Genomic DNA, 60,948 nt, shown 5'->3' with positions numbered 1-60,948 from the left:
TGTGCTAAGTTGAGTTTTGCAATAAAACGTCCACGACATAGTGGCATATCTGAGGTCCTATGGCATATCATAGGTCACTATGTCCTGAAATATGTGGTATTGACCAATATTTTGTAGGTTATTATTTTCACAGTATTTAAATTGTGGAATAACATTAATTAAACAATTGTTTGTTGATCTCATCATGTGTGCAATAAAAGCGAATGATTCATAGATTATGAATTTCAACGCAACTCATTTTGTGAAAAAATGCTCATAGGTCACTATGCCGTAAATGCGACGAACGCATGCGCGTTGCGAATGCATGTGTTGGAGACTAGTAGCTGCTAGTCACTGGCCGCTGGTGGTTTCACCAAAACTTTTACTATAATTTAGAAAGGCGACCCAGTGATATTTGACCTATCATGATGTATTTGACATTGTTAGTTTCAGAAATAGTTCAGGAATACTCCTGTGCTTGGTCAGCTAAAATAGATGGCGCTAGTCCACATACGGATAGAAGAAAGAGTCAACTTTTGGCCAAAACAGTGCACTCAAACAGTAAACTCACAGAAAAGAAGTAAAAAACTTGGCACTTAAAAATTTAACGCGACTTAACAAAATAACCTTTGGACTTAAAAAATAGTCTAGTAGCATGGAGAATATTCTTAGCTCCATTTTGGTACCTGGTGAGGCCTATACATTCCAAAATGTTCATGATGTGATGAATTAGTTTGAATTAAACAAAAAATTATCACATTTTGACAACTTTTGTGGATGAATTGCAATGGGACATTTCGTGCTGGAGAGTTATTGTCTAAAGGTTGACAAAGGATTTGGTATTCATTAAATGTGCAAAATTTCTGGTTCGCTGCGCTCGCATTATAAGATAAGACAATTTAAGGTTTTATGTTCGGGTTCCCCCAAAATCTTAGTGTGTTAGTGGGGGGGCAAAGATGTTTTGGCACGTCAAATGGGGAGGCAAACATTTAGTTGGGACGTCAAAAAAAAAAGGGGGGCAAAGTTTTTTGGCACGTCAAAAGGGCAGGGGTGGCAAAGATTTTTGGCACGGCTAAAGGAAGGATTTTTGAGAATTCACCACCCCGGGGGTACCCATAATTATTGCACAGCCCCTAAAATCATAACAGAAAACCGTGTTGTGGACCCAAATAGGGCAAAATTGAAAGACCTGTCCATCAAAACACACCTCATTTGGGGCTAATAGGGTCTGAAATTGAAAGTTTTCACAGTAAATCCGGAACAAAATATGCTAGTCTCCCGACCATACCCCCTAAATTTTTTCAACCTTGTGGGCAGGAATTCTCATGCAAATGAATGATAGATACTAATCAACATGTAAGCAACCTATAACTGGCACATTCTTCGATAAAGTGTTCAAGTTTGGTCTCGGGAATTGCAAAATTCCAACCACGAAGAATTCATGAAAATCATTCAGAATCGTAAACTTTAATAGTTTCAGAGCACAAAACAGTGCATGGGTGATTTTTCAACAATACTTTATTTTTGAGCAATATTACTTGTACTCATTGGGGGTAACGTATCTGTGGTAACGTATCTGTGAAGCCCTTTCACACTTTTGTCTTAATCGTGCAAGTGTAAAAACTTACCGACTTAATACCCATACTTAATACCCATCAGTCATCACCCAATGTACTAAAGTCTGGTATGGTATTTGGCTTCATTTATCACAGCGTTTTTTCCTAGGGGAGTAGAATTTAGGTAACGTATCTGTGACGACATGAACGTAACGTCAGGATTTTTTGCTATTAATATATAGACCTGATTGTTTTACTTTGAAACCATTGTGTTATGTATCACATATATAATATAACTATGGAGCCTGCTTGATCCATCACATAATTATGAGAACATTCATATAGCCTGTTATGTTGACAGATTACTATCCATTAGAAATATGGCAACGTATCTATGAACAATAATGGCGACATAGTCACAAAGACCTGTTGGAAAAATTTAATAACCTGCGGTGTGATGTTTTATTCTTTATAATTAGGGTATGATACCAGCTAATGAAAAGTACCTATAATCCATTATTATGCACGCATGTATAGCGAACAGGGACACATAATACGGAGCTCACCTTGGCTGGCGACATAGAGGAAAACAATGGATATGCATATTAATCAGCTTTATTGTTTTATACTTTCTAGGCATGTTACAACCTCTAGCCCCAAACATTTTAGAAAGCAACTCCTAAGTATTAGTTATATTAATAAAAGTCATTTCTTTCTGATGAAACAAGTCTGAATATATGCAAATGACATCATTGTACTATATAATATGTGGCAGAAGAAGCATTTTGAAGGTATTTGGTTAAATACCGGAAATGCCCCTTTAATGACATTTCACCCCAATTCTGTTTAGACACTATGGGCACTGGATATAGCCGATATATATGTGCAAGTTACATAATTGTAGGGTGTAACATGTAGGAGGAGAAGGATTTTAAAGTTTGTTGACAGAAGAAAGAAAGAAGAAAGAAGAATCGGATCGAAAAACAGGACCTAGCTCGGGGGGTTGAAAACCCCCCAGCTAGGTAAATACGACTTGAAACTATGGGCGACACAGATTTGGCTCTTTTAACACTTTATCGGAGAATGTGCCAGCTGTTACATTGTATTAAACGAGAAAGGTAGGCTATATCATTATGCCCCGATAAATCTCACAGGTGAAATACAGAAATGAAGAAAAAAAATCAATTCTCATAGTCAAATTTTTTCGCTTTGGAAAGAATTGTCATTTTAAATTTCTACGGGTGTACGCCATCGCGCGTTACCATGGTCACCGTGGCACCAACACACATCACAATAACACAACAATACAGCCACCGTACCGGCTCGCTATTTTTCCGTGATGCGTAATATAATAGGATAGGATAATACATTGTAGGACTCTCATACACGGTTATATCAGTGGCGTCCCGTGGCCGCCCCAACCCCGGGGGGGGTGGGCTGAAGAAAATTCAATTTTGCCGTCCCTTCCTCAACAGCCCGAAAAGGTTGACCCAATTTTTTCTCGGTCGTTTGAAAAAGTGAAGAGCCAAAAAAAAAAAAAAAAAGGTTTCAGGCGCTAGCGCCCTAAAACCAGCACATTTTGATGTATAGTACCATTTTTTTACATTTTTTATGCTTTATCAAATTTTTCCGCCCTTTTGTATTTACTAATTCTTTTTGCCACCCCCTTCGTTTTTGCCGCCCCTGTTTTTGCCGCCACTTCTTCTTCCGTCGCCCCTTCATTTTGGCCGCCCCCTGCTTTTACCCCGGGTAAATACGAGCATGTATATTATGTGCTCTACAATAGTATAACTCGTAAGGTCAAAATTTTCAATTGATCGTCGGCTTTTCATCCCACCTACATACACTTTAAGTATAAATCATCAGATTTATAAAGTTTACTTCAAGTACTGTTAAATATCAAAAATATCAATTTTAATGATTTGCCATAAAATGTGTATTAAATTGCGAATTTAAAAAAATCAAAATTATTTGATATCAGAATGACATTCTTCGTATTCAGAATGCAATTCGATATGTCTGATGTGCTCTAATGTCCCAAAATAAATACTGTCCAAACGTTCATACCCCAGCCCTTAAGGTTATCGTTCAGGGAATTCCATAACAGTGGGCCGGTAGTCCTAATTGAACATTATGTTGAATGATCAGTGAATACTTTCTTGTTTCTTGTTTGATTATACTTATTACTGTTTCTTGTGTGATATAGCTATGAATATCGGATCGTTTTAGAAAGAAATAATTGACAAATGAATTAAACATGGTAGTTGTTTAATAGAATATTTATACATGAATTGTATACAACTAGTTCTAGTTTGAATATATCAAAAAGATTGAGAAAATTGAATTTATGTAATAGTGGTCCAGAATGGCTTCGATAATGGCTATTTGAAATAGTTCACACAGCCCATTTTTGGAGCATATGTATGGCTTACGACCCGTACCCGTACTCATGGTCCGGGACCCGTACCCGGTACCCGTACTCATGGCAGGTCCCAATGCTACAAGTCTAGCTATTTGACCACTGATAACCCTCTTGACTTTCTGACATGTTCCCGTCATATTGTGGAATCTTTATACCATTTTTATTAAAGCCCGATTGAGAATATAATACACTAACGTTTGACCCCATATGACCTTGATTTTGTTCATACTCCCGTACGTGAGATGGAGAATTACTTTCACCAAATCACTGAATAGATTCATCAGGTTTGTAGATAAACAGATTAAATAAATTTCGTATGCACAAAACCAGAAATTTACTCACGATTGACGGTTTCGTCTATCATGGTCGATGGACATCTTCAGAATGATGATGGTGTAGATGTATCGTATACGATCCTCTCCTGGCTGAAACACCATCTACAGTCGGGATCCGGCAAAACCGGAAGTGGTGAGGAAGATGTCTATCGACCATGATAGACGAAGCCGTCAATCGTGCGTAAATTTCTGGTTTTGTGCATACGAAATTTATTTAATCTGTTTATCTTCAAACCTGATGAATCTATTCAGTGATTTAAGGACTACTTATGGACAAGAAACTGTCAAGAAATTACGTGATTTAGAAGGAGTCGGCAAGAAGATCGCACGACATAGAAATCATCTTGTTTTCACACTCCCATGCAAGGATTTACGCATTAATCCACGGAGCCTACAATTAAAATGCCCCATCAACACGGTAAAAGCTAGAGACATCGTTGAAAAGGCAAGACAACAATTAGTTCGCGAAAGGATACGAGTAACTAACAAGAAATTACAATCGTTGAAAAAGGAACAATTGCCAGTAGAATCGGATTTGTTATCGCAGTTACCTGGCGACCTAGCCGATCATGTGACCGAACATGTGACCAGGAAGTCGGAAAGCGAGTTTTGTCAAACAAAATGGACGCACATGAAAAAGTTAGATCGTTTGCAACAGCAATATCGCACGAAGGAAAGGAGGCGAGCAGTTAAAGAAATGGGTGGTCAATCTGTCTAAGCATAAACTCACCAAGCCACAAGAGAGTGTACTAGCCAAAGGTCTCAATTTTGCGCCGTCTCCGACCAAGCTACCTTACGAAGAATACATCGTCGCCACTGAGTTGGCTTGCCGTAAGTTACCAAAAAATGAAGCCACTTTACTTGGTCCGAAATGGCCGGTGCCATGCGCAGTTCTAAACCCCCAAATCTAACATTACCAGGGATGAAAGACGCGCGATTAATGAGCTTAAAAATGAAAAATCTGTGCTTATACTCCCAGCGGATAAGAAGCGTAAGAACGTACGAGCAGCTTGCATTTGACCCCACGCAAAAGTACAAGCGAGAGTTAGTGACAATCTTGAGTAGACTAAAGAAAGAGGAAAAAATAACTAGATCACAATACGATCTCCTCTACCCCACAGCGGAAAATGTCCCAATAATTTATGGTACACCCAAGATCCACACACCAGGTAATAAGGTTCGTCCGATTGTGGATTACACTCAGGGGCGGATCCAGGGGGGGCGCAGCCGGCGCGCGCCCCTCTATTTTTTGACTAGCAACGGGCGCCGGCCTAACTTAAAATACAAAAACTGAAAGAAATTTTAAAAAATGAACAAATTCGGCCATGAACAGCAAACAATGGGCCAAAACCGTTGAGTTTTCGAGGGGGTAACCCCTTAACACCATTTTTCGTCGTCGACCAAAAGGCGCCCCCTCTATCAAAAATTCCTGGATCCGACCCTGACACTGGTACTATCGGATACCAGACTTCGCGAGCCTTAGCTGATATTCTAGGTCCGCTTGTCGGTGGTACGGAACACCACGTTAATAATTCTAAGCATTTAGCGGAAGCGATGGCGGAGGTTATGATCGAAGATGATGAGACCATCCCGTTTCTGGACACTGTCATAGTTAGAAAAGCTGATGGCTCGGTAAAGCTTCTCGTCTACAGAAAGGTCACTCATACAGACCAATATCTCAACTTTAATTCTCACCACCCTCTACACCACAAACTTGGTGTAGTGCGCACTCTCCTTGATAGGATGAACAGTATTGACGGAAGAGGGAGACAAGAAACAGGAAGAGGATAAGATCAAACAAGCGCTTAGCCGGTGTGGCTATCCTAGTTGGTCTTTCAAGCAGGTGAAAGAGAAAATGGCTAACAAGCAGGTTAAGCCTAAGACCAAGAAAGACAGTGATAACAAGACAAAGGGCTTAGTAGTAGTCCCGTACGTAGAGGGATTGTCACATAAAGCCAACAGAATTTTCCACAAACATGGCATAGCCACAGCAATGAAACCTAATAATACTCTTCGTAAGATTCTTGTGCATCCTAAGGATAAAATCGACCCCGTAACACTACTGATTGCGTCTACGAAATTCCGTGCACCAACTGTAACCATTCCTATGTGGGCGAAACTGGTCGCAAATTCGAAACTTGTCTCAATGAACACCAAAAAGAAACAACCAGGGTGTCAAAGAACAAGCAAAACTATACCCGCCAAGCTCGCAAACAATCGTCAAGTGAACAGTCAAAATCAGCCATAGCAGATCATGCTGTGCAACACAATCACATCATTAACTGGGATAATGCAAAGATCCTTTGTAAGGAGTGTGACTCTATTAACTCTAGACACATCAGAGAATCCATCTGGATCAGGAGAAGGGGAACCAACGTCATGAATAGAGACGAGGGGGCCCACTACTTAAGTCACGTATACGATCCTCTCCTGGCTGAAACACCATCTACAGTCGGGATCCGGCAAACCGGAAGTGGTGAGGATCTACCATCATCATTCTGAAGATGTCTATCGACAATGATAGACGAAACCGTCAATCGTGAGTAAATTTCTGGTTTTGTGCATACGAAATTTATTTAATCTACTTTCACCAAGTTTAAGGGCTGGGGTATGAACGTTTGGACAGTATTTATTGTGGGACATTAGAGCACATCAGACATATCGAATTGCATTCTGAATACGAAGAATGTCATTCTGATATCAAATAATTTTGATTTTTGAAATTCGCAATTTAATACACATTTTATGGCAAATCATTAAAATTGATATTTTGATATTTAACAGTACTTGAAGTAAACTTCATAAATCTGATGATTTATACTTAAAGTGTATGTAGGTGGGATGAAAAGCCGACGATCAATTGAAAATTTTGACCTTTCGTTTCGAAGATATGGATTTTTTTCCCAAAACACCACAAAAAATTAGGTCTTTTTCGGAAAAAAATCCATATCTTCAATATGAAAGGTCAAAATTTTCAATTGACCGTCGGCTTTTCCTCCCTGCTACATACACTTTAAGAATATGTTATTAGATTTATATAATTTACTTCGAGGACTGTTATATATCAAAAATTTTGTCATAAAATTTGTATTATATTGTGATTTTCAAAAAATGAAAATTATTTGATATCAGAAAGACATGCTTCGTATTCAGAATGCAATTCGATAGGTCTGAGTTGCTCTCATGTCCCACAAAAATACTGTCGAAACGCAATAAACGCTCATTTTAGATCCCTTAAGGTTAAATACAATTGATTTTCAAGGTTTGATTCCAGAGGGGCGTAAGTTAATAATAGAAACAGCCATGCAGAAAAGAATGAACTCACGCATACAATAGTGTATCAATCTGAACTAGGGCCACGGACAATCCGCGGCTCGTGAGTCATCCTATATGTTGCTGGGATAGGGAAAGGGGCGACCATGATAGGACCATATGGGCTGATGGGGGTGGGGGGGGGTGATTGTGGGCTGCCGTTTTCGGCAATTTTCCTTTGGATTTTCTAAATTTTCAATTTTTAAAATGATCCTTGATGATATCTGTCGTGAAATAAATCAATGCTTCTATAGGCTATAATAGGCCTAGTATGCCTATTTATACCCTGATTATGCAATACATAGGCCTACAACAATAACTACAACAACAGTAACAAAACCAACAACCAATATTTTGTTAATCTAATTTGTAAAAATAAATTCATAGGCCGCGCCTATTAGACTAGTATATAGCCTAAAAATTCCTGAATTATATAATGAAAAAAAAACCGGGCAAAAACAATCAATCGCTGCAGTCAGAAAGAAAGAAACGAACAAGAAAAAAGAAAAAGTGAGAGAAAAATAAAATAAAATAGATGGAATGGACCACATAGGGACTCGAACACGCACCAAAGTTTTCCAGCTCAAAACTATAGTATTATATAGTCGAACGTGACGGTCCAGCGCGCTAACCGATTGAGCTACTGAGTGATCTGTGAAATTGATTGATCTCAAACTGACTATTATGGAAGAGTGCATACCAGGCTCTTATGGTAAACAATCTCATCACCGCTGTAAATGTCGGAGGCATCGATGGCGAAAAACCTCGATTTTTGCAAAAGTAGCTTAAATTTGGAGTGAAATTCAAATGGTAAAGGAGTCGACATACTTTTGAGAAATAATGTAGGCAGTTAGAAATCAAAATTAATGTTCCACAATCCAGATATCGATAATGTAACATAACAGTGTTTTGTGGTACAAGATTCTCGAAAATTGTTCCCAAAAACGGGCTAATAAAATTTAATCGGTACTGTTTTTGGTTCTTCCCCATGGCAACATTATTTCTTTGGTCGATTTGTAGTACAATACAAAAAAGGAGAAAACAATCACTCGGCGTAGTTTTATACGGAGCGAATATTTGAAAAAAACTGCATGGAACGTGTTTTTGATCTTGTGAACATGGTGCGTAAAAATGATTTAAACGAAGGATTTTCAAACGGATTCTAAAAATTTGTATAAACACACAAAAATAATGTTAAGATACATCCATGCACCAACATTTGACTCACTGCGATATTTGATTGCTGAGAAAACGCGGTTTTAGAGAACAACTTTATACGTCTTTTATACGTTTTTTATACGTTTTTATACGTTTCTTCGTGTAACCTTAAGCCACATCGGGCGAAGTTTAAAATCTAGCCCTTGGATGACCTCTGACCTTGGAAGTCCTCACATTATAAAGCTTTCGTTATGTTGTCTGACGGGCATTATACTTTTGATTACATCACAATTCGGCTGAATTTACATTTCTTTGGCACTATGAGGTATTTAGAAGTTTTGCTACTTTGGGGTCCATCTGTCGTACGTTGTTCAGCGACTCAGCGAGTAATTTCCATTTCCTAGTTCATTTTAGAGAATCAATAAATCAATAGTGGAATACCCCCGGGGCACTCACTAAAATAGGTGACGGGGATGTGCGGCCACATTGACCCCCCTTTTCAGCTCCCTCTCACCAAATGACCCCCTTTTTTGTTTTACTGAACTTTCTCTCACCCAATGACCCCTTTTTTGTTTTCCTGTCACCAACAGACTCTTTTTTCAAAAATTTTGGTAAAATTTCAATAATAAGCTCTCACTGAGTGACCCTGTTTTTCATTATTTTTATTCAAATTTTTCAAAATTGTTCAATTTTTAAATTTTTTTTGAACATTTTGTATCAACTTTTATATTTCAACTCAATATATTTCCCAGTCTCAAAGAAAGACCACCTTTTTTGGCCTTCTTACTGAAAGACCCCCCGTTTTCGATATAAGCATGTTAGTGTTTATATTGGCAACATCAACATGTTGTTGATAACACTTAATAAACACTTCAATGCGTTGTAGTATTGATCAATATCTTAATCCCATTATTGTTTGATAATGTAGCTCTCTCATGCTTTGTCCGATTTGTACTGAATCTTGTCACAATAATCACCAATCAAGCCCAACACATGCCACATAATAATGAGGTCAAATGTCATTTGGGGTCACAAGGGTAGAAATGTAATTTTTAACATATCCATATAAACGCGTTTAAGTGTTTAAAAAGTGTTAACGTTTGTTTTTAAAGTGTCAAGCCTGTTTCTTCCAAATTTAACAGTCTATAAATGGTCAGAATAGTTATAGTTTTAAGACATACGAGGGGGTATCAAAAAGTTTTAGAAATTGCCCAGAAGTGAAAGAGCTATATCAATGAAATTTTGTCAGTGCAATCACTGGTCCTTATGTACATTATGGTCCAAAAATGGTCTCAAAGGTATGTTTACTTTTTTTACAGGTGGCACTAGATGCCAATAACCTGCTGCCCCAGTTACTGCGTATAAACTGCAAGATTGAGAAAATTGAGGCAAGCAGCATTATTAAGATCCTGCTTTTGAAGGGTTGAAGTGCCGAGAAAATTGATGATGAAATGAAAATTATCTTCGGTGGTGATTGTGATATGTCACTGTTGCTTTTTGGAAAAGGAATTTTTATTTCATCACAGATTTTCTGGGCACTGTAACCCTTAAAATGGAACTTAATCATGCTGCATGCCTCAATTTTCTCCATTTTGCTGGTTATGCGGTTACATAGGCAGGCAGTGACATCTAGCTCCTGTAAAAAAAAGTAAAAATACTTATGAGACCATTTTTGCACCATAGTGTACATAAGGACCAGTGATTGTACTGACAAAATTTCATTGATATAGCTCTTTCACTTCTGGGCGATTTCTAAAACTTTTTGATACCCCCTCGTACGGTATTTTACATACTAATAATTTGGACCTTATGTTACATTTTGATGTGACAGTGTTGTTGACAAGTATATGTTTTAAGCCGATACAGACTAAAGTGGTGGCTAGTTTAGGGCACCGTCATGCGGGACACGCGATTTATTCGCGTTTAATGAATCTAAGTTTATATGGTTCTGGGTGTGTGACAACACCATCGATGGGCTTCAAAGTAGGCATGGGTGCGTCCACAGATGTCTTCTCAAAATTGAACTGATGCAGGAGATGGGTAAAGAAGATGAAGAGTTCTTGTCTCGCGAGAGCTTCACCAAGGCAAACACGACGCCCTGCAACAGAAAGAAATGAAAATGAAAAATAATTACGAAAAGCTTTGTTATAGAATGAGGAAATGAGAAAAATTACCAAAAACCTTAACCTTATTACTATGGTAAGCTTGTTTTTCTTATCATTTGTTCACCGTTATCATGGTGACCGATGGTGTTATAACAACCCAAGATAGTAAAACTTATTACAATGGTAAGCTTGTTTTTTTAATAAAAAATACAGGTTTCTTGCATATACAACATGCAACTTAAAATTAGCATTACCACGATTACCGAGAGGACATCTGGAATAATCGGTTGACTTACGAATGTACATAAATTGTGATTTTAATTGTTATTAGTAAATCAACATCAAATTTCTTTACTGATCATCATTTATCATTCCATTACAGTTTGCATAGTGCTAGACAATCTGCAGTATTTTGGATTGTGTGAGAAACAATTTAATGATTATCTCTCTTGTCACCCTTAGGCCTAAAAATGTTTGATTGGCCCGACCCTAGACTTTGTTTGTTTTTGCAAAATAAATCAATAAATCAAAAAAGGGACAAAAGTAATAAAAAAAAAGAAGAAAGTAAAATTCAAGGCTTTTATCAAATGCAAGTTGTATTGGTAACTTTTTATCAGAAAGAATGTACTTGAATATACTAAAAAAATGAACGAAAAATCCCTACCTACCTACCCTAATTTTTTCATGTTACGCCAATCAAAAAATTGCTTTACGCCTTAGTGAATATGGTGTAGATTATTCTGATGAATATGATGTGCGTTATTGACTACCCTAGCGCGCGTATAGAGAACATTGCAATAACATCTTTACACTGCAGTTAATTCTAAGACGTCGCCTCTTACGGTCATGATGCTGCAAAGGGAAATTTTGAATTTATCCAGGGTTTATCAATATGTAAAAATATTTGGCCTATTTTGCATAAATACTTACCTACTCCAAATGGAATCACTTCATCCGGTTCACGAAAGTTACCCTCATCGTCCAAAAAGCGTTCTGGTCGAAATTCTTCTGGATCTCCCCACAATTCAGGGCTGTGCATCACTGCATACAGGTTAGAAATCACCACGCTATTCCTCGGAATAGTGTAGCCACGGAAAGTTGTTGTATCCCCTGCTACGTGAAAAAGAGACAGCGGTACGAGTGAAATGATTCGATGAAGCTCCGCAATAACGGCTTGTGTATAAGGAAGATTCTGTTTATCGGCCAACTTCGGTAACCTACTACGACCGACTACCATATCGACTTCGCGATGTATGCGATCCTGCACCTGCGGGTATCGGACAAGGTATTGACTGCCCCATCGAAGTGTAGCTGAAGACGTGTCAGTTCCCGCTACGAAAAGAAAGAAGATTTGTCCTGCCATATTATCTGGATGGCGGAAAGAATTAGGATCATCGGATTTGCGAAGTTGTATCTCATTCAACCACAAATCGATTAGGTCATTCAAGTTATTGGGGTCGAAGTTTTTACGATGACTTTCAATCATGTTGTTTATGAATTCGTGCAGCTCGTCACAAACTTTATCCATCTCCTGTTTCGCTTTACTTGGGATGTTAATTGGTATAAAAAATTCCAAGCCACCCGCTCCTGCAAGTTCATGGTAACGATCCAAAAGATTCGTCAGCCGATGAATGCGTTCGTCGGAAACTTCAAATCGGGTTCCAAAAACGACTTTACAGATAATGTTTGATACGGCATTATTGAAATACCAAGTAAGGTCGACAGCTTTGCCTTTAAGGCTGGCTAACTCTTCAATCAGATATGAGCTTTCTTTACTAATGGGCCCCTCAAAACGAGATGAACCGACTCCAAATTTTCGGAAGCACGTCAAAGCAAAAGTTCGAAATGGTGTCATGTCATCCCATCTGGTCCCTACAGGAAAGATTAGAAGAACGTGTCATTTTTATATTTTGAAACTCTGATTTTGAACCACTCATTTTGGTTTAACATGAAGGGAAAATAAATTTGAACACTATTAACATGATAAGTGTGGTGAATAACGATGATGATAGCGCCTCACGGACAAATAGTAACTACATGTAGAGCTTAAAGCACCTTAGCCGGACCATGGGGCTTGGGCAGTGTATTGTGGTATACCACTGTCACCCGGGCGGTCATACCTTGTTGGGATTTCGAAATATGAAAAGGACTCAAATAGTGATATTAACCTGAGTTGTATGAGGAATTTAACCCTATTTTTTCTTATTATATTCTTTACTTTTTTATTTTTCATTTGACACCACTCGGGAGTCACCCGTTCTTGGGATTTCTAGACATGAAATGGACCCTAAATAGAAATATTGCCCCGGGTCAAAGGGGTGGTGCAATAATTATGTGTCCCCGGGGATGTTAAATTAAAGGAGTGGGGGAAAAGTTTTTTGGTTGGTTGTAGGTAGGGGGGGGGGGATGTCAAACAATTTTGGGGGATCGAAGGGGGGGGGGCAAGCAATTTTTGGCACATATGTTTCTATATTACGCCCTAAAGAGGTGTAGGAAAACGTTAGGAATAAGTTCAAATATGCAAAAGTTCCTGCCCGTTGCGCTCATATTATATAATAACATAGGCTTAGGAAGATTTTCAACATGGGGGGGGTGTGCTGAAACTTGAACAAATTGTTATTGGTCACACGAGGGGGGTGCGCAAGGGGTTCCCCTGGGAGTCAGAAAAATTTGCAAAATATAGGTCACAAAGATCCATTTTCCCTCTATTTTATCACAATTTTTTAAGTTCACCTAGGATTATTGGGGGGCAAAACCCTAAATTGGCGCCCGGTACCCGCAGCTACTTACATGACCTGCCAACAGCCTTGATTATCATATCAGAGCCACCTCTATCACTTAGTTTCGTATCTTGAAATGCCTCACGTATTGCTTTATAGTCATTCAGAACCACGACTGGTATCCCAAGTACCGTGAACGAAAATACTTGTCCATACTTGTTACCAAGTTTCACCAAAAACTTGTAGAGTGATTCGCCTTTGTAGAGAGCGTAGGCGATATTTGGAGCAAATCCGATGTAAGGGATTGGAATCCATGGTCCTGGCGGTAAGTTTCTCTTTTTGGAGAGAAAGAAGACAACAGCCGCAACAATAACGACCAGAAGTAAAATATGAGTGAAAGATGATCCTGAAATCACAGGTAACACAATTGAATTTGCTGTCATTTTGAATCAGATTGCTAGATTGAAAGCTATTGAATCAGACGAGACTATAGTCAACATTTCCTACTCACAACATGTACAACGGAATGACGTATATGAAAACAAGGCATGGTTCATTAGGTCAAATGCTATATAAATAGATACAGGGTGTCCAATAAAAAGCGTGTTTTTTATGAACCCTGTGGGAGGGTAAAATGGGGGGAGAATATTTTTGGCGAGCTAAAAGGGGAAGGCAAGTAATTTTGGCAAGCCGGGGGGGTGGGTGGGTGGCACACATTCATGGGGAGCCTTTTAAATACAATGCTCTAAAGCGCTTAAATAATGTAACATAATCTAGACCATTTAAGGGCTCGGATAGCAACGTTTGCACAGTATTTTTTCTTGGACATAAGAGCATATCAGGGCCCCAAAAGACCTAAAAATGCCCGGGTAAAAATGTAAGTCTTTTTAGGGAAAAGCTATATAAGCTTATATACACTTTAAGTATTATATCGTTAGATATATTAAGTTTACTTCAAGGACTGCTAAGTATCAAAAATATCAATTTTTAATAATTTGCCATAAAATTCATATTATGTCGCAAATTAAAAAAAAAAAAAAACTCGATATGTCTGATACGCTCCCGTGTCCCAGAAAAAATATTATGCAAACGTTGCTATCCGAGCTTTTAAGGTTTGCGTCCATCTATGGATTAATTTCCATTTTTTTTGTAACAGATGATGCGCATTGTATAGGAAATTTCTGAAAATTTCAAAACTGACATTCAATTTTTTATACTTATCTATAATTCTATAACACCGTAAAATCCACTAAATTTTTAATGTAAATTTTGCCCGGGGGTGGGCACTCGTATATAAAAGCGACTAGAATTGAACAAATCTATGTGAAATGAATATTTTCTCTTTCTATGAAATTCATAGGTGGCGGAAGTGGGGGGAGGGGGGACGGGGGATAGGGGTGGGTGGCGGGGCACACACACCGTAAATCATAATTGCCCTGTACATTTGGCTTTTTGTATGCAAAACACCATGTTTTGGACTCAAATAGGGTAAAATTGAAAGACTTGTCCATAAAAAAGCAAAACACACCTCATTTGGGGTTATGGTCTAAAATTGAGAGTTTTCGCGAGCGCAGAAATTCTTCCAGTAATTCCGGAACAAAATATGCTTAATCTCCCGACCCCATCCCCTAAATTTTGTGCTTCTGCCGTCACTTATGACACTTTCAAGTCAACCCTGTGGGCATGTTTTCTCTTAGCTGTCACATTGTTTTTAACACAACTATATATACAGCCACCGTACCGGCGCGCTATATTTTTCCGTGATCAGTTACCATAGGATATTAAATAAAAGGAACTAAATGTAATGCCCACGTGACCCATGGGCGCCGCCATACCAAGACCACCAAGTGATCAGTAGATGTGCTACAATGCTAAGAGATAAGAATTTTTCAGACAAATATCATCAAAATTGCTGAAAATTTAATAGACAACGTAATTATACATACGGGGATTCTGATTTTTTAGTATGTTTTCAAGAACTAAATTTTGAAAGTTTTGGTCGACGAAAAAAAAAAGTTATCGAAGGAAACTCTTACAATAATACTACAAAGTTGCAAAAAATTACAAAATTGCTAGAAAATTTGGACATGCATCCCGCGTTTCCAATTGAAATAAATAGGAAGATCACCCTCTGTGCCAAAGGTCACTTTTCAAGACATCCTGTCTAGACGCTGTAATGTCAGCGCCCATCTGGTCACATGGGCATTAAATTAAGTGCCTTTATTTAAATGCCCTAAGACGACTGGTGATGCATAATACATTGTGGCACTCTCAGAGACGGCTATATTATCAATGGCTGAAATTACGTAATAAATTTCCACTTTTTGCGGCAATTTTGCGCAAAAATTTGTCGATTTTGCCACCCCCCTGAAATTCACTTTGCCCCCCCCCCCCATGCCCCCTGAAAAAATCCCTATGCCGCCACTGTATCTTGGGCTATTCCAGAAAATAAATACACCCCCTATAGAGGAGTACATTTTCAATCAAAGAAATGTCCGGATTTCCAAGTCTGCTTTCTGAAAACGACTGGAATTCCAGTTGCCAAGCTTATAATCCAATTAAATGAAGGAAAAGTCACGATTGAACAAAAAGTCCGGAAATCCGTACTCCTCTATAGGGGGTGTGCATCTATTTGCTGCAATAGCCCATTTAGGCCTAAATGTTATTAAAGCCATAATGTGTGAATTGCTTCGCAGCGACGCCCTCAATTTTAATCGGATTTCTACTTTTTTTTTGCATAACTTTATAATGCCCAGTGGTATACTAAAATACCACTTAAAAGACTAAGCCTGAAGTGGTTTAATAACAGTAAAATTTAACTTTTTGTATTAAAACCGGATCGACCCGGTTTTATTCAGAATTCAACAATCGTGGATGTAAACTTGATGTACACACGTCGAGCGCGAAGCTCTGTGCAGTTCAATGTAATACGCGTATTGTAGGCATTTGAATGAAATCGCAATTTTCTTCGTTATACCTCATTTGTTTGGCTCTAAACTAAAAGGGGATAATGTGATCAGTGAAAACAAACATTTAAATAAGAATCTATTCTTTATGCAAATCACACATTATTGCTTTAAATTAAGGGGGTACTACACCCATCGATAAATTTTGTCTATTTTTGCATTTTTTTCGAAAACTAATAACACAGTGGTAACAAAAGTTATGTATATTATAGGGGCAAGGAATCCAATTACTACACTGGAATTTCAGTGACCCAAGACAAGCGGTTTGTTATTTATGATCAGAAATAAGGTACCGCTAGAATGTACCTCGTTTCCTATCATATGTACTTAACCCATATCAAAATATAATAGGTATCGGGATAGTCTCTGATACTAATACCGGAATAGTACCCGCTACCTAGTGGGATATTAGTATCGGTATAGTATCCGGATATGTTTCACATGCAAATTTTTTGTCCATATATGGACATATAGTATTGGGATAGTATCCGATACTGTTACTGGGAGACACTGATAAATAGTATCGGAATAGTGCCCGATACTAGTATCGGGATAGTACCTGATACTAGTATCGGGATAGTATCTGATACTATTTGTTTCGTATGTAAATTGTTTTGCCCAAATATGGTCATAGAGATATGTCCAGAGATTTACATGGTATATGGACAAGGTCACTGGAAAATTTCAAATGATTATAGTTGTACATACATTAAATGTGAAATGTGTAGCAATTGATTATATTGTACATACATGCAGCATTGAAATTTGTGGCAAAAAGCAATTGAAAATGTACATTATGAATGCTACATTGCATGCTAAAAACATATAATATACAAATTCACATTTATGGCATGCATTAGCTGATGCATTGAGCACCATGTTGTCTTGGGTGCAGAATTCAACATACTCAGTGGTTTGATATAGCCTACATTGCACGATGTTCTTAAGCTTATACTAAATTTAGATAAAATAAAAAGTTCTGTTCAAAAACTGTCACCCAATACAATCATACCTGTATTGTGAAGCCCAGAAATAGAACACACTGTACAATTCTTTGTACAACAGTATATTATTATCCTTTGAATCAGAGGAACTCATTCCTTGACTGTATATCAATTTGGCTCCAAGCCGATATGGCAGTTATTCTAATTAGTCATGTGACATGGATTGGCGCCAGCTGAAAGCGGGTACTATTCCGATACTATAGTATCAGATACTAGTATCGGGATAGTATCGGAATAGTACCACTATACCGATACTAGTATCCAACTAGTATCTGCTAGCAGATACTTTCGGATAGCTCCAGAATACCTACCGGATACTATCCCGTATAGTAGCCGGAACTATACCGATACCTTTTCTTTTTGCTATGGGAACCGCTTGTCTTGAGTCACTGAAATTTTAGTGTAGTCATTGGATTCCTTGCCCCAATAATATACATAACTTTTGTTACCAGTGTGTAATTATTTTTTGAGAAAAATGCAAAAATAGTCACAAATTTACCACAGGGGTGTAGTACCCCCTTAAACCTTTTGAATAAAACCAAAACGTGTTTATAACACGTTTTAAAACGTTTGAATAAAATGTGTGTGTTTGCTGGGTATAGTGGGAATAGTAGATAAGTGGATTTGCATTTTGCAATAATTAGGCTATGAGCCCGGGGGGGGGGGGTTAGAATTTCCAAACGGCTCGCCAAAAATTGCTTGCCCCCTCCCTCTTGGCCTGCAAAAATCTTTGCCCCCCCCTCTTTCCACATGCCAATTGTTGGGGATCCATGATGTTGCGAGCGCAGCGAGCAGGAAAATTTGCACATTTTGTTTGTTTTAAATATCAATCTTTCCGTAGTAACTCGACAACGACCCATTATAGGTGAGAGTTACGGCTCGCACTACCCCCACCCCCGGGCCCCCATCCCCGGTCTACGTCAAGCTGGCCAATTTCTACAAAATGCGGTCGTTTTCGTACTGTTTCTTTAGCCTCTTTAGAGCGTTTTATTTAAAAGGCTGCCTATGAATGTGTGCCAAAAATCGCTTGCCCCCCCCCCTCTCGGCTTGCCAAAAATTGCTTGTCCCCCCCCTTTTCGGCTCGCCAAAAATTTCTCCTCCCCCCCACCAATTTTACCCACCAGGGCTCATAATTATTGCGCAGCCCCTAACTGCATTCTGCATGCTGACCTAGTGTTGACCTATAAGTAAATAAACGCTGCACATAGGACCTAGCGAACTACATAAGTTACATAGGCCTACATTATGTGTAAACACGCACAACGCGTGTAACGCAGAGCTAATGATACCGTGGCACTTGTTTGTTTCATATAAAGGTAAAGTATTTTCTTACTATTTATTTGTACTCAGTTTTATACACTTTTAATATTAAGAACAAATTCTATACGAGGAATATTTGTGGCATTTTGACACGTTTTTGAACAGATTAAAAAGATATTAGCCTATGCCCTACTTTAGTTTACACCACTGCACTGTAAAATCTTGCAATGGTTGCAATATACAGGGGCAGTGCTGCTGTCAATTTATACACTAGATTGGGCTAGATTCTTGCAGCGGGATTCTTGCAATGAATATTACAGTTTATAGCTACCCCGGGATAGCTACACACCATGAAAGAGGAATCCCTGTCAGAGCCCGGTGTCAGAGCAGTTCTTTAGGGGTGAACCAAACCTGCCTGGTTATCAAATTAATCAGTGACAAGGTTATCTCAGCAATCATATGCATGCATCAATTAGCACCTGTGTATGGAACATTTTGCTCATGGACTACATAAGGGAGCGGTTATTATTTATGCCTGGGGATTGCAGGACGTTCCCCTTTAAATATGTAGCTTCCAATCAGGTAAAAAATTGATGCTCCTTCCCTACCAAAAACAAGGTGGTTTTTTGGGGGGGGGGGGGGGGGGGGGGTGTTACCGAATGCTTTCGGTTGACACTTGCGCACTGGCTCTCATATTATCCAGTCAGATTTTTACAGCACTTTTAAAATCACAGATTTACTTTTTAGAGTCACTGTAGAACTGATCTGCAGCGACGTAGGCTACAAAAGTACAACTTTCGGGAAATTATTATGGAATGATGTTTCTTGCTTATTCATTTAAGTTACTTTTTCCCTTTGAACATGAAATTGCTGCAAGAAAATCATGGGCGTGCCGCATACCAAAGACATCGGCAGGGGGTCCAGGGGGCTCAAAGCTATGCACCTGTCTCCTCTGCCTACGGGCCCGAACGCATGGATATCCTTGAACTTAGGCCTAGGCGCAACGTTCCCGGAACCACCGCTAGGTGGCAGCACACGACGAAAGCTTTGATGGAACACCTTTTAATGTGGAACATTTATTTTATTATGTGCTGGATTGCATTTTGAATGTCTTCGTATAAGCCCAAATGGTCAGTTTATTATTTCCTAACCCTTTTAGCGTATTATTCTAAAGGTGCCCAAATTTGATTTCCAATTACCCCGACCTGCCAACTTGTTGATTTCTGAGAATAATATTTCAGGCTGTTCCCCTCACCCCTTAAACTTGACAATGGCGGCTTGTGCCTGTCTCAATTCAGTCACCCTTACGCGTTAAATTCACAATCTGCCTAAACTGCAAGTAATTTATATGCCTATGATCATGATGACGCTCTCGGGGGTTCTGGATTCGTTTTCCCGTGCGGGGTCGACTGATCACTCTACGACAAAACTGTGAAACCCTAATTACTCTACCTCCCTTGACACCTGCACCTTAACTTGCTGCTGTATTAGTATGAAATGCTCACTTGCTTTCTTGGAATGTTTCTATTATTTTTTCGTGTATTTTTCTTTAAAATGTTGCAGACAATCATTGCATTATGTCGACCTCAGAAAAACCAAACCGAGTTCGTGTCGTGGTTTGGACAGTTCCTCGTTCCGGATCAACGGTATTCATTAAATCAGTTACTTCTAATGGTGATGTCAAAGGTTTTTTCGAGCCGTATGCTGTGGCAGAACATTATGGTCCTGAAGGGCGCTTGAAACTACCCGAAGGAGGACCGGAAGAGCCCACGTACACCGTGGAAGCTGTCAAAGGATGGTTAGAGGCTGACGATACATCGGCACGGAGTGTGTTTGTTAAAGATCTTGCGTATGCTGTTGATGGGCGTTATCATGTGATGCCAAAAGGCTATCGAAATTCATTCCTCATCAGAAAACCGATATCTGTTTTCAAATCTTACTACCGAGTTTGTAGTCGCATGACTGGCGATCCTGAACAAAATTATAGAGATTGGTTACCGAAAGATGTAAACATTTTCAAATGTTTGAGCGATCTGGTAGAGTATGTTGAGTCGAACTTGAAGGAAGACTTTTGTATTTTAGATGTCGAAGATGTCATGAAGAATCCTGCTGAAATGATGAAGAAATATTGTGATAACGTGGGTTTGATTTACAATGAAGGGTTACTGCACTGGGAGCAGGGTACGCCAGACGAAGATACTTGGGTCATGGGAAAAGCGATACGCGAAGCAGAGGCCGAGCTTCAATGGGGGACGAATTGTACGACAAGCACTGGATGGGGGAAAGGAATTAAGCAGCCACCAGCAGAAGGAGAGGTATTTCCTAAAGTGGTATACGATATGGCAGAATTTGCTCTTCCTTATTATGAAAAGTTACGGAATCATCCAAAATGCTTTCATCTCGACTCATGAAGAAGCTTATAGGCGGGTTTATAGGCATAGGTCACTCATGATTCAAATAATATGCTGGAAAATATAATGTCAGTATAATCGATTGTAAAGGCTAGAAGTAACACTCAAGGTTAGTACCCTCAAGACTACAAATGTATAATGTCGGACTATATACACTGACAGCTACGCGCCTGTAGATGATAGATAGCTACAGCTTTGAGCTTTAACAAGTCATATTTTGATATAAAATTGGATCGATTGAGCCCATATTTATTGGTCGAGCTATGAGTTTAAAAATATTGGACGAGACGTAGCGAGACCTATAAATATTGGGCGTAAAGCATCCAATTTGATCATTATTATGTGTTGGATCCAATATTTTTACACACTTGGATTCATCCAAACATAATAATGATGATCATAGGACAAAGTAAATCGGAGATGGAAGCTGATGTACATGGCTAGAGAAGCTTATTGACAGCATGATCAGTGATCGTATGATAAGATTGCCGGGTCAGATTGTAACCATGTCCATATATATGTAGCTTTAATCATGCTTATTGAAAAGGGTAATAGAGATAAAATATTGAAATAGATTAAAAATAAGCGATAATGGATGGAAAGGTTGTAGAATGTGTATACAGAACATTTCTTGCTATACAAAATATTTGATTATGTTTTCAAGTATTATAGATGTTCAGAATTTAATTCATAATTTAGACCTTTCGTCATCCGTGTATATATTCCTTAATTTCGCATATATTGGCGTACCGTATGCCTACAGACTGATGAACCTTTATTTCAAGAAAATGGCGATGTCAAAGGTTTTTTCGAGCCGTATGCTGTGGCAGAGCATTATGGTCCTTAAGGGCGTTTGAAAGCACCCGAAGGAGATCCGGAAGGGCCCACGTATATGGTTGGCTAAGCAGTTCATAACGTGTACTAATACGTGTATTCGAAATTTCGAATACGCGTAATGGAATCAACCAATCAGCGTTTAGATTCGAGAACGTGGGTTACAATTTCGACCTCGTGAGACTGCCCGCATGTGATATCAACGCAATTGGCACTTGTCCTCGTGCACTAATAACAAACTTCACTTAATAATCAAAAAGCTTATAATTATCATAAGAATAAACTATAAGAAGCGGCAGAAGAATATGAATGAAGATTATTTTGAAGCTTTTTGAAACGGACCCGATATAGCATTCATTTCTACATACTTACAAAGTATGATGTTTTGCATAACTTTTATTTTGCATAAAGAAACACTGCGCGATGTGTGTTGTAAGGGTGCATACTACCAAATTACTGTCCCCCATCATTTAATAGACATTAGGATAATCATCCCTGAAAACAGAAACATACAGTCATGCAGCGTACACTTAAGTGTGAAACATGTGTTTGAACCTGAGGTAGGCCTATACTAGTTTCAGGTTTGAACATACATGAACACTAACTTATGCAGGATATACCCCATGCAGCATACGCCTATACAGTAGGTCTGACCAAACACGGAGAAGTTGAAGGTCTCTCTGTATATTTATCTTGTACCTGACCAGCATGCAAATCCCTCAGAATTTAGAGAACCGCAGGTCAAGGGCATGGCTGTGTATGTGTTGTTCGGTATCGGCCGCTTTAGGGGCAGGATACGGTCACTGTTCTAATATTCTCTACTTTCAAAGAATAATTCCTATTATAATTTATATGTAGCCTAGCCTAATACTTTAGGATTCAGTGTGGAGACAGATATATACAGATATTGCTAATTCATTTGTTACATACACTATCCGCTGTTTAAAATGTTTTTATTCCAGGACGGAATAAGTTGGTATAGTGGAGTGTATCCTATCTATTATTTGCTACATTAGAAAATATTTCAACACGGAATAAATGCATTTTAATTCCCCAAGAGAGTTTTTGAAAAAGCATTTTGTATAGGCCTAAAGGAAGCCGATAGGCCTACCTTTAACCCTTCTCCCCTAAAAAGATATGAAAATACCAAAAACGACTTTATTCTCTGATCTTTTAGCATGTTCTGTTCATTCCCGTCATTTCTTACAAAAACGGCGTGATGTAGCACGGTGAGGATTAAAATTATTTCCGAATTTTTATCTGCAGTGAACGAGGTTGTTTACGTGCCTCGATTTAAATACACGGGCTTTAAAAATTCCCTCCCACGTTGTCGAAACTCAACGCTGATTGGCCTATTCTATTACGCGTATTCGAAATTTCGAATACACGTATTAATAAACGTAATGACCCGAATAGCCAACCATACACGTACACCGTAGAAGCTGTCAAAGAATGGTTTTAGATGCTGATGACACATCGGCACGGAGTGTGTTTGTTAAAAAGCTTGCGTATGCTGTTGATGGGCGTAATCATGGCTATACCAAAAGGGTATCGACGGGGGTATCGAAATTTATTCCTCATTAGAAAACCGGCGACCCTGAACAAAATTACAGAGATTGGTTACCGAAAGATGTAAATATTTTCAAATGTATGGTTTGAGCGATGTTGAGTTGACCTTGAAGGAAGACTTTTGTATTTTAGATTTCGAAGATGTCATGAAGAATCCCGCGGAAATGATGAAAAAATATTGTGATAACGTGGGTTTGATTTACAATGAAGGGTTACTGCACTGGGAGCAGGGTACGCCAGACGAAGATGGTCAATTCCAGCCAAAGCGGGCCAAAATTCTCTCTGGGGGCCATTTTGAAAATGTTTTCCTTTTCAATTCTAGACTTATCAAATGAGACGATCATGTCTAGTGAATCATCAGGTGGAAGTGCCATCGGATTGAAAAATAACTTTTCTTGCTAGACCAAATAAAGTGTTAAATGCGCATATGCATGTTACCCACGAATTCAAGCATTTTTCACCTGTTGTACGCCATAAAATTTCACTTTCTTTAATATCTTTCAATATTTTATGTGTGACTCATATACACTAGACATCGGTGAAGACTTTGAACGTAAAATAGAATTTGATTACATATATCTACAAAGAAATATTTTGGTTATTACAAATTTTAAGAAAGAACCAGGTGTACAGTTAAGATTGTGTCAATTCTTCGAACTCTTTCCAAAGTGGCTGTCATTTAACATTACTGTATTATTTCGACAGATTAGAATAAATGCTTCATATAAATATAAAGTTAGATTTTGTATCTCGTCGCAGGATGAGGATCTCGGATGGATTCGTGGGTAACAGCGTCTGGAAAATAGCAATTCCTATTAATTTTTTTAAATAAAAATAAAAAATACCTTTCCGTATGTCAATAATTCAGGCTGCAATGGCACTAAAATGAATTTTAATCAAAATACAGACTACATGGAATATTTAGAATGGATCATTATAGCATTTTGGGTATAAAAATTTTGAGAATAATGAAGTTGCCAAATTCAAATAGACAGAGCAAACAGTTTTATATTATTATTTTAGTAAAATCATTCCATATTTTCATGCAGCAATATTCTATTAACTCGTGTTTGACAGTTCCTATGAACTAAAACACTATCAATACATTGCTAACTATAATTTAAGTAGGGATTCGTGGGTAACCAAAATGTTCGTGGGTAACACATATTTGAAGGTATGTATTGGTAAGCGGCAAAATAGAAAATATTACAGAAGGTTGGAAACCACCATGCGGTTATTCCTCCATTGTGTTTCAATGTTCCCGTTTCTCTAACCAATTGCATTTACCCAAAAAATGGTAATTTAGGATAATCAATCAAAACTTCATGATACAGCTTCAGTATACCTTCAAGAGGACGCTATTAAACAGGACTGTTTTGGAACCTATTTCGCATGTTTTCAAAATGTTAAGATGCATAAGAAACATATAATTTACGAGTAAATCCTTGGATTCGTGGGTAACGCCGAATTCGTGGGTAATGCTATAAGTACTATAGTACCGTTTGGGGTTTGCGTTTCTTAGGTGTATAAACTGTAAGTACTGTCAAAATTATAGCATACCCATGGCTTGAATATGTGCTGATTTAAACTTAAAATAAACAATCTCCTTGTTTTCAAGGTTAGCATCTATTCGGGATTCGTGGGTAACAAAAGTTTAAACCGTCGTAGATTCTTTTTTAAAGCGGTGAACGTATTTTTACGATTTACAATTTTAAGCGCTTGTCAAACTAAATTCAGTGTCCAAAGTTATTAAATGTTAATTTAAATTATAGCAGTTATATTTGCTGGACTCGTGGGTAACAGTTGATACGTGGGTATCGTCAAATTTGATTTTATGGAATTTTATGGGTAAAACGTATTTGCATAAAATAATCACTTGGACCTCAGAATTATAGAACGAAACTTCGTTTCATGATATAGTCATTTATGGCATATTCACTTAACATTTTTCAGAACGATCATTTTATTTTTGATACGCGGGTAACAAAATTATTAGCCAAATCGACTTAATGGCCTCTAGAGTCCACAAACTTTGGTGGAATTCAATCGTTTTACATATGATGAGAGTTCATGCAAACGTCTTTCTAACGGTAATAATTTCATTTTGATTGAAGGACATTCAATGACATATATGGTGCTTTATCTTTGAATTCGTGGGTAACGCCAATTCATTTAAGCTATCATAACTTGTCCCCTGGTATGACTTGCTAGTAAAGGCCTATATGCACAAAGAGAGCACATTGGACGTGACATGATATGCTCCATCAATAACGTGATTTCCTTTATTAATGACATTTTAAAGTGGAAAGTTAACATAGAGAGAATTTTGTCCCGCTTTCGCTGGAATTGACCAGATACTTGGATCATAGGAAATGCGATACGCGAAGCAGAGGCTGGGCTTCAATTGGGGGGGTGTAAGACAAGCACTGGATGAGGAAAAGGATTTAGCAGCCACCAGCAGAAGGAGAGGTATTTCTTAAAGTGGTATACGATATGGCAGAATGTGCTCTTTCTTAGATCACTTATGATTCAAATAATAATTAAAAGGCTAGTTCCCCTCAAGACTCAAGGCTAGTACCCCTCAAGACCATAATGTCGGACTATAATACACTGACAGCTACGCGCATATGTAGATGATAGCTATAGCTTTGAACTTTAGGGAACAACCCAAAAGTTCGATGAAGTCCTATAGACGAAAGTTCTCATCGTTAGAAGGCTAACCACCTCCCCCTCCCCTCTAACGTAAGTGTCATGTAGAAAATTCCAAACCGTATTCATAGGCTACATGGCCGTCGCTATCATGGTGAATGGGGTTATGTAAGGGGTGCCACAATGCTAGGATATTGATCACGTCTATGGAAAAAACAAATATTCTATTTCTAAAATATTTTTCTTCATACTTTTTTGGCACGAAAAAAATACGACTTAAAGTGTGGTACAGCTGCTTTAAACAATGAACTTACAAGCTGCAGGTTGTTGCGAGTTCTGCACTCTATATTGATTTGAAATCATTTTGAAGCAACCAGGGCAGTCACAATGCATGTTATAATCACCTAGCATGATGATCTTACCAGCAAAGGAGTTTACACACGTAACAAAGATCTCAAAATCAACCAGAAAGTTTGAAGTTTTCAATTGATTTTCCTTGGATGGAGGAGGTCTGTATACATGTATATGAGTACATAATAGATTTTACGTTCATTATTAGAGAACATAATAGATTTTACGTTCATTATTAGAAATAATGGAGTACTCAAAATTGACAGTTTTGATATCAAACGGTATTATCTGAAACTTCAGAGGGGACCTGTAAAGGATACCAAGCCCCCCACACTTGTTATAATCACGAGGAATGTTGATAAAGTTATTCCAGCCTGCACTAGTTTATATAAAAGTGCACTCCTCCATACAATGTAAAAAAAAAAAAACCGAAAAGTTTCGACTTTACTGAGTTCAGGTATTTGACGATAAGAGATTTTAGAAGGAGAATATGATCACTCGTACGGTTACCCTTTCTGAAACCAATTTGTTATGGTGGAATGGTCTTGTATTTATCTGTAAATGAAACAAGACGATTCTGTAAAACTAACCAAAATATTTTGCATAGGTAACTCGACGCTGCTATACCACGATAGTTTCCTGGATCTGTTTTATCACCTTTCTTATGAAGAACAGTCATGGTGCTTAATCTCCATTTTGATGGAAATTTACCGCCAGTATAAATTGTATTAATAGTATGCATAAGCAGGTGCGAGAATATGAATACCTTCTTTTAACATTTCGTTTCTTATACTTTGTTGTTCTTCAGTTTCAGACCTGCGTTAATGACTTCATCTGGAGTTATGTTAAAATTTAATTCGTTATCCGAGAAGTCATAATGATCCCAGAGGTTTTTGAGTTCCCATTCGAGCACCTTGACATTTTCCCAATCATTCTGGTGACCTTTGGATCTTACTACATGTTCCCTGACAGGGAGGTAATTAAGGATAATTTACTGGGTGGGCAATTTAATTTATTTTTGCCTTCAAATTGGGGAAAATAATAACACAGACCCTAATGTTGCACAAAATAATAAAAACCCATTTAGAATCACAGTCGAAAATTTCTGTCAACTTCTAAAGTTTAGATTGATTGCAGGAAATTATTTTCATAATTACAGTACTATTACCTATTTATGCATGCTCAAAGACTTGAAATGAGCAATGTACTAGTATATCTGACTGAAGTTCAAGTAGGGGGGTGTGTTATTTTGCAAAATTTGACTTTTTAATGTGAGGCCCCCTTCAAAATATGGTATCACCAATACAAATCAAGAATATAAAAGAATTTTTCCAAAAAAAGTTGCATAACCCCCCTGAAAGTTTTGATGACAAGGTTTCCGAATTCGGCAGGTTTCAGGCAGCAGACGACATAAATTGGTGTTGTTCGTGTATATACCTGTATATCAAGCAATTTACTACTGTGATTTGGGATTTATTAGTACTAGAAGCTAATTGTCTATGGTTTTGCAAGTTGACTGATCGATTAGTAATCAATTAATCAATAAATTGATTGGTTAATGGATCAATTAAAGCCATATTCAGCCCTCCAAAGTCTGGGTGGTGGCAAAATCTAAGCTCTTTTTTGTAAGTTTCACATTTTTCCAAAAGGGTTTAGGTTGAATTGTTTGGAAATTACAGCAACTTTTGCATAAAAATAATATTATCGGATGTGATATTTTATTTCACATACTGGTAGTGTTCTTAGGAGCATTGCAGATGCACATTAATTAAATTGTGTTCTAATTTGAAAATGCAAATTGGAATGACTTGAAATGTTGGGAGTAAGGGTATTTTTGAAAATAAACTGATTTACAACATTTATAAAGAGGATTGCTAGAATCACCGAATATGCCTTTAAGGTAACCCGCGCTACATCAGAATAACGTAACATAACATCGGATCGTCCAATCAAACAGTTCACAACTTTGGTGTCGAAGAGTTTGTGGCGAGAAGCTGCAATCAGAACGCTATTAAAAGCTAGGCCTATTGAACATCCACCGCTGATGTTCAACATAATTCTGACTAGACATTGGGCTGAGATAACATTGGCAGGGATAAGATTTATTCTAGATTTTTAGTGAATGCTACCACATCTTCCAGCTCAAGCACGACAGAACAAGTCATTGATTGCATTATTGATATTATGATTTCGACCAAATAAGGCCAGATAATTTTAAGTTTACATGGCGCCAAAGCAGAATATTATCATAATTATTAGTCAGTGAGCTTGAAGAAAGAGCAGTCTAACAGACTAACTCTGACATGTGCCATTACTTTATACCATCAAAACAGAAAATGAAGCAATGTTCTTGCAGAAGTTTCACATGTTTAGCATGCATTGTGAGATGTTTTATCAAATTATTATGTTTTATGACATTTGCTTTTTGAAAGTCTTGTACTGTGTAGGAGCTTTGCCGGGCTGCATCTTGTTGTCTTCCAATATATTCCAAATCCCATCCTTCCAAGTCTATATCAAGATCTTCTTACAGCTGACCCTGAGAGCCTTCTGAATGTGAATGAATCAGCATTGCAATTTGTTTCTGAGGAGGAGCAGAAAGGAAATATGAATGCTCTTTCTCAAATGGACATAAAGAAGCTGGATAGAGCACTGTTAATAGTTCACAATCTTGATGCTGATGCTTGGGACACCTCATTATCACTTCCAAAAAAATTGACCTTTCCAGGCTTCAAGGATCACAAAAAAGCTTCCTGCAGAAGCCTATACTAAAACATTAAAGCTCTATCTCAGCAATTTGACATCAAAAGGAAACATGTCTATGAGTGAATTCAATGAAGCTGCGAATTCACTATTCCGGATCATTGTAACTGCATTTCCCGCCTATCCAGGTCTCACACATGTGAAGTTGTCATATTTGGAGCTTGATCTGTCCAAAAGGGCCCTAATTGTTTCCCACTATTCATGACAAAGTAACCATGGTAATTGGAAACAATTTAAAAATGTTAATTTTGATATAGTATTCAGCAAGCAATGAAAATAATTACATTTGATGAGCTAGTATTTTGCTTTTCATAACTTGTCAATATATCCCTATAGTAATACACTGTGCAAGTCTTCCGAATTCGGCAACCTTATTTAAAAACTTTCAGAGGGTATGTACAGGGGGGTTACCCTTCTCAAATTTAATTTTGATTGTTATATTCTTGTTTAGGAGGGTCTACTACATATTTTCAGGGGGGCCCCAGAAAAATTTTGAATTATCACACCCCCCTAGTTCAAGTCTATTAAAACAACACGCCTCATTCAAGAATCAAAATTTAAGAGCTCAATAAATTCGTATAGGTTTTGTGTGGAAATTGCTCAACATAATATTAGTTTTTAGCTTCCTATATACCATTGTGTACTGAGTGATTTATTCCTACTTCGAAGCTGTAAATGTAAAAACTGACAGATGTTAAAAAAAAGATACATCACTTTCATTATTTAACATCACTTTCAAAATGCAAGTTGATTTCAAAAGATGCCCATGGTAATAGTTTTATGATAATTATTATATGGTGCCCAATTTTTTGTGGGCAAAATAATTTACTGGGTGAGCACTTTTGGGCAACGGGCAAGTTGAATTTACTGGGTGGGCAAAATAATTTACTGGGTTGGCAAATGCCCACCCAGTTAACATGTTATTTACCTCCATGTCCCTGACCGCCTTTTCTCAAGCTTCCTGGCGGATTCACCAATGTAACTAGCGTCACAGTTAGTCAGCGCAGGTTATTTCATATACGATCCTTGACTGTTTGAAGGGTTTTGTCTTGTCTTTAGGGGCAACTAGTGCACTCCTAAGCGTATTCTGTGGTTTGAAGGAGGTGGAAACTCCCGCGGTCCTGATAGCTCTGCGTAACTTCTCAGAAAGACCTTTTATGTAAGGTAAGGCGACGAAACCTTTATTGGCAGTCTCTTAATCTTGATTCTGAGAAGTACTGTCCTTTTCCTTTGGCGGGTCCTTTGGTTGGCTACGAAAGAAAGTCCAGTCTTTATGGCCCGGCTTTATAGCCGCAGCTCCTTATTGCGTTATTCCTTGTACGTCGGGTCTGTGACGGTGTAGTAGCGTTCTTATGACACTGAGTTTATGCTCAAATCCAATTATTGCTCTGTGTGCGTTGGGTTTAACTTTGACTTTGAGAGTTCCATCCGGTTGCCGACAAACTAAAGTATCAAGAAATGGAAGTTTACCGTCTTGAGCTTCCTCTCGTGTAATGGCTCTTTTTATCTTTTCAGTTTCCGTAAGTCTATTGTTCAGATTCGAAAACGCAAGGGATTCAGTAAGTTGACTTCCGATTGTTAATTATGAAGTACCAATCAGCTTATTTCAATAGAGGTAATTGCCTGTGTCAATAAAGGCTGGAGATAAAAGTGTATTGAACACCGGTGTCTGACCGCTGTTTTAATGGTCTAGCGCCCTCTCGTGTTTGACATTAATAAATTGATTCACATTATGACAAAATGCAAATCCGAATGAAAAGGTCCACTTTTTTCTGTAAAAACGTTGAAAATAAGCCCTTAAATCACAAAAGGTCCGCTTATGAGCATGTCGCACCCCAATGCACCTGTGCAGGGCCACAATGTCGCCCTTCCCTTGTATCAATGTCTATCTCCCTATTTTGCTTCCTCCTCCCCCCTCCCAATGAGCAGTCTCCCCACTCTCTCCCCGGTCCCTTCTCTCTCCTCTCGAGTTCTTCTCTTCCTAATCTTTCCGCCTCTCCCTCTCCTCTCTTACTTCCTCATCCCCTCCCACTCTCACTTGTTCAGGCTCAAGTATCCCCTCCCTCCCCCTCCCTTGCGAAATTTATCAGTATGATCCATGACTGAAAATAAGCTCTGCAAAAATAAACATTTAAAATAAACCCGAGTCTTATAGGCCCAGCCAATTATCAGATTAGCTTGCCATTGCTACAAATGAATAGAATAAATTATATTTGCTCCAATGCAATTTTTTGTATTGCATTTCAATATAAAACATCTTTACCAAATCGCCACTTGTACGCGCCTCATTGGGAGATATTTGGCTATTTCAGACGCTCGTTTCATTGCCAATATGAAAGACTTTTGCTTATAACTTGGCAACATGGTTAGTAGGCCTATATATTTCAATGCGAGACTATTTTTACGAGCTACTTACGCCTAGGCGTAAGTGCATATACAACAAACACAAGTCAATTGAAGCCGTACAATTTACCACGAATTTTGGACCGTAAAATTTAGACTCTTCTTTTGTCTAGATTAGCACCCAACCGCACATCTCAATGTCAAAAAACTGAAATTCACGAGCTTCACATTTTCAGTAACTAACAAAAGGCTAGAATAAAAGATTGGTCACACCTGGGAGACTACCACTTCAGAATATTAATAACTTACAAAAACGGATACGGATACGGAAACAGAAACTGAAAAGATAAAACGACGGTATGTTAGAACATCTTTGACAATGACAAAGGAACCAAAACCTGTTACGATCGTCCGGATGAGCAAATCACTGAATGCGCCTTTAGTTACGCTTATGGGCACTATAAAAGGTGCTGACAAAGCCGCTCGCTACAACTTCTGTAGCCCCTCTGTTGGTCACTGTTACATTAAGGTTACTGTTGGTCAATGTTACATTAAGGTTACTGTTGGTGAATGTTACATTGAGGTAACTGTTGGTCAATGTTACATTACGGTTAAGCAGTATGCAGACTTTTTATTGTACATAAAATATTGTATTTAACATATCTACGTTATTTTATCTATTGCCATTCTATTTCCAGTAATGTTTAAGTTCTAACGAATGTTTGATGGCGTAAAATCGATAATATATTTCTGCTAGATATTATATGTAACATATTATCGATTTTTCGTCATCAAACATTCGTTAGAACTTAAACATTACTGGAAATAGAATGGCAATAGATTAAATAACGTAGATATATTATAGTTGGGTTTTGCTACGAAAAAGGTGATAATTCCAGGCCTAATTACTGATAATTACCCCCTTTGGTCAATTACACTTCCAGCTGGACAAATCCGCCATAATGATAAACCACAGCAGACAATCCAAAAGAAATTGTTATGTAATAATATTATTATGATACCTGTTGGCACACTTTTTGATAGTTCTATAATGGGAAATCAGCAGGAGCTAATTGGAAGGATTAGTGGTTTTGATTTTTATTCCTTTTTCGTAGAGCAACCAGAGTATACATATAATATTGTAATTCTTAAGGGTACTGCTGGTCAATGTTATATTAAGGTTACTGTTGGTCAATGTTACCGGTCAATGTTACATTAAGGTTACTCTTTCTTTCATGCCCTGCGGTCCGGAGCTCAACGAGTCTCCGGACTGTCGGCCCTGCAGCCTTGATGTTTATGTGATCGACAAAACACATCAAAATAACATAAGGTCCAATTAAGGGCGTACTACACCCATATATTGGTTTGATTGGTCTAAAAAAATATTTTTTCATTTATAGCGAGGCGATATATGCACGGATCATGTGAAATAAAAAATTAAAAAAAAGAAGAAAAAAGGTGCTTTTAAACCATTGTATAGTAAGTCATTTTAGCCCTATATATTGTTTGTTTATACTGTATCCTAGTAACTCAGATGCGTGTTTCATAACAAACCATAATTTATTCTTTTCAACATGTTCAAGTAGGGTACATGAATAGAATACATTAAATCCTTTGTTATACTCTCTATAGAAAATCTAGTGGTGGATGCAAAATATATAACACTGAATAAATTAAATAAACACTTACACAATGGATGCAAAGTCATTAGTCAATTTAATACTATCGTGTGTTGTTAGGAGAAGAAAAGGCTATTAGGTCACCGTATGTCAGGTTATAGGTCAATAGGTTCAGGTCAAATTTAAGCATCAATTTTGAATACACATGTGTGAGTCTGTGATATCATAATGAGGAATAATTTTGATATTCTGTCTTTAACTGGATATATATATCGAGAAGTGCAAGGTGGATATACTAATATACCTTGGGATGTAAATGGTGAGTACAATTTAGAATGCCTAGTTGAGATGGATTTCACAAATAAATATAAAATAGTTGCCAAAATCACAAAAGTGAAGCTTACGGAAAACTACCCAATATGGTGGTATAGGTGACAAGAAATACAATTTTTTTCAACATTGCTGTAGTATGGTTGTAGTAACCTGTTACCTGTGGCTTAATTAAGTTTCAGTGAAATAATGTCGCAAGTTAAAAATACAAAATATAGCTCAACATTGAAAATAGAAGCCTTTTAACCAGTTCCTTTTTTGATAGTTGTGGAGCACCAAGTTCATGAAGTCATAAAAGAAATCAGGAACCACTTATTCCCATTTTACATATCAACTTTATTTCCCTAACGTGTTAGCAACACATATCCAAAATTTTAACGAAAGCCGTTGATAGTAAGCTTTCCAAAATGAAGTGAATTTAAATCATCAGTGATGTACCACCTTTTGGCTTCTACTTTTAAAAGCATGTAAGCTACGTTGATACCGATGCCAACAATAAAACGAGAAGATTTGCCCTTCATTTTGCATACCACTTTTGTAATTTCTTCACAAAATGCAAAAAATGCAAAAATAAAATCAATGGGTGTAGTACCTCCTTAAGATGCAAATTGTCACATGTGATGAGCTGATCAATACCTACAAAACCGCAGAGCGCTCTTTTAGAAAAATGTTGCGTTTGCAAAGTTATTCCTCTCTTTTAAAGATAGAGCAAATAAGGTAATATGGGGCCCAAGAGTCCAAATCTGCTTCAGTTTGTTTTCGCTTTCAGTGTCTCTGGTTATTTGCGCCATTATCAATACCGGTACATTGTTAATAATATTCAATGCGGAAAATTGGCCCGAAACTTAACAATTTGCGGCAGCGAGTATGGACTGAAACCAAACGCACACATAAATTTGACGATTTATGTTTAAGTCGTTAGGAAAGGCCGTGGCTTTAACGCCGCACCTCAGACAGAACCGCGGTGCTAATCCGCTGACCCCAAAGATACTTCAGAGCATGGTGATTGCATTGTGAATAGACATTCTATGCTATTTTGTTGCATATTTACTAAACAACTCTTTTTCACTTACTTTCAGTTCAAATTTGTGTGGCAGACAAATCAATTTGCCAAACTAATTCACAACAAATATAACTTATTTAAGGGGAGCCCTCTGTTGGTCAAACTAGGAGAGGATTGTCTGGCCAATTAATTACAAAAACTGATTTACTTGCAATTTGAAAGTAAAGAAGACTTGGGTAGAAAATGACGAACTTTACGGACAATACCGTTGTATTTTGAAACAATTTTAGTGACATGAGTAGTGTGGGGTTTCCAGCTGAGGTTATCATCAATAAGTAGGCCTAGAAATTTGGAAGTATATACTAGATTTTATTCTCTATTGTTTATTAGTACTTTTATATTTATTTCTGATTTAGAGTTGTATTTATTTTTAAAGAGCACATCGTCGGCCGTATCACATACTGACGTATTTGCAAAATACGCATTTCGAGAAAATCGAACTTGAAAATCTAGCGATTTTCATTTGCCTCATAATCTTAATTAAAATATTATTGTCGATTAAAACCAGGTTAACAGTAATGCAAATAATACCATATTTTTAATATAATTCACTTATCACTATCAGAGCAGAACTTATTCTGTAAAAATCAATATTAAATAAAATACGTCACTATGTGAAAAGCACTAATGATATAATTAGTTTTTTGTTAATATTTAATGAAAATTTGTTTGATTTAAACCAATTTGATATAAGTTAAGTTCAGAATTAATGACTTTTTTGAGGTGATATTCATTTTCGTGTGAGAATAGTATGTTGGTATCATCTGCGAAACGATAAAGTGTGGAATTTTGGAACACAGGGGGAGGAGTGGACACAAGAAGAGGAGTGGACCAAGAATTGACCCCTGTGGCAATCCGCAGTTGATGTCCGTGAGAGGTGAAACTGCTTCATTAAATACCACACACTGTTTCTTATCACTAAGATAATTTTGAATCTATGTATTGGCCAGACCTCTGATACCATAATGATTGAGTTTGTTTAAAAGAATATTGTGGTTTAAGGTATTGCATGCCTTGCTAAGGTCAAGAAAAATTGCATGCCACATGATTTTTGTTATCATGGTTTATCAGCAATTTTGCAGTAAAGTTCATTAACGGCCATGTATATTGCCATGTTTGTTTGGAGCCAATCAATAATTTTAGACACAACCTCTATTAGTGTAGGGCCCTGGTCATATTAATATTGCGTATTTAATCGACCAGACAACAATTATTCACAATCCTCATTTGGACTTTGTTATTTACATATAATAGCATTACAATAGCGCTATCTTACAGCTACTTCAATGTTCATAAGCCTCATTTTAATGCAAGGTACTAACTAAAGTGAATTTCGGGGGGGTCTAATGGCAAAATCAACCAATTATGCACAAAATTGCCCACCTTAGGATCCTCCTTCCGTAGTACCGCCACTGATGGCGAGACTGGTGGGTTGAAAACAGCAAATGATATGATAGGTACAAAGAAGTACATCCGTGGTACATCCCCATACAAAATATTTTTAAGACCCCCGGGTAAACTGCCTGTTGTATTATCTAATCAAAATAAACAGTGGAGGGTTTGATAATATATGTATCATCAGATCACAGGTATCCAAAATGGCTCTATCGATAATTTCAGGATCATTTCTTACTTATTGTTTACTTCTAGTCGTCATCCTTGTGACCGTGTTCTTCCTTCTTTCTAAAAAGAGCAACTTACCGCCAGGACCATGGACTCCAATTCCTTACATTGGATTTGCTCCCAATGTCGCATACACCCTCTACAAAGGAGAGCCACTCCACAAGTTTTTGGTGAACCTTGGTCATAAATATGGAAAAATTTATTCGTTTAAAGCACTTGGGATACCTTTTGTGGTTCTTAATGATTATCAAGCGATACGCGAAGCTTTTCAAGATACCAAGCTGAACGATAGAGGCGAAAATAAGATGCAAGCCAAAATATTGGGCAGGTGTTGTAAGTATTCAATCACAATTATATTTCGAAATTGAATACAATCAGTTTTATAACCCTCTCAAGGGCACGGTCACCCGTTTATTCATAGTATTTTTTGTGGATCTGAGAGCACATCAGAGTGATCAGGCACAGCAAATTGCATTTTTGAAATTCCCAATGTAATACAAATGTTATGGCAAATTATTAAAAATTGACACAGTCCTACCTAGTAAACTAGGTAAACTTTATAAATCTAATTCTACGTTCTTAAAGTGTACGTAGGTAGGATGAAAAGCCGACCATAAGATATGCATGAAGTTTCTCAAAGACCTAAAAATGCATAATTCAATTTGTAAGGTCGGCTAATATTAGTAGTATCATTATTGTAACGCGTTCTGTTCAATTTCTTTCCCCGTAGATAACAGATGGACAGACATGGGACCATACCGAAATTTTGCCCTGGCGTGCTTCCGTCGATTTGGAATCGGCACATCTCGTTTTGAAGAGCACATTAGCAAAGAAAGCACGTATCTGATTGAGGAATTAACCAACCTGAAAGGCCAAGCTGCCGACCTTACTTGGCATTTCAAATATGCCGTGTCAAACATCATCTCTAAAGTGGTTTTTGGAACTCGCTTTGAACTCTCTGACGAGCGAATTCATCGACTTACAGGTCTTTTAAGCCGAGCAACCGAACTGGGAGGGCAAGGTGTGTTAGAAATGTTTATCCCCATCAACATCCCAAGCAAGGCGAAACAAGAAATAAGCAAAGTTGTAGGTGAAATATTAGAATTCATACACAACATGATTGAAAGTCATCGTAAAAACTTCGACCCCAATAACTTGAATGACGTAATCGATATGTGGTTAAATGAGATACGCCTTCGCAAGTCCGATGATCCTTATTCTTTCCGACATCCAGATAATGTTGCCGGGCAAATTTACCTTCTTTTCTTAGCGGGGACAGACACGATTTCAAATACACTTCAATGGGGTAGTCAATATCTTGTCCGATATCCAATGGTACAGGATTGTATACATCGTGAAATCGATGCAATAGTCGGTCGTGATCGCTTACCGAAGCTCACCGATGAAAAAATCTCCCTTATACACGAGCCGCCATTGCGGAGATTCACCGAATCGTTTCAATTACACCGCTGTCGGGTTTTCATGTAGCAGGGGACACGACCAATTTCCGTGGCTACACCATCCCGAAGAATAGCGTAGTGATTTCCAACTTGTATGCAGTGATGCACAGCCCTGAACTATGGGGAGATCCAGAAGAGTTTAGACCAGAACGCTTTTTGGACGAAGACGGTAACTTTCGTGAACGGGATGAAGTGATTCCATTTGGAGTAGGTAGGTATTTATGCCAACAAGGACAAGTATGTGCAGCGCCGAATAAAATCAATATAACATGAATTCATAGTGATGTTCGTATTTAGTGATTTTTATAACAAAATTGTCACTAAAATGTTGGAAAATGCAAACAAATGTAAATGCATCCCCCGCAAGAAAAATGAACGCGTCCGAAAGCAATGTACGTACTACGTGGAGTGCGCGCCCGTGCAATTATACAATATTTATGCACGGCTAGTAATTTACTAACACTTGCTCTGATTGGTTCTCACATCTAGGAGTGTATGAACTAACAATAGGAGTTACAAATTCTGTTACAAAAACTATTATAGTTCAGTACGAAAGATTTTAACACAGCGGCAGTATCATCAAATATCACTTGACGCTTTTTTCTTTCTGAAGCATTTGTCATGGAATTTGTTTTCATTCTTTCTATTGCAGGGCGCCGTGTTTGTCTTGGTGAAGCTCTCGCGAGACAAGAACTCTTCATCCTCTTTTCCCATCTCCTGCATCAGTTCAAATTTGAGAAGACATCTGAGGACGCACCCATGCCTACCTTGAAACCCACTTATGGGGCTATAACACACCCAGAACCGTACAAAGTTAGAGTGATTAAACGCGAATAGTTCGTGTCACCACACAGGACCGTGCCCTAACCACAATGGACTGTATTAAAATGGTTGTTACCCTATCGGTTTTAAATGTGTAGATTAAGGTTTCAATAACATGTACCAATAATATGTTCCATAAGGTAATATCGAACTGTATTTTAAATTTTAAGAATTGCGGTACAATCTCCAAAATGGATATTTTATTAGGATACCATATAAAGTCTGCACAAAAAGTAACGCAGCTGTTATAAATACCCATATGGCTCCAAACCTAGTAATTATTTTCGCAAAAATTCTACATAAAAAAGAAGGGTGATTTACTTACGCGCATTTGGATGCCCCATTTGCCCAATGTCGTTAAATATTAACAACACTTGATTGAGTGGTTGATTAGTGAAAATACCGGAGTTTAAAAGTTGCAGTTTAGAGCGATCAATGGTTATTACGCAAGCATTGTAGCACGTAAAACATGCCATTATCTTCGCTCTGCCTTCAAACCAATACAAATAGCTGCAACTTTTAAATTTGGGCATTTTTCTTTTAAAAAAACACTAATGTGTTGTTAACATCCCACAATGTTAATCAAGTAGTTAATACTAACCCGATGTGGCTATTTGTTACTCACCACAATTAGGTTTAAATTTTAACCACGCTTATGTACCATAACAAACACAAAAAGTTTTACAGAAAAGTGAGAAAACGTTTAGATGTGGGGTCATATAAAGGGCATAAAACGTTTTAATACCATTAAGAAAACACTTTTGAAAACGTAATGCAAAACATTCTAACATATTGTTATTAAGTGTTGACAATACATTTTCAAAACATGTTAAAACCTGTTATTGATATTAACTCACAAAATGCGATTATATTATTTCTAGCATATGTTGAAAATAATCGTTATTGATTTTAAGAATTTTAAGAAATATAACGATATAATGTTCGTTTTCAATTCAACAACATATTTTGTTTAAAAATTGATTATACATGGTGTCGCAAAATAATTTGTATCGGAAAAGTTGATTTTTTAAGGTATGAATAGAATTACTATTGACATGTATTTATCTTTGTTAGGAATTTTAGAAATTTGACGTTTCTAATAAAGTTACAGGATATTGGGTAAAAATGGTGAATTCCAAGTTTTGACAAAACAACCTGTTTTGAAAATCTGTAAAATTACTAACCGTTTAACACAAAGTTTTTCGGAAAAAGTTATGCAGGTATTTTTGTTGTGGAGTACGTGGAATGTTCTTACTTCCTCTAAAAGGCATTGAGATGGGATCATTCCATACAAAGATGGGATGAATTTCCTTCACACGCCTTAGTAGGTTAGCTTTGCCCTGAAATTAAAACCATTTCAATCAATACAAATTCACCTGTAACATGTTACCATGGTAACGACGAGGCCATATCGTTTTCAACGACGTCAAGTATGCTATAACAACTCGCTCCATGAGCAGAATTCGCCACACAACATGCTCCATAGCTCGCAAAAGCACAACTCGCAATTTGGCCATCGCCCTCGATACACAGTTTGTTTGTATAACGTTTTGAAATAATATTCAATTCTGATTCAGCCCAGCATTGTTGATGTTCCAAGTAAGTTAGTCTGTCAAGGATAATTCAAGTTCAACGTTACTAGTGTCCAGGCTGGTATATCGTCAATCCATTCGACTTCAAAATGGCAGCAACTTTAATTATTCAAATGATTTCAGGATCATCTTTCACTCATGTTTTATTTCTCATTGCCATTCTTGTGACTGTGTTCTTCTTTCTATCCAAAAAAAGCAACTTACCGCCAGGACCATGGACTCCAATTCCTTACATTGGCTTTGCTCCAAACGTCGCTTACGCGCTCTACAAAGGCGAACCACTCTACAAGTATTTGATGATGCTTGGTAACAAATATGGGCAAGTGTTTTCGTTCACAGTACTTGGGAAACCTGTCGTGGTTTTGAATGATTATCAAGCAATACGGGAGGCTTTTCAAAATACTAAATTGAATGATAGAGGCAACAATGACGTCGTCAAAGTCGTCGGCAGAACTTGTAAGTAGTGAACATGTGAATTGATTAGGGGCTGTGCAATAATTATGAGCCCATCGGGGAGGGGGTGAAATTTGCGAACGGCCCGCCAAAAATTGTTTGCCCCCCTCTCGGCCCGCCAAAAAATCTTTCTTGTGATTGCTAGCTAAGACCTCGACTACAGTAAACACTTAATTCGTCACCTCTGTAGAAGTTGGGATTGCACAATGTTTCCTTCAGTGTTTTCTTCACTGTATACAAATTAGAACAAATAGCACCATTGTTATTTTCAAAACAGTAATTTAAAGTCGCGCGACAGAGAGGCATAGATATCGCAGCCTTGATGGCACTCCTCGAAAATGTTACAATATATCTTTAAACTCCTCTGAAAGACCACAATGTTTTGCAACTGCAAAATTTAACAATTGCTCATCTGTCCTAAACTGAGAGGTAGATAATAATAATGTTGAGGTTAAATCAGGCGGTTTTATTTGTATCAGCGTGGGATTAAACGGCACCATACACGCGCATGATTGCCGCGTTCTGGTGTCGACGCATTCAATATCATTATAGTGACTTTGACTACGCATAGTCAAGTGATAATTAGTGTATTATACACTATTAAAATATATTTAAGAATCAAGCCCGTAGTCAGTCGCACGGTCGCACCCGTTTAAAAAAAACCCGCTCACTCTTCAAAGAGGATTTTCTAAAAAGGTCCAAATATTGGTGGATGAATTTCACTAGAAAGAATAAGATAATGGGAATTCTTCGAATCATTCATCGCATGCGTACATGTAAATCGAGCTGAATCGTTGATTAGTCTCCCACCAGGCGTAACCACACTGGCTATGGCATTTATAGCAAGCCAACGCTCTCATAATATCGTTTTAAATTGAAAGAGATGAAATTTCCCTCAAATTCGCATTTCGAAAAGGAAAATTTTTTGGAGGGGTCTTGGACCTCCCCTTCCATGATAAACTGTTCAAAATAGCCCGAAAGGGGGACAAGTCCAATTTTCAGAAAACTCCACATTGGCAAAATCCTGGCTTCCGGCCTGTTTAAAATGATGATGACGATGATGATGATGATGATGATGATGATGAAACAGTTTTTGGCTGACGCACCCAATACCCGCGTTCTTCAGTAAATATGCTAAAGTAAACAATTCTCCTTGCTCTGTAGATAACAAATGGGAAGACATGGCACCATACCGAATTTTTGCTCTGGCGTGCTTCCGTCAATTTGGAATCGGTACATCACGTTTTGAAGAGCCTATCACAACAGAAAGCACTTGTCTAATCGAGGAAATAACCAGCCTTCAAGGCCAACCTGTCGATCTTACTTCGTATTTCAATAATGCTGTATCAAACATCATCTGTAAAGTCGTGTTTGGTGTCCGATATGAACTTTCTGACGAATACATTAAGCGGTTGACGGATAATTTGAATCGCTACAATGAACTGGTCGGAGCAGGTGGCTTGGAATTTTTTATCCCATCCAACATCCCAAGTAAAGCGAAGCAAGAAATGTTCAAAATTTGTGATGATATACACAAATTCATAAACAACATGATTGAAATTCATCGTAGAAACTTTGACCTCAATAACTTGAATGATGTAATCGATATGTGGTTGAATGAGGTACGACTTCGTAAATCCAATGATCCTAATTCTTTCCGCCATCCAGATAATATGGCCGGACAAATCTTCCTTCTATTTCTAGCGGGGACAGACACAACTTCAAATACACTTCGATGGGGTAGTCAATGCCTTGTTCGATACCCCAAGGTTCAGGATCGCATACATCGCGAAATCGATATGGTAGTCGGTCGTAACCGCTTACCAAAGCTGGCTGATAAACTGAATCTTCCGTACACACAAGCTGTTATTGCGGAGCTTCATCGAATCATTTCACTCGTACCGCTGTCTGTTTTTCATGTAGCAGGGGATACAACAACTTTCCGTGGCTACACCATCCCGAGGAATAGCGTGATGATTTCTAACCTGTATGCAGTGATGCATAGCCTTGAATTGTGGGGAAATCCAGAAGAATTTCGACCAGAACGCTTTTTGGACGATAAGGGTAATTTTCGGGAACAGGATGAAGTGATTCCATTTGGAGTAGGTAGGTGCTAAATAAAATATAATATAAAATCATAGTGACTTTTGCATATTGATAAACCCAAGATAAATTTAAAACGTCCCTTTGCATAATAATGACCGTAAGGGGCGGTGTCCTAGAATGACTGCAGTACATGTGAAGCAGTTCATTACAATGTTCACTATATGCGCTGAGCTAATCAATAAGGCACATCATATCAGAATACGGCTACACCAAAATCACTAAGGGTGCCTGGTGAGATAATCATTAAATTGTTTCTTACACAATCCAAAATACCCTCTACTGCAGATTGTCTAGCACTATGCTAACATCAATGGAATGATAAATAATGCTCAGTACAGAACTTTTGATATATTAATATCAATTAAATTCACAATTTATGTCCATTCTTAAGTCAGCAGGTTTTCTGCCGATGTAAAACAGTGTGAACATGCACTCACTAATTATGGTTAAGGGGGTTAATACTAATTTTAAGTCGCATTTTGTACATACAAGAAGCATTTTAAGAAAAACAAGTTTACCATTATAATAAGTTTAACCATCTTAGGTTGTTATATGATTGTCTCAGTCCCAGCCGGTTTGTGTTCCTCCACTAAACTCACCGTCTAGCGACAACCCCGAAATGACGTTAATGAGTTTCTATATAAAACTGTTTTCAATTGGCTATAGGACGTGACTTGTGCCAAGTGACACTAAACATCATAGGACCTCCACTATTTTGTAGATATCCCTCAAACGCAAAATGTACACTAGATTAGCAGCCACTGAGGCGCCATTCGTCTGATATCGCCTTTCATGTCAGCGACTCTCAACGCGTACTCACGTACATTGTGCGGATTTAGGTAACTGCATAGCTGTCTATCATTTTAACTCAATTTTTCAGTGAGTTAATTTCAGCCAATCAGAAAAGACGTACTATGAGGTTGTCGCCAGACGGTTTGTTTAGTGATGAAGGAGCACAAATCGGCTGGAACCGAGATTAGTTATATAAACACCATTGGTCACCATGATAATGGTAAACAAAATGCATTGTTTTGTCGTCTTTTTGCAATAATTAAGGGCGACTCGAATTCGAATGGTTCAGGTCTTTGGTAATTTTAATCTTTCTATAACAACGCTTTTTCACAATTGTTTTTCATTTACATTTTTTTTCTGTTTCAGGGCGTCGTGTTTGCCTAGGTGAAGCTCTCGCAAGACAAGAACTGTTCATCTTTTTCTCCCATCTGCTGCATCAATTCAAATTTGAGAAGATATCTGTGGACGCTCCCATGCCCACCTTGAAACCCATCGATGGTGTTGCCACACACCCAGAACCATACAAACTTAGAGTCATTAAACGCGAATAAATCGTGTCCCGCATGACGGTGCCCTAAACTAGCACCACTTAAGTCTGTATCGGCTTAAAACACATGCTTCTGGACAACACTGTCTCATCTAAATGTAATATAAGGTCCAAAATATTAGTATGTAAAATACAGTATGTCTTAAAACTATAATTGTTCTGAACATTTGTAGACTTACATTTGGGAGAAACAATTTTAGTGAACACTACAAAACTCACTGGTAACAATAACTTTTTATTACAGCCACGTAGAATCATATTTAGCGTCCCATCGGTCTCCCAGGGACCAACTTCTCTATTAGTTTTAATACAATAGGCTAATTGAAGTTGTTGATAACACCCCGGATACATGGTATTCCACTACTGATTTTGTAAAAATGAACTCGGGAATAAAAATTACTCTAGCTTAGGGTTGGTTTCTCAAAGCATAGCTAGTGGTCAGGCTTCTTTAGTCATCAGATTTAAGCCCAATTTGTCCTATATACCTGTGCTTACAATTTCACATCGTAAATCGTCTAGAAAGATTAATCAATAAAAATGGATCCACATTGGTAGGGCTCGCTTGCTGGCTTAGGAAGCCTGACCACTAGCCAAAACTTGAAATTTGCAAAAGTGCGAAAACTTGAAATACGTGTAGTCCATACGTAGAGATTAGAGACTTTGCGAAATGAAGTTAGAAAATTTACTTTAACTGGAACGGCAACTTCAGAAATATCGATTGGATTTCTTGCTCAAATTTACTCCAACGCGAACGTATGGGTGGTTACTACAACAACAGCGTATTGTCGCTTAAACTCGGGACATGTGTATCAATGTGCGTTCAAAAGAAGGGCATGTGTAAGAGCTTGTAACCGACCACATCATAATGTCTCTCTTTTGTTTAGTCAACATGGTCAAGTGATTATTAGTCCCACTTCAAGACAAAAGACTCTACCTTAAGAGCTTCGTTTGAATAAACATGAATGAACTCGCGATACCACTCAACATGGATTATGTCGGGACCCAGCGTTAATCTCCATATCATATTATTTTGAAACTAGCTATACGTTTCAATTAATATTCTTACGATAGTTTTAGGCCTATATATATTATTTAATAATGGCTCGTCAGCTTTGTCAATTTCATATTCCAATTTACTACGCAAAGCCTAATGAAATACATATTCTTTATTTCTTTCCCCTCCTTCTGAATCTCTCTCCCCTTCCCCTCCTGTTTCCCCTTCCCGACTTTCTCATTATTTCCCCTCCTTCTCCCCTCTATCTGTACTCGCTCTCTCAAACTTGACCCTCCTATAATTACCCACTCGCACTCTTGTTTCCCCCTCCCCAGTGACTTTGTCAGGGTTTTTCTGTTAGGAGGGCGTAGGCCGATTCTCAAAGAGAAACGTTTTTTCAAAAATGGGCTTAAAATGGCAGAAAAAGGCCTAAAAGCGTAAAATATCACTGCGGCCAGCATCCAAAAGGGGAGGATCAAGAAGGAGGACAAGATGTCCCACGGGGGAGCTGCCCCCTCCTTGGCTACCGGCAAAGCACCTCCCTGTCCACTTCCAATGCCCTCCCTCTCCTCCTCCCTACCCCCTCTCTTACCAGGCACAACCTATGACATGTTATATATAAAAATGTAGTGCACCTGCTTTACTCTTCCAGAAGTATCGTATACTGCTGGCTCAAGTAAAACAGCTTAAAACCAGGCCATTTTTACGGGAACTTAATCCCTTGGCGTTGAAGTCAAGCCAAAACTTGGTTCCGCAAACTGATTTGGTGTACGTCATGAGCACACACAAAAGTATATATCAAGTGTGACGTTTGGAACAAACATTATTTTGATCTAATTCAATCAATAATTTTCAGCAACATGTAGCATGTTTTTGCATGTAGCATGTAGGCTATGAGGAAATATGCAAACTACTGTTCTAAATTATGACGTATTTTCATCATAATTTACGGCACACTATAGATTCTCGCGTTAACTTTAACTTCAAGCGGCTTTAATGGCAGAGTGGTTTTGAATACATAATCCTCTAGACGTTAAAGTTTGTGGTTTCTAACTTCATTTCGCAAAGTCTCTATTGTCCATTGAAATGCGCTTGGGAACGACCATATAGAAAAAAGATTGGGATTATTATTATTATTATTATTATCATTATTATTATTATTATTATTATTATTATTATTATTATTATTATTATTATTATTATTATTATTATTATTATGTTATTAATATTGTTGTTGTTGTTGTTGTTGTTGTTGTTGTTGTTGTTGTTGTTATAAACTCACGGTACCCGCAGGACGAATATCGCAACCTCTCAAAAATCGCTGCCCCCTCCCTCTTGGCCCGACTTTGTACATGCCAAATTTCTTGTATATCACATCGATCCATCAAGTCGACAATTTTCAGACAACGAACCTTTTCAGCTTCTTCTTCTAGTAATGCAGATTAATCAGTTTTGATGACCCAATTTAGTCCAAGGTGATACAAGACACAGAATTGGAATATACTCCCCTTGTGGGTCACTTATTAGAAAAAATGTGTTAGCCCCCTGTGTCCTGATTCCCTGATTAATACTGCAAATTAATCAATTCTGATGCCAATTCTGATTCGCTAAATCTGCAGTACTATACTACAGCCTGTCTAAAAAATCGTGCAATTGGAAAGCGCCATCTTTGGCAATTAGAAAAATACTGTTGTGACATGATACTTACATCAACGTCAAGGGAGCAATCCTAGCTTTTAAATACTGTTTGTTTGATTCATTTTGGTTTCGGCAATCCAGAGATTTGCTTCACTAAACACAAATATGTAACCTTTTCTGACAAAACCAGGAACAAGTCGCGTTTTTGACATTTCATAATTTGAATAAAGATGTAAGCAAGCACGGGACAATAAGCTTCAATATGATACCAAAATTATATACATAGCATCAATACTTGTCAAGATATAGATAATTTTGTAAATGATACCTTGATATTTTTGAAAAGAGTCTGAGTAATCTGCTAATTAGTTTCCTGCCTTACACAGGATTGAGTAGGGATTATCATAGTTCATCTGTCAAATATTGATTAAATAAACCTCTTTTTAATAAGTACTTTCAAGGATTTGAAAGTCCACTCAGTCAAAGGTCAAATACCATGACATTAAGATTCCAAATTTGATTTTTTTTTGCCATCTTTAAAGGCCTATAACTCAAAAACATGCCTGGCGACTTGTTGCGGGTTTTGTTGGAGCTGGTCACATTATATGAAAACATTTTGTGCCACTTTTTGAAAATTGAATAGAATAATATAATTATGTACAGTAAAGTTAATAAGAACATTAATTTGTAGGATTATAAATGATTATGTAAATTGCTCAGTAAAATTCCAAATGTATATGATATGCAATATTTCGCTGACATGATTTTAATTTGACAACAGAGTGTGTAATCTTTATGTGTTTGTCTTTTAACATGTCTTGAGTGACAAAGAGAACATTAATTCATTTTACCATGTTATGAATGATTTCTTTTAAACAAAACCAAAAATTTGACTCACGTTTTGACGACTCGCCAATCATGGTCGGTAGGCATCATCTGAATGATGGTTGTTGATCCTTACTTCCGGTTGGACGTATCCCGTCCAACCGGATTCCTTTCCAATCTTTGAAGTAGCCAAACCTCCTCCGTGGACGGAGAGAAAAACGGGTACAAAAGAGCAAATCTTCAACAGTTGTGAGCCGATTGAAATTTTGTTTCGGTTTATTAAAGCTAACGAGTTTAGGGTTTCTTTTCATACCAAAATATATTTGGTCAATTTTTCTAAAATAGGAGAAAAAGAAGGCGCTTTGAGGGTTCTGTGTTTTGGGACACCCTGTAGGATTATATAGCGATCGCAGCGAGCAGGAAAATGTGCATATTTAAGTGTTTCCGTACTATTTTAATTTTATTTCAAAGGCGCTCCATGAATGTGTGCCAAAGATCGCTTTCCCCTCTCGGATTGACAAAAATTGCTCCCTCCTCCCTTTGGCTCGCCAAAAATTTCGCCTCCCCCAATTTTACTCTCCTCAGGGCTCATAATTATTGCACAGCCTCTAATAATAATAATAGATAGGGAAAATGGCTTATCTGATATAAACCAAAGGTTAATGTTTCTATATTTTATGTAGCACTTGAACAACGGTTGGTATTGTTTTATCTTTAGAAATAGATACATTGCCTGCGATAAGTGTATGATTCAGTTGTATCATTAGTTCACTGACTCAAAACCAAAATGGCAGCAACTTCATTTACATTTTCGATAATGTCAGGATCCTCTTTTACTTCCATATTTCTTCTGTTTGTCATCCTGGTGACCGCAGTTTTCTTCTTTGTTTCTAAAAAGGGTAACTTACCGCCAGGACCATGGACTCTAATTCCGTATATTGGATTTGCTCCCAGTATTGCATACTCTCTCTACAAAGGTGAACCACTCTACAAGTTTCTAATGGAGCTTGGTAACAAATACGGACAAGTATTTTCGTTCACATCACTTGGGATACCTTTCGTAGTTTTGAATGAATATCAAGCAATACGCGAAGCCTTTCATGATACTAAACTGAGTGATAGAGGCGAAAATAAAATGCAAGCCAAGGTCTTCAGCCCAACATGTAAGTATAGGGAAAATATAAATATAAATTGTGAAACTAAATATCGGTTTTAAATCATTGTGGTCATTTTGTTCTGGCCAATATGTTTAAGCTGAAAGTTACTCTATTAAATTAAATTTCGCATTATTAAAGTGTAGTCATTTTCGACATCATCATCATCGTCTTTGTTATTTTCATCATCACCTCAAGTACTTTATAAAGTGTTTCGCTATATAGTATAGTTTAGTGGCTGTCATTAAAGTTTTCTTATTTACATTCAAATTTGAAAATCTTAATTATCTTTTATCATTTTCTTGTAGTTAACAAATGGGATGACATGGGACAATACCGGAATTTTGCTCTAGCCTGCTTCCGTCAATTTGGAGTCGGTACATCTCGTTTTGAGGAGCCCATCAGCAAAGAAAGCTCATATCTGATTGATGAATTAACCAAGCTTAAAGGCCCATTCAGTGATTTGCTCATCCGGACGATCGTAAAAATCATCAAAATTCAGATTTTGGTACCTTTGTAATTGGCATAGATGTGCTAACATAGCCTGCTAGTGGTTCGGTCGAAAGCCGTGTATTTTAGACAAAATAAAGCATTTGCATGATTCTGGACTTTTGATACTGACAGTACAAAAAGTCCGACTCGAGATCGAAAGAAGCTCACTCTCCACGTACCAACACGCGTTGCGTATTGTTTCTACTACTTATTACATCAGTAGCTACTATTTTAAACAAAATACACAATTTTAACAGCTTTTAACTGTTTTTCATATTTGAATTGACCGTTAGTTTGCCTCGGTGACCTTTAATTGCTGATTTTGTTTTCTACTACAAAATTAAGCGTCTGTTTTAAATCAATTTAGACTCTACTTCCCCGTGTTAGAAACACTGGACTAGGAAGTTTTTCCAGTCGATTGGTGGCGCACTGTACGAAAATCTCGATTTTCTCGAGTCGATCTGAGTTGAAGTAGAAAACCTTTCTAAAACTTCTGTTTTTGACTAATTTGTCGATGTATTCAGGGGAAAAGTGGTTTAATGAAATTCTGTAGACTTATTCTTTATTTCTAAGCAACTCTGACAAATTTCCATTTTTTTAATGTTCCTGTGAAATCACTGAAAGGGCCTTTAAAGGCCAAGCTGTCGATCTTACTTGGCATTTCAACAATGCCGTATCAAACATCATCTGCAAAGTCGTTTTTGGAACCCGATTTGAACTTTCCGACGAACGCATTCATCGGCTGACGAATCTTTTGAATCGTCTAAATGAACTGATTGGGACAGGTGGTTTGGAATTATATGTCCCAATTAACATCCCAAGTAAAGCGAAACAAGAAATGAGCAAAGTTACTGATGAGCTTCATGAATTCATAAACGAAATGGTTGAAAGTCATCGTAAAAACTTTGACACAGATAATTTAAATGACGTAATCGATTTGTGGTTGAATGAGATACGACTTCACAAATCCGATAATCCTAATTCTTTCCGTCATCCCGATAATATGGCCGGAACAACATTACTTCTTTTCTTAGCGGGGACAGACACAACTTCAAATACACTTCGATGGGGCAGTCAATACCTTGTCCGATACCCGAAGGTGCAGGATCGCATACATCGCGAAATCGACACGGTAGTCGGTCGTAACCGGTTACCAAAGCTGACTGATAAACCGAATCTCCCTTATACACAAGCCGTTATTGCGGAGCTTCATCGAAGTATTTCACTCGTACCTTTGTCTGCATTTCATGTAGCAGGAGACACGACAACTTTTCGTGGCTACACCATACCGAAGAATAGCGTGGTGATTTCTAACTTGTATGCAGTGATGCATAGCCCTGAAATATGGGGCGACCCAGAAGAATTTCGACCAGAACGCTTTTTGGACGATAAGGGTAATTTTCGGGAACAGGATGAAGTGATTCCATTTGGAGTAGGTATGTGCTAAATAAAATAAAATATAAAATCATAGTGACTTTTGCATAATAATGACCGTAAGGGGCGGTGTCCTAGAATGACTGCAGTACGGAGAAAAAATCGTAAAAGTATCGAGAAACGGAGGAGCTGATTCCATTTGGAATAGGTGTGTATAGTAAAGCCTCAAGCTTTGTGATCTTACCTTGTATGTGGAGCAATATCAACATAATATAACCAAGAAAGAATTTCACGATGTTCATTAGGTCCATGGGTGACCCCTAAAAATCTGTTCCCTCCCGCCCCAAGTTCCCCTCTTAGGCCCTGTGTTAGGAATCGAAACCCTCCCCTAGGGATTTTTGCAGATAATTTTTTTGTAAACCTTACCCATATGGGAATTTAAATAAGGTTATCTGCAAAAATATCGAACCTGGGTTAAGCGGCGAGGGCGCTTTTTCACAATGGCCGCCAGAATACCATGTAATGGCATTTTAATAGCAATTTGAAGTAATTGTGAGATTTGTTTCTTTTCTTTTCTTTGCAAATATGGTGTAATATTGACTCAAGCCTACTTTTGTAAACGAAAAACAATGACAGAGGGCGCTTTTTAAAATGGCCGCTAAAAATGCCTTAAAATTCCATATAATGGCATTTAAATAGCAATTTGAAGTAATTATATTTTTTATTTCATTTTATTTGCAAATATGACGTAATATTGACTCAATCCCACTTTTAAAACGGAAAAGCTGTGATAGAGGGTTTTGAAAAAAATGGCTGCCAAAATGCCTTTAAATGACTACAAAAATCTACTACGAAACTAGCTATTTTTTAAAGTTACTAGTTCACCCGTAGCTGTGAGAGTAACTGATAGCGATGCTATTTGACCCTTGATGACCCCTTTTGACTTTTTGACATGTTCCCGTCATATCGAGGATTCTTTTTTCCACTTTTAAGCCCAATTGGGCATACTGACCCCATATGATCTTCGCCCTCGAGTGACCTCGGTTTGATTTTGTTCATGCTCCTGTGATATGGAGAATTACTTTCACCAAGTTTAATAAGCCAAATCAGACTAAGTTTAAAATGTAGCCCTTGGATGACCTTTGACCTTGGATGACCCCGATTATTCCACCCGGCCTACCCACCAAGTTTGAGCCCGATCGGACAAAGTTTGAAATTTGACAACTCCGTAATGACCTTTGACCTCGGCTGATCTCGATTTTATTTCGGGCATATATTCCCCTCGTATCTAGGATCCCACCCACCAAGTTTGAGCCCGATCGGACAAAGTTTGAAATTTGACCCCTCCGTAATGATTTTTGACCTCGGTTTTATTTCGGGTATATATTCCCCTCGTATCTAGAATCCCACCCACCAAGTTTGAGCCCAATCGGACAAAGTTTGACATTTGAACCCTCCGTGATGACCTTTGACCTTGGTTGACCGCAATTTTATTTCGGGCATATATTCCCTCCTATCCTATGGAACATTTGGGCGATAAGACATTTCAATGTTGGATAGGGTCTCAGGGAGTATGCAGCAGTTGGCCAATGCCCATATCCATGATATCAGGGGTCCAACTAACATACTTATTAATTACCCTTCCTATGCAGCGGACCTGATATCCTAGAGCCCTAACAGAAAAAAATGACAGTAGACATTTCTTTCTGCATTTATGATTTGTCTTTTTATTGACTCTGCTGGTTTACAAATGTCTTATCGCCTATGCAAAGTGCGGACCTTTTTGTAAAAGAGTCAGCTCTGAGGCATTGCTCACACGTCCAGTAAACAAGTGTCACTCCCCTTAAATTGGCGTTGTATTGCTCTATTTTCATATTTATATTTTCTATTTTAGGTCACCGGATTTGTCTGGGAGAAGCTCTCGCGAGACAAGAACTCTTCATCTTCTTTACCCATGTCCTGCATCAGTTCAAGTTTAAGAAGACATCTGAGGACGCACCGATGCCTACCTTAGAACCCATTGAAGGAGTTGTCACTCACCCTGAAAAGTACAAACTTAGAGCCATTAAACGTGATTGAGTACTATATGGTATCTTCTCAGCGGGGTTTAATTTCGGTTGTAGCCCAGCTAACAATTTTACGTTGTTAAAACGTCGTCTAAAAGTTATATAAAGTGAAATAAACGTAACATATGGACGTTGTAAGTTCGTAAATCTGTGAACTCGTATTCGTGTAGTGACAACGTTATTCACGGACGTTAATGTAACGTCATTTTGAAGTTGTTTCGACGTCAAGTTGTGAACGTCAAAACAACGTCACTACGACGTTAAATCTACGTCCGATAATAACGTTGTCACAATACTAGTTCACAAATTAACGTAATTTCGACGTCCGTAGATTACGTTGTATCGGGGTCAGACCATGTCATTTATACGGCGTTGTAATTGCGTGCTTTATACGTCGAAACAACGTCATAAATTTGCGTACTAACGACGTCCGTAGATGACGTTGTATCTGGGTCAGTTCATGACTTTTAAACCACGTTTTAACCACGTGCTTTATACGTCGAGACAACTTCATTATGACAGACATTATATTAACATCCGGCAACAATGATGGTCAATCCCAAAAAAGGAGAGCTTATGAAAATTCAAAGTTTAGAACTTCAGGAATAGAAGTCTTTAACTCTGAGTTTCACGCCTAAAGGCGATCGTCAGACGATGCGATAGAGAAAATTTGGCTGAACAACCATCTCCTTGGAATGAAAGAATTTACATTCCATGGTGTCAACATCCAAACTATTCCATGTTTTTTCAGATACGTATTTGTGTTACGTTTTCTGAACGTATTATTCAAACGTTGTCACCAGGTCTGGTCAAACACATTGCATCAACGTCGAAACAACGTCACTACAACGTCAAAATGACGTTATATTGACGTCCAAAAATCAACGTCGAAAATAACGTAGTCACAACACGAATACGAGTTCACAGATTTACGTATTTACAACGTATTATTCAAACGTTGTTATCCGGTATGGTAAAACATTGCATCAACGTCTGGAATAAAACCTTATATTAGGGATGACCAATGAACCATCAACTTGATTAGAACACTCCCATAGACATGCAGGGAGCTCAACTGTGCACTGCTTGCACAGACATTTCTAAATTGAGCTCATTCTTTTATTTTTCATAATTTTTCTGTAAAATTGGGGATGTTAATGCCAATTATGTTTTGTAACTATCTTGCAAATTACAGCAACATAACTTATTTCATTTTCCTGTAAGTGCGAGTCAAAATTGGTCCATCGCCACAGTGCGCTTAATTGCCAGTGGCTGAGTTCAGCACTGCTCAAGAATGGCACAAAATATTCATGTCAATAAGATCAGGTGAACAATGTGGCCTACTGAGCTGTAATTTGGCAGAGTTGCCAGTAATACCTCTATCATACCCTCTGTAAAAAGGTTAAAAAGGTGAACAAGTAGATCTCGAGTTACAAATTAAATCACCAGCTTTCCTTTGGAATGTCCATACTCCTTTCGAATCATGCTAAGAAGACACCTTTCTGAACATAAATGTGAAGTTTTGTGCTCATTCGATGTATTGTTCACCTGATTTCAACCCTAAACGTTTTCTTATATTTAGGCCTATACCATCTACAACTTGCTGCTGGCTATACCTTGTTTAGAACTTTCAAAAGAAGTACCTGAATGTGCAACCATAACTGTTTCAAAATAGCCCGCGAAAGTCATGCAGCTAACTTCGAGGTCATGCATTGAATTGTATTGAATAAGGAATACTACGGGAATCAGCACCTTTTGTTAGAAGTCACACATGAGCATGATGAGTGAAGTGGATAACCTCTATTGTTGTGAATGAGTCAATGACCTTCAATGACACTTAAGATTTTCTTTGCATACACCTACTAATTGGTCATATTAAACCCAATAACATTGACATTTTTGGTTGTGCAATTTTGATTTTGTGCCATATCGGCCATCTTGGATGATTTTTGCCAAATGTTCTCTAAATGCATGATTTCAATGCCTCGGTTTGACAAAATAATTTATGCCATTGACTAGTAAAGTGCCATTTCATAAGAAACCCTTTGATACTTTCACAATATGCTTGTTTCATGTTTGCATATATGTTAAAATAAAGAAATATATAAAGGTAAATATATGCTTATGCCAATTTTGCTCCCAATTGCTATTTTTGGACCTTGTCATTTCATTTCGTTCCAATGACCGGTCAGAATGGGAAACTTTGAAAATTCATAATTCGAAAAGCTTTTGACCGATTTTGACCATTTAACCACCAAAATACTTCTATTGATGTGATAAGTTCTATCCAGAAAACGATCTTTTGTAGCAATAGGGGCAACATGAAATTTTGATGGTTATCCTTATTTATATCCTCACGTGAACCTATAATTATACGGTATTACAACGTTCTAACGGACTTAATAGGGACGTTTGAATGATACGTTCCCAACTTGACATCGAAACAACGTCATAATGACATTATATCAACACCCAAAAATCAACGTCGAAAATAACGTAGTCAAAACACGAATACGAGTTCACAGATTTAGGTATTTACAACGTATTATTCAAACGTTGTTACCAAGTCTGGTCAAACATTGCATCAACGTCTGGAATAAAACCTTATCTCCTCACGTGAACGTTGTTACAACGTTCGACCGGACTTAAAAGGACGTTTGAATAATACGTTCGCAACTTCACGTCGAAACAATGTCAAAATAACGTCATAATTACGTTATATCAACGTCCAAAAATCAACGTCGAAAATTACGTAGTCACAACACGAATACGAGTTCACAGATTTACGTATTTACAGCGTAAATGAAAACCTAAGCGTTACGTCCGCGAAAGTCGTGAATACGTAGTGTGTTAGCTTGGAGGTCTACTTAGATTTAGATTATTTAAGATTCTCATAGACAGACTATGTTCTTATTTCCTGAATGGTCGCTATCATTGTTTCTCCAGTACATTTTCCTGTATTTATAACATTATATATACATGCATGACAAAAATTACTAATTTGTAAAATTCATAATTATTATATACAAAGAAAGACTATGTAGTGTTTCAAAAATGAGAGAGTGGATAATCTGAAACACAAAACCATTTCAATGAAATTCTCTTAAACACAATGCAGTTTTAAACTATATATTAGCGCCTAGACACCTAATTTGTTTCATGAGCTAGCTCTGAATGTTTGTGTATTTTGTTATTGTTATTATTATAAAAATACCACATGATCTTGTGCAATCCTCCCAAGTTATAGCCTACACATGGAAACGTTCCCCGGAAAACGGTCACACGCGTAGCTTGCTATAGCCTTTCTAATGCTTGATACATGTACCCCACGTTGGTGGGTCAAATCCTTTCCTCCATTCCTTCCTTCCTTCCTTCCTTCCTTCCTTCCTTCCTTCCTTCCTTCTTTCTTTCCGTCCGTCCTTCCTTCCTTCCTTCCTTCCTTCCTTCCTTCCTTTCTTCCTTCTTCCCTTCCTTTTGTCCTTCCCTCCTTCCTATCTTCCTTCCCTTCTTCCTTTCCTTTTTCCCTTCCTTCCTTCCTTCCTCCTTCCTTCCTTCGTTCCTTCTTTTTTCCTTCCTTCCACCAGCAGAGAGGGAGTTGGGGTTCAAAACAAAACAACAAAACAATAAAGGTAGGCCTCAACTAACCCTAAAAATGGTGAAAAGCCACACAGGACAGATTTTAAAAGTTTTTTAAGGTAGTTACATTGTCTCAGTTATACTCACAACGCTAGTCACTCGCTGGCTATTGTTATACAATGCTCACCCAGTTATTTAATTAGGCACTGGAATAAGCAAAATTGTAAGCTACACCTTTTCACTTTAAAATATAATTTTCTCTGCCAAATGAAAAGCAATAATTTTAATTCTTTCAGTAAATATCTGCAGAAAACCATAATCCTTGATACTATTTTTCTTTAAATCCTGGTGTTAAACTTAGTTCTGAACTTTGGTCTTCTAGTGTGAGATTTTTGATTTTGACAGGCCTGAATTTCGACCGTGAGCTTTTTAGGGAGTCAACAACTTTTTAGAGCAATATAATTCGCCAATGAAAATATTTTCTCAACTTTCTAAAGCACACCATACAGGGCTATAGTTTTATCAAAATTTCCGTTTTAATTGCACCATTTTTACACGTCCAACTGCCAATTTTGTCAAAATCACTCTTGATGACTCTACATGCCACAATAGATATATCGATTATTTCAGCTGGTTATTCAAAATAAAGTACTGAGTTGGATATTTTGGCAGTCCCAAGTGAAAATGATAAAATCAAACTGACAAAACTGACAAAACTATAACATAAAGGCCTACGTATGACGTACCTTATAATTATAGTTGGGAAAAATCTTTCTGTAGCGAACTAGTAGTTTTTCTAGATCGAAACGCTAACAATTTGACACCAAAAAAGCTCACGGGCGAACATGTACCGATCGATTTCTGGTTGGATCACCAGACCACTCAAGTCCAAAATTACTGCAAGTTCCTTTTTGGACCATCTTTTACTTCCACATTGCTTCTGTTTTTCATCCCAGTGACCTCCCTCTTCTTCTTTTTTTTCTCGAAAAAGAGTATCTTATAACGCCAAGACCATGGACTTTAATTCATTACTTTGGATTTTTTTGAAGCTGGGTTAAACGTATGGACATGCATTTTCATTAGCATTTTCATTGACAAAAACATATCAAATTGTAAGCGCTCTTTTTTAAAAGTCATAGTTCATTGACTTTACAACCGTATGACAAAACAGGCAAAAATAGTAACTTTTTGCACAAGATTTGCAATTTAAAGAGAATTGACCATTGCTCATTCTAGTGACTCTAGTAGATGGACAATATAAGTGTGCTTTTTCATTTAATGACATAAAATTTGAAAAATATTGTAAGGAACACTTGAGGTTTTGACTTTTAAAACCAACATTTTGGTCAAAAAATGTGCTTGGATAGGTAGTTTTCAACAGATTTTCCACATTCGCCTTGCTATAACATTTAAATGTGTTATCTGTTGACCTAGTGACTAAAAGTGTTTTTAGGGGGAAGTGTTAGCTTTCGTTTGATATAAAAGAATTTCTTATTAGATGAAGGGAACACTTGAGGTTTCGACAAAAACTTTCATTCATTCATTCATTCATATTTTATTTCCATAAAAATCAAAGACATTACAAAAAAATATATAAAAACACGGTACATATGGAGGAAAAGACTGGAAGAAAAAAAGGTCTGAAAGTTAGCCTTTCCCTGAAATCAAATGAAATTAACAAAATAAATCAACATTACATAACATAACCAAAAGACAAGGGAAGGGGGGGGGTGCTCACGAAAAAGATTAATTATATTTAGAGATCAGTTTTGTTTTGAATTGATTACGGAAATGTTTAACAGATTTTGAAGCTTTCAGATTTTTATCTAAAGAATTCCAAAGAATGGAACCTCTTGTACGTATAGCATGATCAGAAAAGACTTTCTTATTTTTGGTTAGATTTAGGTCATTTACATATCGTGTCTTGTAGTTATGTATGTCAGAACGTTTGGTAAAATAATTATCAAATGACCAGGGCAGCTCATTTATAGTGTGCCTGTACATGAATGTACAAAACCAATCAAAGAGGCCATTTTTTTAGCTAGAAAGCTTCACAGTTCCTACATTGCTATGCACGCAACCGTGTAGTGTAATCAAAGACTGCGGTGGAGACATTCGCTGCTTGTTGTTCTCTGCTTGGAAGCTCTTGGGACGAAAATGTGTGTTCAGGTGTATCGAGGAGGAAACTGTGCGCATGATGGTTTATAGGAGAATCGTTTTTGTTTAAAAACCTTTCCATATGAAAGGCATTAGACAATACAGAAAAAATATCATGTTTTTCATGTTCTAAAGCGATTCAAAGTAACTAAATTGAACAAGGAGAGTCTGACATGTAATCAAATCCATTTGGTTTGTTAAAATTTGACATGGTATAGATGAGATGAAATAATATCAAATAAAAAAGTGCAGTTGGGATTTATAGATCTGCATTGTGCTTGTATTTATAAAAAAAACATTACGAAGTACATACATATTAAAAACGCTCAAAGTCTCGAAAGAAACAACGTCTAGAGTACACAGCCAGCCGCGTTAAAGCCAGTAAGACCTCAAGTGCTGATATTATTAATAATAACAAAATATATTTTGAGCGCCCAACAACAAAAGCAAGTTCACCAAGCGCTTTACAAAGCAGAAATACATGAAAGCAAAAACACACAAATTATTTAAAAGTACCACCCAGCTGTTCAATACCTTAAATTAAAAAAAAAAAAACAAAAAACAAAAAACAAAAAAAACAAGGTTACAATACCTTAAATCAAGTGTAAAAAATAAACAACAACTTAAACGATAATTTGAAAAAGATGAGTCTTTAAGCACATTTCACAGTTCTGCAGAGAAGTAGTGATGTGAATGTCTGCAGGCAGAGCATTCCAGGTCTAGTAGGTGTAGCTACACTGAACGATATACTGCCATGTGACTGTTCTGTGAATATCTTGTACCGTAAAACCTCGTCTACAAGCATAGTGTTTTTGATAAAAGCTTACTTAATACGAAACAAGCGGGAAGATACCAATACAATAGGTTGGCCTTACAATAATACTTGTTTGTATAATGTTTGGATCTGTAATGTATTTGCTCAAACTCCATAATGGCGCCTGGATTAATGTAGCTTTAATGAGAAGCACTATATATGCTTGTAGACTAGGTTTTACGGTATATCATATCAATCTATCAAATCGACACTTTTCAGACAACGGAACTTTTCAGCTTCCCTATTGTAACGTCCCATGTTTGGCAGGCAAAACCCACTGATGCTACCCTACTACCAATTGCTTTTAACAAAGCAACATCACTCTAAAATCAACTTCAACTGGTAGTATTCACTTTTATAGAATTTCGTATCAATTTGTGAAAATACAGCCATTCTAACACTGTCCAAATACTTTTCAAAATCAACAATAGCTATTGCAATGACACAGTGAACATAACATCACAAAAGAAATGCTCAAATAATTAAGTTTTTCGTGATTTATCTTGATATCGACTGCATCTTCAGTTTCTAAAATGAACCCGTCTTTTGGATCGACAACTACGAAGAGACCTCGCTCGTTTTGGAACTCTTCATACTCTGGGGTTGTCTGTTCCTGTTATTAAGAAAAGAAGTAAGTATATGTGCCCATCCACCACAAACTGGTCGTAAAGTCGACATTTTCCATTTTGAGATACAGTCAAAAACAGTATATGGATTTCTATGTAAAATATATTAGGAACCATAACTTCACTTCCAGATGTTCGATGAAGCTGGTTGAGGTGTCATTTTAAAGCTGTAAGTGCATTCTTTCAAAATCTGCAATAAACAGAAAATGATCTAGAGCCGACTTTACTACCATTTCGTGGTGGATGGTCACATATAATCGGATAGAAGTCACTGCCCCAGGGTCCAATTTGATTAGTTTTTGAATATTGAGTTATATGCGTTATACGGGCTATGCGTTTTGTAAACATGATAAATATGACCTTCAAATAATCTTATCTAATCGACTAGACAAGGAGCAATCACAATCTGCTCTTGGACTTTATGATCCATACTTTGTCATGGACTATCAATCTCAAGTTAAAGCACAGCTTTGTTTTTCCTCATTTGTTTGCTTTTCTTATTTGGACTTTATACGAAGGTCATTCAAAAGGTTCTACCTCCATCATAACATCTCTGTTATCGTATGTGCCAGGATATTGAAATAACCCATGTTTATACTCTTACTCAAAATAAAAGTTATTTGATAAAAACTAAAACCAAAAGTTTAGTAAGCATCATATTGTTGCACTGGATAATCTCCATAAAAATGTTTTCAAGATGTGGTTGTCCAACTGCTTACTCAGAATAAATATTTCGTCCTATTTGAGCTCTCTGACATGCATTGGGACTTCAGAACAAAATGAAACATGTTTTATATGAGAAGAAAACATTGAATGGTTCAACATACACACAAATGTTAGTGAAATTGGCCAAATTTTGACTAAACCACGTTTAAAGGTAATTAGTAATTACGTCCTATTTTAAGCAATTGATTCATCTTGACGTAGAAATAAGATGAAAAATTTGTTAATAACCTTGTATAATACTTATAAGATACAAAAACTGTGCATAAGACTTATTTGATTTTAACTTATGAACCAATTAATATGACTAATTGAACCAATAAAGTGCTCACCCGATCGAAGTCAAAAACCCGATCGAAAATGGTCAA

General features: G+C 37.5%; 4 protein-coding genes and 1 long non-coding RNA gene across 7 annotated transcripts; 4 read left to right on the top strand and 1 right to left on the bottom strand.

Moving 5' to 3' along the window:
- Nucleotides 1–10,544: 10,544 nt before the first annotated feature.
- LOC140137685 (cytochrome P450 2A10-like) lies at nucleotides 10,545–14,101 on the bottom strand. 2 transcript variants are annotated; one of them, XM_072159440.1, is made up of 3 exons: nucleotides 13,658–14,101; nucleotides 11,798–12,739; nucleotides 10,545–10,860 (listed from the first exon to the last, which is right to left on the bottom strand). In XM_072159440.1, exons 1-3 carry the CDS (start codon nucleotides 14,028–14,030, stop codon nucleotides 10,676–10,678), a joined length of 1,500 nt encoding a protein of 499 aa, XP_072015541.1. In that variant the 5' UTR covers nucleotides 14,031–14,101; the 3' UTR covers nucleotides 10,545–10,675. The 2 variants fall into 2 exon arrangements, with proteins under 2 accessions (XP_072015541.1, XP_072015542.1); XM_072159441.1 differs by having other exon boundaries at nucleotides 11,798–12,199.
- Nucleotides 13,872–23,085, top strand: LOC140137686 (uncharacterized). 2 transcript variants are annotated; one of them, XM_072159443.1, is made up of 2 exons: nucleotides 13,872–14,005; nucleotides 20,381–23,085. In XM_072159443.1, exon 2 carries the CDS (start codon nucleotides 20,395–20,397, stop codon nucleotides 21,226–21,228), a length of 834 nt encoding a protein of 277 aa, XP_072015544.1. In that variant the 5' UTR covers nucleotides 13,872–14,005; nucleotides 20,381–20,394; the 3' UTR covers nucleotides 21,229–23,085. The 2 variants fall into 2 exon arrangements, with proteins under 2 accessions (XP_072015544.1, XP_072015543.1); XM_072159442.1 differs by lacking the exon at nucleotides 13,872–14,005 and adding an exon at nucleotides 18,810–18,873.
- A 13,422-nt stretch (nucleotides 23,086–36,507) lies between these two features.
- On the top strand, nucleotides 36,508–39,291 carry LOC140138414 (uncharacterized). The gene is made up of 3 exons (XR_011856995.1): nucleotides 36,508–36,702; nucleotides 37,100–38,040; nucleotides 38,482–39,291. It is a non-coding gene; the product is annotated as an uncharacterized lncRNA (long non-coding RNA).
- A 1,041-nt stretch (nucleotides 39,292–40,332) lies between these two features.
- On the top strand, nucleotides 40,333–44,145 carry LOC140137175 (cytochrome P450 2C23-like). Its single transcript, XM_072158826.1, has 3 exons — nucleotides 40,333–40,699; nucleotides 41,861–42,802; nucleotides 43,961–44,145. Exons 1-3 carry the CDS (start codon nucleotides 40,333–40,335, stop codon nucleotides 44,143–44,145), a joined length of 1,494 nt encoding a protein of 497 aa, XP_072014927.1.
- A 4,270-nt stretch (nucleotides 44,146–48,415) lies between these two features.
- On the top strand, nucleotides 48,416–52,697 carry LOC140137173 (cytochrome P450 2A4-like). Its single transcript, XM_072158825.1, has 4 exons — nucleotides 48,416–48,761; nucleotides 49,061–49,210; nucleotides 50,030–50,680; nucleotides 52,513–52,697. The coding sequence occupies exons 1-4, from the start codon at nucleotides 48,416–48,418 to the stop codon at nucleotides 52,695–52,697; spliced, it is 1,332 nt and encodes a 443-aa protein (XP_072014926.1).
- The last annotated feature ends 8,251 nt before the right edge of the window (nucleotides 52,698–60,948 follow it).

The sequence above is a fragment of the Amphiura filiformis genome, chromosome 17 (assembly GCF_039555335.1).
Source record: "Amphiura filiformis chromosome 17, Afil_fr2py, whole genome shotgun sequence".
Taxonomy (NCBI): domain Eukaryota; kingdom Metazoa; phylum Echinodermata; class Ophiuroidea; order Amphilepidida; family Amphiuridae; genus Amphiura; species Amphiura filiformis.
Note: the sequence above shows the minus strand (reverse complement) of the source record. Positions and strands in the feature narration are given on the sequence as shown.

Excerpts from the sequence above, each read along its gene's own strand:
- LOC140137685 (XM_072159440.1), bottom strand. The coding sequence starts at position 14,030 with ATGACAGCAAATTCAATTGTGTTACCTGTGATTTCAGGATCATCTTTC. Across the intron at positions 12,740-13,657 it reads CAAGGCTGTTGGCAGGTCAT|GGACCAGATGGGATGACATG; the intron begins GTAAGTAGCTGC and ends TCTTTCCTGTAG. Across the intron at positions 10,861-11,797 it reads AGTGATTCCATTTGGAGTAG|GGCGTCGTGTTTGCCTTGGT; the intron begins GTAAGTATTTAT and ends TTTCTGTTGCAG.
- LOC140137686 (XM_072159442.1), top strand. The coding sequence starts at position 18,840 with ATGATACCGTGGCACTTGTTTGTTTCATATAAAG. Across the intron at positions 18,874-20,380 it reads CTTGTTTGTTTCATATAAAG|ACAATCATTGCATTATGTCG; the intron begins GTAAAGTATTTT and ends AAAATGTTGCAG.
- LOC140137175 (XM_072158826.1), top strand. The coding sequence starts at position 40,333 with ATGGCAGCAACTTTAATTATTCAAATGATTTCAGGATCATCTTTCACT. Across the intron at positions 40,700-41,860 it reads CAAAGTCGTCGGCAGAACTT|ATAACAAATGGGAAGACATG; the intron begins GTAAGTAGTGAA and ends CTTGCTCTGTAG. Across the intron at positions 42,803-43,960 it reads AGTGATTCCATTTGGAGTAG|GGCGTCGTGTTTGCCTAGGT; the intron begins GTAGGTGCTAAA and ends TTTCTGTTTCAG.
- LOC140137173 (XM_072158825.1), top strand. The coding sequence starts at position 48,416 with ATGTCAGGATCCTCTTTTACTTCCATATTTCTTCTGTTTGTCATCCTG. Across the intron at positions 49,211-50,029 it reads CAAGCTTAAAGGCCCATTCA|GTGGTTTGGAATTATATGTC; the intron begins GTGATTTGCTCA and ends TGATTGGGACAG. Across the intron at positions 50,681-52,512 it reads AGTGATTCCATTTGGAGTAG|GTCACCGGATTTGTCTGGGA; the intron begins GTATGTGCTAAA and ends TTTCTATTTTAG.